Source organism: Numida meleagris, chromosome 4 (assembly GCF_002078875.1).
Source record: "Numida meleagris isolate 19003 breed g44 Domestic line chromosome 4, NumMel1.0, whole genome shotgun sequence".
Lineage (NCBI taxonomy): Eukaryota > Metazoa > Chordata > Aves > Galliformes > Numididae > Numida > Numida meleagris.
The window spans coordinates 80,832,378-80,904,466 of record NC_034412.1 but is presented as its reverse complement, the minus strand read 5'-3'; the positions used below and the strand labels follow the sequence as shown (position 1 = coordinate 80,904,466).

At 36.5% G+C, this 72,089-nt stretch overlaps 1 protein-coding gene across 1 annotated transcript in view; it reads left to right on the top strand.

Annotated features, from left to right (window-relative positions):
* LOC110398129 (cytosolic beta-glucosidase-like) overlaps nucleotides 1–948 on the top strand; it is a 21,937-nt gene extending 20,989 nt beyond the window's left edge. The window contains 2 exon segments of the mRNA XM_021395510.1: nucleotides 87–162; nucleotides 825–948. Of these exon segments, the coding sequence (XP_021251185.1) occupies nucleotides 87–162; nucleotides 825–948 (200 nt within the window).

Genomic DNA, 72,089 nt, shown 5'->3' with positions numbered 1-72,089 from the left:
CTAACCTCTTTGCTGTGGACTATTTCACATAAGATCAAGAAAACACAGACTAGAGGCTAAGTGTCTCAATGGCATGTGAGGATGAGCAAATAATGCTGCAACTGGGAGTTTGTGGCTGGCTGAAGTACCATGGGGTTTACACTGACTTCTGTGTTATATCAAAGTATGACATAAGGCTCACAGGACCATTTAACCACTATTAGCTGCCCAGTAAGGGGATCTGAGAATCCAATGAATAATATTGGTGATTTGTTTTCTTTTGAGGAGTCCATCTGGATGGCATAAGATATTGTATAAGATATAAATAAAGAAGACACCTTGGGATTCTTAATTTAATGCTTGCTTGCTAGCTATAAGAAGGAGAAGCCTTATTGTTTTCCTATTGCCTTTATACTTGATAACTATTTTACAGTTTGAAAAGAAATACCAGTGTTTTATCATCTTTTCAGCTCCAAAAATTACCTTTCTGATGCCAGCAGTAAGGCATTCTTGGCATTGATCTACTCCTGGCAATGGGACTTCTGGTGACTGCCAGTACCAAGGGGTTAAGGAGCAGTCACAATAAGCAGATGCTAATGCAGGAAAGATATTTTAGACTTCTCATTAAAATAAGTCATTTCACTGTCTTCATGGATATTTGCACAGTTTTGCTTTTCCATTGTTAGTCATAAAAGGTCAGCTCATGGAAAATTAAGTTAATGGGGTCAGTGCAATTTGATGAAAACTAGTTTTAGTTTTAGCTTAGAAAAGATAGAGGGTAATGCATCTGATTTTATGGGCTTTCTTACATCTGTTCTGAATAAAACTTCTGCTCTCTTGTTCTGGGATATATATAATAACCCTCTAATTTACATCACTGAGAATGGGTTTTCCCAAAGTGACCCTGCTCCACTTGATGACAGTCAACAATGGGAGTATTTCATGCAGAATTTACAGGAAATTTTATAAGGTACCATTTAAGATGCTGAAAGATCAGTTGTTCTAACTTTATATAATTTTCCTTTGTGCTTATTTGCATTCAGCAACGACTAATGATTCTTGAAGCTAAAACTCATGTAAATCAGAGTAAAGTGATGTCATTAGAAAAAAAAAATGTTTAGCAGAAAGGAAAGCAAGTAGTTTTAATCTTGTTTCCCCATCTTGGGATGGAAACAGATGAAAAGGTGCTCCATACATGCATTACTTCTAAACTCAGTTTTCTAGGACCATTAATTGAACAAAGCAACCACACTGATCTTCAGAAGTGCTCATCATACATTTATCATTGTGCAGGATGTGAAATTGAGCGCACCTGAAAAACTGACCATTATGTCTGACAATACCCTTACAGAATGTGACGTCCCATGTGGAATGAGGTCCGTACAATAATTCATTCCTGCACAGGGCTACAAGCCTTTATAGCTCAGCTTTTGCCTTTATGTAAGGATGGGTAACAGTGTTAAGTACTGGCATGTTTTTGTGTTTTTTTTAGAAGCTTCTTCACTATTGACTTTGATAGAAACATAGTTGGTCGATTTTTGAGAGCTTCTGGAAATTCCATTTCTACCTTCCTTCTGCTGGGAGCATTCTCTGATGTAATTTACAGGGAGGAGGTCATCTCTCTATGTATCAAGTAAAATATATTTTAAAATACTGGTTCAGCCAGTCTTCCTGTCACATTTGTCCAAAGTGATCACAGTCATGAATGTCATGTATTTGTTTAATAGTTTTTGTAGTCATTCTTCTACCTTCCTTTTGATTCTTTTTTTATTTCTGCTGTTTCTATTTTTTATTTCATTACCTTAATTTAAATGGTCATTTAAATACTACCTTTCTGTTTTCATCCTTTCTATTCAAAGTCACAACCTAGACTTGACAACCGTGCCTGTTAACTGTTTCTTCAGCTGAATAGAGGATGCAAAAGACCATTCTTTGTCTCTGAAGCCAATTGGTAGGGTCTGCTTCTGTCTAAAGCAGGTATACCACATTCTCGCTGCCTTGGACAGCTGTTCCTGTGCTGTGCCATATCAGACCCTAAGCCGTATCTGGAGAGTAGTTTTGTCATGGAGTAAAAATTAATCTCCGTGGATTATCATGGGTTTGTGTTTAAGTCATGCTATTGACTTTGGTTTATTTACCTTGTGGACAGGATGTCTGGATTTGATTTTCTCTGAAGAAGATATCAAGAATTTAATAAGCATTTTAATAGGTTTAATTTCAAATCTAGTTGTTCTACAATGTACAGCGTCTTATCCTGAAGTAAACATTTAAAGTCAGTCAGATGAATCACCATTCAGTGCATATCTATTCATGCACAGTAAGGTAATGAGGGTGACTAGCTTTGAGATTGTACATATATTGGTGCATAAACATCAACATTCAGGTAAAATGAGACTGACTTTGCCATTCATTCAGTCTAACAAAGTTTTTAAACATGTGTGGTCTGATTGTATTCATTGCAACTCTACCCAGGCTTAGTTAGGTTTTTGCTTTAACATTATGTTTTATTTATGTCTATTTGTTTATGCAGCAATAAACACAGTGCGCCACTGAATGAAACAGGTCTCTGTATACAAAGATAATATAAATATTAAGTCCATCAGCTGTAAAGCATCCTGTGAAGAAATGCCAGTAACTTTATCCCCATATAACTTCTCTCCTGATGCTTGGAGTAAACAGTTTCTTATATCCACTCCCTACAAACTGACCCACGAATAAGCAACCCATTTCAAGTTTTCAGCTCAGGTATCCTGAAAAACAGGATATTCAACAATGTTCACTTTATTCAGTGCTTTAATTCTTAACCATTTATTAAGTGTTATGTGAAGCAGAACAATTCAATTGCTCTGCGTACAGTGTCAACAATAATTCCTTATCTTTGAGCTAACTTTTGAAATGATTAGTACAGGCTCATTCATGCAATGAGCTCTGGATCATGATAGGAGCTTGTGTGGATTTTGCTGTGGGATTTGGGCATACTTACTTACTTTTTTGTCTAACCGAGAAATAAATATGCCTGACTACAAAGAAGAGTACATCAACAGCTAGTGACTGCACTTGTAAATATAAAATTTTAATATGTATTCTAATATTATAGTTTGCATTAAAAATCCTCCTGCCTTTTAGAATACATGCTTGTACTGCTTATGTTAATGTTGTTAGCCAATATTTTCAAAAAATATTTTCTCCCTCTTTGAGACCTTGAATGTCTGAAAGAGCTATACTCTTGTACTCTGAAAATCAGATACGTCAATGCCCCTCGATATGTGTAGCAGGACTGCAGGTGTGCAAAATGCCTAAAATTTTGGATATCAAGACTATTTGAAATAAAAGGTTTTGGAGCTCCGAAGCAGACTTTTTATTTCATGCGTTTACTTAACAGCCTTCACCCACTAAGTCTGTGATTGCACAATATGAATAAGTAACAAAATCACTGTATGCTACTCCTATGCTTTATTTAAAAAAAAAAAGATTTTGATGCTGTCAACTAAAACTGAGATTTTTATTTTGGGGGCAGCATTAGTTAATAAGAATGGAAATAGCAATGTAAATATGAACTAGGAAACAGAGAGTGAACAGCATGGAACCACAACAAATACATCACACTATAGCTGTTATAAGATGGAAAGTAGTTTTTAAATGCTGCCATGTTGCCTCTGTGCTATATGGGTAGATAAAAGCATCAATATTTTAATAAATGTGGATATACATATTTAACATCTCTACAGAGCCATAAGCATGCATGGTACTTTACAGATAAATGAAAATGATGTCTTCTTACCCCAAGGAGCTTAAAATCTAATTTAGATACAATGCATGAAGACGAACAGAAGGCTGGATGAGATGTATAAAGAGAGAATGGATCAGAGTTATGAATCGCCTTTTACTACAGTTGCTCTTCCTTAATTTTATGTAATATATGTTAAGAATGACATCTAGACCAAAGATCAAGACTGCCAATAAAAAGGTAATTGAAACTACTTAGTTTTGGAAAGTGGAACCTTTTAAAAAAGATAATAGGGTTTCATAAAGTCCATGAAGGACAGCAATGTAAATACTGGGTAAACTGTTGCCAGAGGCAGATGATGGAGAAGAGCAAAGAAGTTATTCCATAATCTGGCCAGTAGAAGATTAGTAATAATGCTGATGGGGAGGAAAAAATGAAGTAAATGAAAGTTAGAGTGCAGAGGGCTGTAAGAAGTAGGCAGTGGAAGGAGAGCTGAAGTTAGTATGAATAGAAAGTAAAGAAGTTGAGGATGATGTGATGTGATATGGGCAGAGGCAAATAAGAGGGAGATGAGAGGCAAGAATAAATGAGAATAAGCAGGACTAGAGCTGGGAGTAAATAGAAAACATATGAACATTCAATTTGGAGTTAGCTAGAAGGTCAACAGTGAAAAATGCAGGGCAAATGAGAGAAATTATTGCTAGAAGAAAGGGATAAGTAAAGCTTAAGATTCAGATGGTGTTAATTTTCTCCTTAAATATACTTGAATGAAGCAGAAAAGGAAATGAGATACAGAGAATGCTGACTGCCATGAGAAGTGCAGAGCAGAACTAAAACTGACAGTAAGCAAGGTGGTGCAGTTAAGAGGATTTTAAAAATGCACCTTATGTTAAATGCAGTTCCTTCTAGACTGCTTTTGTGTCCTTTTTTTCTGCTCATACTTCTAAGATTTGTTATAAAACCTTTTATGTATTGTTGTCACTTATACTTTTACCTTGCTCTCATGAACTGTTTAGTCTACATTGTAGACACATACTAGCCTGCTCTTTCTGCATTCCCATGCACATAAAACAGTGAGGTTATAATGCAATACTGTAGTCCCTGAAAATATGATTTATTGTTAAATTAAATATGGATGTCATAATGTGATCCCCTTGGGTCAACTATAAGCTTGAATGATACTGAAAGAGCTGCAGCCGCAGCTCTGTTTCTTCATTGCTGCTGACAAATATGCCTCTACAAATAGAACACAATAATGCAGACATCTTAAGGAGTCTCTGAGATGTGCTGTCCCTGGCATAACATTGCCATGTGACATTTTCAGGAACTATAAATACATTGACTACATTATAGTGTAAAAGTTAAGAAGCTTTGCAGTAGTCACCGCACAACAAATTCAGCTCAAATCAAGCTGAATTTGTTGTCAATACTATTAGGGATTCAAAGATTAAAACAAAACAAAGCAAAACCAAAAATGCATAAAGATGATAGTCAGAACAGAATGATGCATTTATCAGATTTTTAATATAGTTTAGGTTCAGAATATATAGATGTGATTCTATAAAATTTCACTTCAGTGCCAATTTTATAATTTCACATTATCACAAGCATGACCACACATTATTTATTAGGATAGATGTTTGAAGCCACCTCTAACAATGATAAGATTCTCTTGGTACTGAATGCTTAAACTTCTTTTTATTCTTTTTCAAACTAATCCCATAATCTGAATGTTCTAATCTTAAAAATTGAACGCTTTCATTTTTCAACTCTTAACCAACAGTTTTCCAATGGAAAATTATGAAGAAACATTTTCTTTCTCCAAAATGTTCTGTAATGTGCCTTCAAAAGTATCTTAAGTTGAAATAATACAACATACTTATGAGCTTCTGTTAGGAATCTCTCTCTTCTATCGGAAACAGAATAATAGGAGTCTGGCTAGTACAGCACGAGAGAACAACTGTCTCTCTACTGGCAAGTAAATTTCTTACTTGCTAGTGTCTTTTTTTCAAATGTAAAGAATAAGTGGAAAGTAAGAATAAACAAGGATGGCTAGGGACCCTGGAGAAGGGGACTGCCTGATTCCACCATAGGAGTTCTGTGTGCAGTGTTAAAGGCTGGCTAGGCTGCATAGTGCATCTGTGCTTGAGTTGTAGGGAATGTAGATGTAACCGGCATTCCACATCCTCATGCAGTATCTGCAACGTACTTTGATTCCAAAGTAACCAGCCCTCAGTTAACAGCAAATTTTCAGAAGTATTAGCAGCTGCAGCACAAGAATAGTTCCCACTCTGTAGGGGAGAGAGGGTGCAGGAGGCTTTGTGACTACTTTTTACCTCAGAGAGTATAACCTAAATATTTAGGCCCTGTGGATGTGGTACTGCTGCTGGTCTTTCTGATGAAGTCCCTTTGGGATATTATTAGGGGCAAAGGATTTGCTTTGCCTACATAGAAGTATGACCGGACTACATTGTTAAAGCAAAATTCAGGATTCCTCAGCTTTGCTACCAGTTGTGCAAGCTAAGATTTCAGATCTCACTGGCTAACCATCAAATCTTATCTATGTGGTCAGAAAGTTAGAGACAACTATTACTTACCTGCAACTTAGATTTCCCTTAGGAAATGATTTGTATGTACAAAACATAATCCTCACATCAGAAGCACCTATTGTAGTTTTTTTGATTCTTCCTATTTGTTGTACAAGATGAAAGATAATGACAATACCGCTGGGGGAAAAAAAAACAACACTCATAAATAAAAAGGAGGGATTTAGGCCTTTTTGATGAATAAGCAGCCTTTTATGAAAATTGTGAGTTTCAATTCATCTGATATGGATTGCACATAACATTACTGGTTTTGAAATCAGTTCTAAGCTACATACTGCGTTTGGAGTTCCCTTTCTGCAATGTACTGAATCCACAGAGGCACGTCATAAAAAGTACCGTGCTGATGGTGCGTCTTTGAGATAGTTTTAATTTTAATCCCCTCTTTTTCAAGATAATTTAGTTTTAAATAACTCAAGCTCATTATGTGCATTGTAAGTGTTTTTCCTAGGATCGTACAGAGGATCACACATACTGGAAATGAAGTTAATATATAAAATACACTCGCATAAGCTTTTCTATATAGGCATGTATATTTCCTGCAGTTGAGAGAGAGGTCCAGGTTTTTTGAATAAACATCTCTATTGAGATACCTATCACTTCATACAGTCACAGATATCTGTTCCAGAAAATGAGATTTTGCATTTTGATAAAGAACAGGAAATCTACTTTGTCTCAGTGCAGAGCTCATTACCACAAAAATATTATGAAAATTGTTTCCAAAAGATATTAGAGAATTAGTGAGAAAGCTGTTAAATTTAGTGATGCTGGTACAACCTTTTTCTCAGAGTGTTCTTAAATGATGATTTCCATGGGAAGTATTCATGCGTTGTTTCTGTTCTTTCTCTATAAATATCTGCTATTGACCATTTAAGTAGACAGATCTGTCATTTGACAGTCTTTATGTTATTTGAAAATTACTAAAGAATTTTTTCCCAAACTCATTTATAGAAGTGTAAAGAGGAGAGTGAATGAGAATATAACCTTAGCTAGGATCTACAGAAAAAAAAGTATTAAAAAATGTCTGTGTTGTGGATAGCCTGGATAGCTAATATATTGCTAACCAGCTTTCAAACTAGTTTTTTTCATGGTGTTTCTGTGATAGTAACAGCTCATCATTTAATTTCATGGGAGTTATTGTAATTCTAAAAGGCTGAAAATGAAGTAAATGCAACTGTATGGAGAATATTACATTGTCAAATGAAACAGGGTCATTGCAGTTCTACATGTATGTTGCTACACTGTCAAGATAAAAGGAAGGAAACCATACTGATAAATAGAGCAGAGTATCAGAAGTGATTGAATAAACTGTAAACATGGCATTATCTGTTATAAAGTTTTATTAAATGAAAATAAAACTTTTAGGCTATACCACTGCATTAGAATTTGATCTCACAGATGTCAGGTGATTTAAAGCCATGATTTCCACTGCAGTTTCGACTGAGCAAGTGTATGTTCCTTCAGTGCATTAACACATACATTCACTATGACCTACTTTATAATTGCTGTGGGAGTTTGCCTTTGCATTTTTTGATAGCTCTCTGTTCAGATTCTCAACCATAACATTGCATTAGTTTATTTGCATTAAATCAATTTTGCTAAAGGATCTCTCATTTTTATATAAAGAAATATTTAGCTTCATCATACAGGGTATGAAGTACCTCTATCTCATTTTTAAACTACGGAAATTGAGGTAGCACAAGTTCAGTGTAATTTTGCTAAGGTCAAAAAGAAGATAGGAGTAATAGTAGGTGTAGTATCTGGATTTTCTGCTCTCCTCTGACTCTACGTGCTCAATGTCACGTTCTTGCTGCTAATAAACACATTTTGCAGTAAACATTCATATCAGAGAATATAAAGATCTACATGAATGCATGGTATACACCTCTATCAAAAACACTAATGGGAAAATCATCTACTGAACTCATATAGAAGCTGGAAATTAAATGCAAAATGTTACTATTTCAAATATACTAAATATACTTATCCTGAGTGAGGGGAAGCTGATGCTTGAACAGAATATTTCTGAGGCCTTAATAATTCTGTGATACTGTGGAATCATTTCTCCAGAAAAGTAGATGGACAATTATATTTCTGGCAAATGAAAAAAACAAACTATCAAATAGTAAAATAGCCACAAGTCATTATACCTCTGTGAGAATGTTGAATCTACCTGGATGCAAGACAATTTAGAATATAGAAGTTTCTTAAAAAAAAAAAGACATTTACTTATTCATGTTGAGATAACAAAAAACTAGCTACATGAAGTCTTCTGGACTTCCCTAACAGTTCTCCTTCAGAAAGAAGTCAATGTAAGAAAATGTAATTATCTAAAGGAGAATTAAATTGCTCATGTTCATGTATGCTTAAAAATAATTTACTTTTAAATTTCATTTTCTTACAACAATGTAACAATAAAATATATTTTTCTTGCTGTTTCCTGAGAGGAGAATCTTCTGTTGCTGGCACTATTTTATTTTGGAAAAGTAAGACGTAAAAATATTTCCTCTGATACTTATAAGAATTTGATGTTCTATTCTTAAATTGTGCATCCTGTCACATTTAGCCAATGTGAAACTGAATAGAAGCATCAGAATATGAAGAGTTTTTTAAACCGTCTTCCATGGGAGATAAAATCTGGAACAAGTTGGACTTGCATGAATAGTATTTGCTAGTGTTGGTGTCTCGTGGGATTAATTGCCATGTAAGGGAACAAAGTCCCCTGTGAAGTCTATGTGTAAGGGAAGGATGCCTGGAAAGGTTCCTTATCCTGCAACCCACACTGCATCTCATCTGTGTTTCAGCTTTTAAGAGGCTTTTAAGATACTTGCGTGTTAGCCTTCCCTTGTTTGTATTTGCCTCGTAACACCAGTGAGCTAGGTTTAGCAAAGGCTGGTGAATTCCTAGAAACACCGTCTCCTTAGCAAAAGTGTTATTTATGCTGCTACTATTCTTTGAGTTGCCTAATTTATTGGACTTCAAGCAACGTTGGCGTGTAATGATAAAATTTATATGGATATTAGCAGGGACTATGGGAGCTTAAGAACAAAGTAACACTTTGATTTTTCAGAAAGGATCAGCTGAAGCCTGTATGTGCCCTAAGTGTTTGAATGTTTCTAAAAAAAAGTCAGATGGTCAAAAGCCAGCAGTTGTATTATGTTATCATTTCTTAGAAGTGTACAAAAGTGTGTGAATCTTTTTTATAAAAAATGTCAAGAATTACAGGTTTTTCATTACTACATGTCCTTTGTAAAGAATACTTACTGATTATTTGGATGATTAAAAAAAAAAGGCAAAACAATACTTTTCCTACTGTGAATGCAGGGTCAGGGCTTACAGTGTAGGGCTCATGCATTATAATTTGTGCTTGGACTAATACCTTCCCAGCAGTAAGTACTCCTGCTGTAACAACTGAAGCTGCCGTGCACTTTTCAAGTTTATTGCTCAGCCATCCTGCATTGTAGAAATCCAATCTAAAGACCATAAAGGAATGAATAAGCATATCTGAATGCAGCGCCAGAGACAAATGCTTTAGCTTTTGCAGAAGAAGGAAAGAGAGTGCTTTTGCTTCCACAGCTTCTGAAACTGATTTGAAAGCTCTCTTGGACTTGCATGCCTTTTATATCTGAAACTCTGAATGTCACCTCTGATCTCAGCAACCAGCTTTAAGGCTGTCTGGCACTCTTTCTCATGAGCTACCCCAGCAGTTATGATCAGCTGGGTGCACAAATAAACAGTTCACAGGTTCTGCATCCTGCCCTTTACTCAACATCTTTATAAGTTTCTGAAAAGGATCTTTCACTAGGATGTACAATTTTTAGTGCCAGAGTGAAGCTAATCAGTCTCCTCTCTTGGGTATTGGCTCTGCAGAGTGAGCATTGGCTTGAGTACAGGACCTGCATCCTGAAACTTCAGTAATTCAGTACTCTTTTACATATGTTACTACTTAAATTAGGGTCATGAAATCCCATTTTTCATTTGTAATCTTTTCACTATTGTGATTTTTTTCTGTTCTTATTTGACGATCGTGGTATTTCTCTTCTTCTCTATTCCCTGCTTACCTTACCCCTGTCAGTCCTATGTTTTCTAGCAGGCAGATGCTGATTCTCCTCATCCATGTGTAATCCCAATGAAATTTTCATTTTCCATATTTTATAGTCTGCTGCTATTCACCTTTTTTAAACACAGGCAATAGGAGTCCAAGGGAGAAGAATTCACTAACCTCCTGGGGATACTAAAAATGATCATAGTCTAGCAAGTCAGTCTTTAAATATCCTTTTTTTCATTCCACCCTCCCCTCTGCTACTCTTTAAGTATTTAAATCTGCCCCCCACCAGCCAGACTTCCTCACCAGATGGTGCCTTCTGACTATCTCTGCCTTTCTTCAGAAGAAGAATAAGTACAGTGAAGAGCATAAGGAACTGGTTAGACAGCTACCGGAATATTTCATCAGTGCTAGTGTCCACTTTTTTAAAAAGACAGTGAAAAATGGGAGAGAGTTCAGGAAGAAGCTACAAAAATGATTTGAGGGCTGGAGAAAATGCCTTACGGTGGGACTCAAAAAGAGCTCAATCTCTCTAGGTTATCAAAAAAGAAGATTGAGAGGGGACTTGATTACAATGTACAGGAACCTTCATGGGGAAAATATACAGGATACCAAAGGGCTCTTTAATCTAGTGGAGAAAAGCATAAAAAGAGCCAATGGCTGGATGCCAGACAAATTCAAATGAGAAATCAGACACATTTTCTAACAGGGAATGTGATTAAACATTGGCACAAATTACAGTAAGTCCTGGATTCTGCACCTCTTGCTTTCATAACAATGCTGAGTGTAGTTTGGAAGATATGCCTTAGCCAAACTCAGATGTTATATACATTACAGGGAATCTACTGAAATTTAAGAGCCTGTGATACACTGAAGGTCAAACTAGACGATCTTATGATCTCTCTGTCTTTGATTCTATGAATTTAAAAGTGCTGACAACAATGACTGTCCATACATCATGAAAGTCAAGCTGGACTGAGGTATAGCCTTGCAAAAACTAGTCAGTGGTTTTGTTGAAGTAGATCTATTTAAGTAATGATTGGGAAAAAAAATAAATAAAAAAATAATGGAATGGATTGATGAAGAGCATTTAACATATTAATGTTTAAATTGTTTTAAATGATTATCATTTATTCAAGTCAGTACAATTTGAAAATGTATACCTTATTTTATGAATAAATATCAAGCTGTTTCTTCTGGGAGATTTTTAACTTGAATTTTTATATTTACCCTCGATTATTTTGCATTGTTTTTTCGGGCTGGAGGAATTCTTCCTGTCTCATACTATAACTGCACTTACAGCATGTTTATTTTCATGAGAATATCACTAAAGATTTGTCCAGAATAACAGAGAAACATGTTCCACCCTAATGCTCATTGGTTGTTCTCACTTGTTCTCCTCTCTGAGAATCATTATCATTTATGCAGGCAGTGATAGTTTTTTAAATGATGTAATCATATATAGGTGTGAAACGGTAATGGCTTTATCCTTAAAGATAAAGATTTTTTGAAAGGTTAATTATATTCCACAAATTGTTTTAGGAGTACAATGTTAACATTATTGTAAGACCCAGAGCTGGAAAGCAGATCCCCAGTCTAATATATGTCATTTAATTCTAATAAACTTCCTTACTTTTTTCTCATTATTGCTACACTTTCCAAGTTCCATTCTAAATAATTTCTCTCCTTCTTTTGTGTTCATTTTTCCAGCTGTTTGTACCCATGTTTCTTCTACAGCCATAGGCATCACATACCCAAATGATGCATATATATCTTTTCTTCTTTGCCTTAACAGATAATTCATTTTTTCTGTCAATCATTTTTGCTCTTTTTTCCAACTTCATTCAATTTCTCACTGTCTCTCCAAAAAAAGTCATACATGGGATCATACTGATCCCAATTGTTGCATAGTCATGATTGCTGCCGTGTTTCAAGCAAACTCCAATGCAATTTCAGCCTGGGAAAAGACAAGCAGCAATCATATTCCTAAAGCTAGGGAAGGGTTAGAGGAAAAAATATCAGCCCAATGTGGAAAATGTACTTGTACATAGCAAAGGCTCAATGGCAGAAGCAGGAAGAAAAAGGTTTCATGACTGTCTTTGAGGCAGATTAGAAAGAAAGGACAGGCAAGGATAAGGAGAGTGTGGCAGTAACTGACCTTGGCTGCATGAAAGTTGGAAACTCTATAGCTGCAAAGAAATACTAGGTACAGGAATTTCATGAGATTTAATCCACCTGGACCTCAGGAGATGAATTCTCATACTTTTCTACATGTTTCACTAGAACCTTCTCATCTCTTTTCACCACTCGTAGCAACAGCCATAGTCATCCTCTTCATCTCATCAGCTTCAACTTTGTCCTTTTTGTCTTACACTGATTTGGATAACAATTCTCCCTTCACAATGACAAAAAAATAGTAATAGTAAAAATAATTTTTAAAAATCAGTGCAATCTTTCAGTTCTGATCTACCACCACTTGTATTATCTCCATGGAGCACAGGCTGTCATGGTTAGGCCTGGACATATCCCTCCCTCTGTGTATTTTCTGTCACGTCATCCCCAGAATTTTGTTAGCATTCAAGCTGCAGCTAATTCAAGACAACTAGACAAGCAAGGACATGTGGAAAATGGGAAGGTGGATTCTTTACACCAAATGTGAGCTGGGTGGGGAAAGTACTGAAGTTAGAGATTAGAGTCTCTAATTGAACAGTCTCTAGTCAGAAGAATTTCACTAACATGGCAACATGCTGTTACTGGTATTCAGGGACTGATGGCTTATTTGTTTCTGTAGTATCAGTTTTCGTTACTATTTTCTTAAAAGTCAACCATGATCAAAGGCTCAAATATACATGCGGCTCTTTGCTGGCAGTTGGTCTGAGCCCGGTGCCAGAATTCACGCCTGTTTTTCATTTATTCTGAGTGTCTGAATAATACAGACAGTGTGTTCTGTACATGATCTGTAACTGGAGGTGGCAGTGTTCTGCTACGTCCTTTCTGTATTCAGTTTTAGTCATGGAAAGTCCATTTCAATTCTCTCAGTCTTAATCTATCTCTTTTAAATAAGCAAAGCGTGTGCACCAGTTTGAAAGTTGTAATAGAGAAGATTAATATAATAAGAAAAATGTCCTCACTTAAACAAAAAGGTTTTCCAGGACTTTAGTTTTATTAACATATAAGTAGTGTTTATAAATTGCGTACAAAACATACTGGAAGGGTAACATGAGTTCTGCGTTCAACAAAGGCAAAACCCATTTCTAAGACAAGAGACATTCCTCTTTGTCACAGATAGCCAGAAGTATGAATATACTGCAAGGCCCCTATAGTTATGCTAAAGATTTCAGAAAAAAAGAAGCAATCTAGACACTGAAAAGAAACCTTTGGTTTAGCCTGCTACTAGTAATAACCACAGTCCTGCCCTGCTCCAGAGGTGGCTTTTTTTTTTTTTCTTTCTGGGAGTGAGAAGTTGTTCACTTTGTGAAACACTGAACAGTTTGTTAGAATTTGACTAACTGTGGGAGATTTTACAGAAACAGAGGAGATAAGCTAAAGGAGTAAGTCAGCTACAGAATCCAGCTGCCCTGCAAAGATCCCAGCTGCAAAATATGATTCTGTATGTGGGTATTGATTTTTCTTACCAGCCAAACCACTGAGTGTACCTGAACCTGTAAAACAATACAATATTGATCTATTAAAGAGAGTGATCTATTTTGAGCATCTATTCTTTTTACTAGTGCAGGATGTAGAAAGATTTTCCTATTTGCTGGAGTAGCCTGCATATCTGTACCACAGACACCAGTTCACACCATCTGGGTGTAAAGTTAGCCAGCATCTCCTCTTTAAAACAACAAAATACTGGTTAAATCTTCCACTGTCAGTTTCTAGATATGCCAGGTGGTTTGCATGGAGCTGTTTGAAATAGAAGACCTACTAACAAGCGGAGTTGGATTTTTTTTTTCCAACTACCAATTTGTTTAACAGGTTTCCACTGCAATTCTTAAATGATTTCACTTAAAAGGACACTGTGAATGTTAATTAAAACATTCATTAGGTTTTTAATAATTCCTTAGAGGCTTTAAACTCAAATCTGTTTCTGTACCAAAAATGTTTTTTTTTTCTTCTCTTTGTCCATCTAATTTTGGGAAACCATTGAATGTTGTCAGACTGCTAATACTGCTTCTCCTCCTCCAACCCCCAGTTAGTTTTGACAAAAAGAAGTATATGTTTGGTTAGTGATGGGGAAAAGTCAAACTCACTTTTTAATTGTTTATTTACAGTAAACAATTGTAAATCAGAACAGAAATCTGGCCTTCCGTTTTTTCAGTACAAGCATGCATTTCTGGAGTGTCCTTTGTGTAATGCTGTTTAGGTGCATAAGCATGATATGGTAGATCTGTTACTGTGTTACAACAGTACTCTCTGAAATCTCCATTCAGTGGGCATCAGCCTAGCTGGGACAACATTTTCTCACTTACCTAAGTGCGTATTGATAATTTTTGTGAGTGGTATTGTCAGAGATGAATGGCTGAATATGCCACACAGATGAAATTCAGGATTCCAGATTCTGTGGCTGTTTTTCCACTAACTTCAATGTGACCAAAAAGTAATTATACATGAATGTAGAATACATTTAGTAGGAAGTCATAAATTCATTCATCAGTCACAAAAGGGAATGGATATGTTTGAATCTTTTGGAATTCTCTTCAGGTGCATTTTTGCAGTATTTCCTGATTCTTTTTGTGTATTTCTGTCCAGTGGAACACAATTCAAATATTTAGACTCATATAAACTGTGAAAATTGTGATGCAGCATAACTGTTTTTGTATGTCATACTTCTGTGTTAGTAAGTCAGATTGTCATTAACGAATTTCTGGAATTTTGATCTGCTTTTTTGATCTTTTTCTTGTACTTTCTTAGTTTGTGCAGTTGAAATCTAAGCTTCTGTCTAATCTCATTCCATTGTTCAGGTCAATTTTCTTCCCCTCTGTATATCTGCCAAATATGCTAACTCTGCGTAGGTATGAGGCACAGTAATGTATGTGGCATTAAATTAATGTTCTTTTCTATTCTCTTGATTATTAAACATCTATTTAAATCCATATATATCATTTGCCTCTACATTTCATTTGCATGATTGAAAGGTTTTTGGTAGTGAGGCATATTCTGTATATGCAATCTCCAGAAATTTTCAAGGAGAGGTGTATTTCATAGTTTTCACTTTGTGGTCTGTAAGGAATCTTATTTTTTTTAGCAAGTATTGATTGCATAGTACGAATGTACAACCCTTGCTTTTACTCAGAAGGAAAGAGCTTGGCTGATGATGAACAAGAACATTCGTGGCAGTCCAATAGGAAATAAATACTCTGACTCCTGTGATGTTAAATTTCTTAAGAGTAAATGTTGATATACAATGACTTCTGTAAAACCAGTACGAAATTCAAGATTTGGGACTTTCCTTTTAAGTATGGGATACTATTTATGGATTTCTAGTATTCACAAATTTTGGTGAAATAATCCAGTATTGCCAGTTGAATTGGTAAGGAATGGCCACTTTCTCCTGAAATGGACCCCAAAGTGACAAGAAGAGATTAGCAGTGAACAAGTATTCTCATAGCAAATACTATAGCCTACCAGTTTTCCATATATTCAAGGGAGAGTCAGCAAAGGAGATATAACTATCACTCAGATTAAATGCTTAATGCAGAACAACTCAGGTTGGGCTCAGTCCAATATTTGTTAATAGCAGCATCTTAAAAAGCTGGGTGCCTTACCCTCAGGTAACGAGAGCAGAAGGTGCTCTATACAGGGGAATAACAGTTAGAACATGGTGAGACACATTTCAACTCATATCATACTTTCCGCTACAGATTAACTCTCCAAGCCAGTATACATTGACAGAAATTTCAAGGATTTTTTTCTAGGCCTGGAATCTCTCTTATAGACTCCTGCATGGTGTGAGTTTGAGGTCAAAGTCTCAACCATCCATGCCTAGGTAAAGCACTGTTGTTGACCTGTTCTGAATCTTCATTATATTGGTGATCAGTGGCTGTACCTGGAACGCTTTTTGCTTAAGTCTCTTAGCAGATAATAGCTGGAGCAGGCTTATTGCATTATATTCAGGGTTTCCCCCTATTCTTTGCCTTATTAATATGCCAGGTGATTCACTGATAATGTTTGCTTTGATACTCACAAATCTGCCTGTCCTGCAGACATTAGGTGCTATAAAGATGTCACTTGCAGAACAACACCTTTGAAAACGCTGTTCTCAGGAAATTTTCACTATTTCTCATTATTGTTCTTGGCTTATCTTCACTGCTTAACTTTGCAGTGCAGCTTGTAAAATGAAACCAAAAATAGAGAAAAGTGGAAAATACTCTTCAGTACCACTGTTTGAAATCTCTGAGTAGTCACTATATACTTTCAATATTTCATCCTACAAAGCAGGCAGTTGGTTGTTGAATTAACAGCTAAGAAGGTGATTCAAATCAGATTCGGTGCACTCAAAATGACCAAACATTTACTCATCATCACCAGTTACAAAACTCCGTGTTACACGCCTAGTTGCCCTTGCTGTCTGTCAGATAAGTCAAAAGTTTCTTTTCCTATGCAGCCATATAACTGCATGAAAGTGGATTAAAATGAATTTTCTCTGCCTATCTCATGCAATGCCTGTTACTATTTGGAAAACAAGTGTTCTCCTCTACCTACCATTTCATAAGACAGAAGAGTAATCAGATGTGGCCTATGAGAATGTTTGCATATAATTTGACTCTTGGGTTCCAAATTCCCCTTCTGATAAATGAGAAGGGAGAACTGGTAACAATAAATATGGGGAAGGCTGAGGTACTCAGCAGGTTCAAGGAGGCGTTCAAGGCCAGGTTGAATGGGGCCCTAGGCAGCCTTATTTAGAGAGTGGCAACCCTGCCCATGACAAAGGATCGGAACTGGGTGGGCTTTAAGGTCCCTTCCAACCCAAACCACTTGAGGATTCTATGATGAAAATTAATCTCTGCTCCCAATGACATTAGCTCTCACTTCCCATCTTTCAGAAGAGTGTTTACAAGAAGTATGCTTTCCACTATATAAGAGCTTTCTGGTCCTCTGGCTAAAGATGTTCCATCCCTTTTAAAGCCCAAAGATAAAGTGAATATAATGTTTCAGTGAGGAAAAAGACTGGGATCCACTCCCTGTGTTGTAATAAAACTAGAAGAGTTTTCCAAATCAGTTTTGTATGACAAGCTTTGCTGAAACTGCAGGCTGGAAAATAAGGTGCCCAAATTACTGGTTGCTAGAACTGTAAGTTCAAGATGAAAAGAATTAGAAAATACTGTAAAATAGATTGCAATAGAAAATCCTTCATGAAGAAATGAACAGTACTATTGCAGAGCCAGGGAGTTACTTTGCCAACTTGTTATAAGTTAAACATTTCTGTTAGTGTAACAAATATTGTCTCAAATATTTTGACCGTATTGGCTTGAAGAAATAATATATTGTGTACAAATAAGCTCCTTTATATTTTTCAGATCCTGTGTCAAAAGACTTTAGTGTATACATATGCTAAATTTGCTTATTTTGAAAGGAGGTAGGGAATAGCCTTGATGAACAAGTTTTATAACAAAATGGAACAGGAGGCAAATAGCAAAGAAGAAAGTGAAGGTGCAAGAAACTTCACTTCATTCCAGTTAGGAAGAACTTAGTTAAAATCTAGGCAGAGGAGTTGGAAGAATAGTGATAGGAGATACAACATTTTAGAAAGAAGTTTTGCTGATTGTAAGGACATAGAAGTGTTGGAGCAGTCAAAATAACCATGAGATGCCAGCACAAGCCTCTGAATAGCTGCCACAGATAGGGCTGCACATTCGTCCTTAGACATGGAACATCTAAGGAAGCAGTGGGGAGACCAGTATCAGATACCACAGAGGCAAACCTGGACAGGTTGAAAAGTATAATTAAGAGTCTTTAATGCTGGGAAATAAAGTCCAGGACAGCTGGCAAAGACATCCAGGAGGTGGCTGGGAAGAGTGGAAAGGAAATAATGACAGAGACTTAAGAGATGCTAACAGAGACAGAGGGGAAACAGAGGATCCATCAGCAGTAACTCTCTAATGCTGTCAGCCACGTGAAGAAACAGTAAGTTGGTGTCACAGAAACCTAAGGGTGGGAGTTCCTTGTGGAGAAGTACGTGGCCTACAGTGTCAAAGGTAACACAGCTATCAAGGAGGAATGAGCACAGGGAAATGATCCTACAAGAAATAGGAGCTTAATGTGAAGGATGACAAGACAAATTAGATACTTGGCAGTATACCTAAAGCAACTCCTTCAGCTACTGAGACCACCTACATTGGCAGAGTAATTAGAAGATCTTCCAAACACAGTGATAAATGGCATGATAGGGGCAAGGAGATCTATGCCTATTTATAAAATGCCTGTGATCTCAGTATCTAGTATCTCAGCAGTCAGTTAAAGGAATAAAATCACTATCCAGTAGCAGAATTTTCTTCAATTTTTCTTCAATTTTGGTTAGATGAGTTGGTATAAAAACATATTCCAAATAAGCAAAATTTTGTCAGGCATGACAAAAGCAGAGGAGGCCTCTCTACACTGAAGTGCAGTGTACTTCTTCAGGAATATGAAGTACTCATGCTTTGAAGCTGAAATAAAAACCATGTTTTATAAAATTATTTAATGATTACTCTTTCTGAAGGAAAAAAACCCTTCAACTTACTTATGCAGAAAAAAGCTGGCACACAATTTCACTAGCAGTGTTAAAAAATTGTGCTTAGGGCTTAAAAATAATGAGCTCCTAATGTGTTTTTCTAATCAAAGTATCAGCATGAAATTCACTGTATTTGGAGACCATCGTATTATTAAGGCAGCAGTGTATCAAAAGTTCACTGAAGATATTATTTTTGTCTCATCTTTGAATTAGATTTGCCTTTGCCCCTCCCTTTTAATGGTTTTAAGTTAAAAGCAGTAGAAACAAGACAAGAGCAGTGCTTATCACATCTGTTCCAGCTTCCTTGGACTAACAGACATCCTTCTCAGTCTCAGTTATCTTTGCATGCAATGTTGTTTTGAGAAGGTTTGTTACGCAAAAGCTTTTTTCCCCCCAAAGATTTAGGCACTTCATAAATCAAGTAGACAAGCCACAGGACGTTACTTCTTTCCCTATTTAGTCTATTGGCCGCAGATAGGCATGTATTGTAGGCTCTTCAATAGCTTATTTTCCAACTCATTTTCTTATTTTTGTGGTTTTAACCCAGGCAGTGTTTTCCTATCACAAAACCAGAGCCATACTTCCACTACTGAAACCATGTAATTTTACCAGCTGTGAACCTAGTGGTGTTTCTAAAGATCACTTTCTTCTGTTCCTCCCTTTGCCTTACAGTAGCAACATCATCTATCTTGAGAGATTGATTTTCTATATTACATTTTGTTTAAAAATTATGCATATATATAAGTGACAAGTATGAGTATGTTCCTAGGAATATGAAAGAAAGAAACAGATTAGGCTTGCTTTATCTTCTTTGTTAAAGCAGTCAAAGGAATCCAGATCCTCTTCACTTAATTTTTGTCTGATTTTCATAATCCAAGTTATGTGAACATTGCAAAATTTCATGCAATTTCTTGTGATTCTTTTTTTTCATGAAAATCTCCAAACTGCTGCCTAGGCAATTGGTACTTGATCTTTTTTGCAAGCCTTGTCACATGTCCACTATCATATTTATTTGAACAAACTGGTGATTTCACCCTAAGGGACAGCTAAACTCCACCGCAACCACTTTCTCACTCCCCTTCCTCAAAGTAAGGGGGACAGAAGATACAATGAAACTAAAGTGCTTGAGAGATTAGATGAGAACAGGGAGATGTCTCACCAATTACTATCATGTAGTCTAGTATTAATGAAAGAACAAAGAGGTAAAGGGTGGCTGGAAGCTCTTTAAACCCTGCCTTCGTTACCTGCACCAAAACATGTGTAAGCATAGAGAAGAGAATTCAAACAGTAACCTGGTTATATTGATTTGCTTCATGGAATACATGCATAACTTAAACAGAGGTTATAGTCAGAGGTTGTACAGAGGCTAAATCATGTCTGCAGCTTCTCTACTATGCTGCAGAATGTAGCTAGGAACTGGTGCGCAGCCCTGTTCCTAACATATACACAGTGCACTGCCAGCAGGATCGCATAAAAGCTGTTGTGTTGAGAGGAATTTGCAAATTGTAGCATTAAAAAAATAAAGACAAAAAAAAAGCATGAATTTTAGTACTTTAGTCAACCTGAACTTCACAACATTAAACATTATTCTCCCAAATTGTCTCGCAAACCACCCATTCCTTAAGCTGGGATGAGGTGTCTTATATTCATTAGTTTGCAGGACAGAAGTAGAAGGATGCTGTATAGATTGTTTTTTGTAGCCTCCCAAACCAGCCCTTCCTTTTGTAAAGGAAAGGAATGGAAGTTCACTGCCCTGCTATAGTCCTTCAACCCACTCTACACTAGAACATATGTAAATGTAGACATGGGGAGTTAAACAACCTACATTAGTAAAACAATGTTCTGTTCAGGTCTGCCAATCCTGCTTCCAAGCCCTCTTTATGAACAGCAGGGAAAGATTAATCCTTTGGATTGCATTCACAAAAGGACAGGTTATTCATAGTAAGTGTTGCATTTGGGACATTGGCTCATTTAAAAGTGGAGTTCAAAAACCTGGACCTATAGACACTCCACATTTGCAGTTGTGTTTTATTTTAGATCCAGACATTAATGTTGATACTGTCCAGCTTACCTTATGTTTTGTGTGATCCTTGTGATAAATTTGAATGCATGTGTCAATGCAGGAGTTGGCTTGGACTATTCTGCATCAACTTTGAAAACTCAAACATTCCTTGTACTTCTTACACATCAGCAAAAGATTATGCAAAAGACATCCAAAGAAACTGACTAACAATAACAAGATCAGCTAAACAACAGCAATAGGAATGTTTTTCGGTACCAGTAATTGTTTCCTTCTCATGAAATTTTATATAATAAAGCTAGGACTAGCATTTGGAATTGGAAAACAACCTACTGACCCAGTGATTTTATATAGTAAAAAACATGAAACACGAATATCTGATGTTATGAACAGAGGAGATTACTTACAGAATTGGCAACTGTAGTTCAAACTGCATGTTAGAGGGATACTGCCAACCTGAAATTGAGTCAGTCTTAAGCAATAACTTAGCTGCCACTTCCACAGCCTGTGAATTTTCTTGCTTGTTTTTGTCATTTCAGGGTCACAATCTTTTGTTTTCAAATGGTCTTCTTTACCTTGTTGTGAAGGCTGTAGACGTGCAAAGTGAAATGACTGCAAAAGAAAAAGTGATTACACAGAAAATGTTGACAAGTGAACAATACAAGTTAACAAAAAGAAGGTGAGATATCAATGTTCTTTGTTTGTTTGTTTCTTTCAGCTACAAGCAAGGCTCAAGGTGAATCGCTGTGTCATGATACTAGCTACAATTGCCAGTGATTTTGAGATTTATTTCTTCTTAAATGAGCATACCACCTCTTCATTATGGCTTGTTAGGCAATGTAGAAAATGTTGCTGTTCCATCCCTGTAAAATATATTAACATTGTTTTAAATCTTTTGTGAATGACCCCTTGCTTTAGCATGCTCTCAGAGTAAAAGGTTCATTGCACCAGCTAAGCAGCTGTCTTCTTCTGACAAGAGAGAGAAAAAAGTTGAACATTTTTTGTTAATGTAAAGGATTTACAGTAAGAAAATTAATGTGAAAAGACTATAAATCCCTAGGAAAAAAAAAAAAAAACAACCCCACAGCTCTGATGCTTAGATTAAAAACAAGTTGTTTTACCCTTAAACACAATGCTTACAATCTGCAGCTGTTCACAAAAGACGAGAAGACTTAATGCATAAGCAAGTACAGTTGTTGGCTTTGTTCCCTCCTTTACTTATAAAGGACACTTTCCACTGTTACATCAAGGTACTCTCCTTGAATCGACTTTATTTTTCTCCTTTTGGCGTTTGGAAGGGGGAGGAAAAGGAAGAAGTAGTAATATTTTGTTTTTACTTTGAGAATAATTTTTCATGTTTCAACATTAAAGTGTCTTTCTAAAACTCAGAGTGCTACGTATCTCACATTTTACAGATGAGGAAGGAGCTAGATGAAAAATAAGTGCTTTACTTTCAGATCTTACACCGATGGTTAATCTTACAATTGTTCCTTCTTTTCTTGTAGCAGGCCTGTGTCACCTCTATGCAGTTCAGATTCTCAGAATCCAGGAATGAAATGAGCTACAAGCTGCAATAGTATTTCAATATTTGGTGAGCCTCTTGACCTTTGATACAACTGATGGCAGAGCTGATTTCACCACCTACAAATTGGGGTTTCCTGGTAATAATTACTTCAGAGTGGTGCTAGGATCAAGATTAGACTCCAAAACTGCGTTTTCTTCATCTTATTCTAAAATTTGCTCTTTTTTTCCTTACTTTTCTGTCTTCTCCTTTACTCGCCCCCACACTTCCTAGTACATCACTTCCAAGGAGACCTGCAGAGGACTATGCTGGCAATGGTATTGCTGCTGCATGGTAGAGACTGCGAGTGTGTGGTAAAAGCACAATCCCTGTTAATGTGAATATACCTGGTATCACTAATGCATGGCTATATTGATCCCTTAAGGCCACCCTCATCCTGCACTTCAGAGAAGCTCCAATAAATTATCCTCTGGGTATTTCAGCTTCAGCCAAAGAACCAGGTCATAAACTTGCAGCCAGCATCAGATTATCACTGTGGTTATTTACACACAAGTTTCTCTGAAATAAAGCTGTGGCAGGAGAGAATCCTAAGAAATATTCTTCTTTCAGGAATAGGAAAGAAACATTTAAAATAAAAGTTATCTGTATCAGCATTTATTAGTAACTAATCATTACCTTATTGGTCTTGACTTTCCTACTTTCACTGCCTAAACAGTGAAATCATGGTAAAGGCCTATTTTCATATCCTTATTCAATAGCTACCTGCTTTATTAATAGTTTCACATCCAGAGCCTTAAGTATTTAAATTAGGGTCTCCACGTATGTATGTTTTTCTACTTTTGGGAGATGACATCAGTAGCAGAAAGCATACTTCTTGTGGCAATTTAGGACCAGATGTGATATTCCATTTTAAGGGAATATTTGCATTTCTGGAAAGTTAGAGCTTCAACGACGACCTCTGTACATCATATACAGTCCCTCAGGATGTTTATGTGTACTACGTTGATGACACCTTACTGTAGTCATTACCTTCATTTCACCTCTCATCTAGCGATGACTTCCCTAAAAAATGCAATGTGATGTATTTCCGTTCCCCTGTTATTTAAAATCTTCAAATTGATATCAGATTTCCAAAGCCCACAATAGTAATATTGCATGAAAAAATCAGCCTTCAAGATTATAGAAGGAGTTAAGTATAACTTCATGTTTACATATAGGATAGTGCTATAATGTTACATCAAAGATAAATCAGAATTTATTTTGTGCAGATTTCATTGTGATCACTAAAGATTCCCAGCCTTACTTTTAAATCAAAGGCACCTTTAGACTGTGGTAACCTTCTGCCAATAAACTATTCTAGAAGTCTTGGAATTGAGAATAAAGATAGCATACTACTATGTTAAACTGGATTTTGTGATTCTGTGGAAAAAAAAGTGGTTAAACAGTTATCTTGTTTTAAACTGTTTTTTTAAAAACTGTTTTACTTTTTTATTATTATTTTCGATTACACAGCAAACAATTTTCAAATATATTTAAGAACAGTATACATTGTATATTTTTATCTGTTTCTCATGTTGTCTTGTCCAGGTTTGTAACTTATTCTCAGCTTACTTTTCCCTCCTGTGTTTCGCATGAGGCAGTTACACTCTTCTAATTAGGACAACTGGGCAGAATATCATCTATTCTACAAAGGATATTTGCATGTTTTACAACAGGACAAATGGGCAACGCATTTTTCAGTGCAGAAATTAATATTCTTTATTGTAAACAATATAATCCATCATATTTGGTTTATATGGTGAACTGCATATCCTGATAGTTAGCATGAAAGCTTACTGAAGTACAGTGACCATCTGCATCTCTCTGTTGAGCTTTAAAGGCCAGTTCTCACTTCTAAAGATTTATAATACAAAGGGCAATTCACTAATTAGTACTGTAAATTAGTGTTGCCATGAGGTTAAAAAAAAAAAAAAAACAGTCCCTGCAGTATTTCAATTAATGTTATTTTTAATTGCTTGTATTAGCATTTGAGAACAAGATTGATTAGCTTTTGACTGTCAAAGAAACAGAACTTGAAGCTCTTAAACACTGAAATGGAAGTTGTTAATTATATTTAAAAATCCATAGATATTGTACACGGAAATCTGGAAGGTCATCTGAGTATTAAAGAGAGTATGTTTCATTTCTGTTCTGCTTAAATAAAAATTTTAAATGTTTGCATAGAGCCACATGTATTTCTCATGTTCTTTATTAATTGATCACACAAATTAACATCTCCAAAATCACTTTAAAAAACAAAACAGCTTGTTAAAGCTGTTGTGCATCTGTTTATAGAAAGTAATTTTAGAAGTTGTTTAAAGTGATTAGTTAATTCTCAATTCATGATTTAAGCACCAAGAGCAGAAATTTTTCCTAAAACTATCATTGGCTTTCCTCTGTAGACCTGGATTCAAGAAATAGTGCCCCTTTGTAAGGACTTGGGAGACTAGCTCTGTGAAGGGACTTCTGTTCCTTCATTCCTAAGTTCAAGACCCTGGCTGAGGAAGGTTTAGAGGCCTAGGAACAGGACACAAAAAAAGGCAGTAGGCATAGAAGATATCTACCTGTAGAAAGCTAAGAGGGATCCTGAGGCTAGCTGTTCTGCATACCACCTCACACAGCTACTTCAGCTAACAAGATAGCCACAGGCTGATAAGCTTTCCAGAATACACCTGTAGTCCTGTAGACCTGTAGTCTGTTTAAAAGAAACAAACACCATCAGGACTGTCTCCATTATTTAATTAGCCCACGTTAGAGCAATAATTTGGGGAGCAAGACGCCTGGATTCATGTTCTTCGTCAGCTTGAAAAGGTTTATATACATTACCAGTTTCACAGAGTTATGTATTTACATGCAGACCATTAAGGTTTTGTGGTTGTTTTTTTTTTCCAACCAGTTTGCTGAAGCTGTGCTGTTTTACAACAAAATGTGAGAGTAAAATGTCTATTAAAGCTAATTGTTTAACCTTGTTTAGGTCAGTGTCTCCTGAATGTGGTCTGGAGTTGTGAAGAAAGTACCTGTTCAAACAAGATTGTTTTTGGTTTTAGCCCTTAAACTGAAGTCCTCTGAAATTAATAGGGTGGAATCTTGGTGCGCAATGTTAGGCCTCCGTTTCCACTTGCTGAAGACAACTCTTGGATCCATGCTTAAGTACTTCACTGAACTGAAGCCCTCATTCTGGATCTTGTGGAGTGGAAAGCCTACTTGCGCACGTGGAGGACCTGGCTCCTATTACTACAGAATATTACCTTGGTAGCAAATATCACAGTGCTAGCTGACAACATTGCCCTAACTTCCATGTTCTCCCTCTTGCCATTTGTTTGAAATCCTCTTATTAACCTCATTCTTTCTTGTACCCCCCAAAATTACTGCAGATTATAAGTAACTGTATACTAGCTAGTCTATGATAATTTGAATGTGAGGGTTCTGTTGCCTGGTTTCTTACTACTTTACATCTTCTAACTGGATAATAGTAAAAACTGAAGGATACAAAAGAAAGGGATATTAAGTAGAAATGAAAAATGAGATAAAAATGAAATCTGCTACTTTCAGTTAGGAAAAACAAAATCACCTTTAAAGTGAAAAACAAAAAAAAAACTGAAAATCAACATTTCTCAGAAAATTTCATTTTGGACAAGCTATCTCACATGAAGAAGCTTTCATACAAAAAATTCAGCTACATGTGTCAAAACAGTATATCAACTCATCAGAGGACCAGGATTTTTTTAGAGGCAATTAGAAGGTATATTTTAGAGCTAATTTGACTATCTAATGAGAATACCGCAAATGAAGTGATTCAAGATAGCTCAAGTACTAGTGATCAGCGTTCATCAAGGTCAAAAGTTTCAATTATTCATATTTAGATATATATAAATGGGCCAGTAGTTTATGCACAGTTAATACTTTTTAAAAAATAAAAAATCTCCAATGTAGTGGCCAACAAGGAATTGCCACAGCAATCTCTCCTAACCTGCTGTCAAATCCCTAACTGTGGTACGCATGTCAAATAAATGCCGTGTTTAATTCCTGGAGAAACAGATTATAAATCACACTAAATAGAATTAATAGTACCTAATTACTGGTTATATATTTCACCTGGAGTACCATACTCAGTAGTGATCACCGTACTTTAGGATATAATCATCCTCGGCGGTTTATAATACAGAGCCTGAAGTACAATAAACTTCAGAGAAAAACATTAAAAAGAGAGAGAATTAAAACAACACTTTAAACTTCAGGATTTTTGTTCAAATATTAAAAATGAAGAAATCATTGTACATGGCATTTTTAGTAGATCCTCATAAGGCAATGAATTTTATAACTGGTACAAACACATTCTGCAGGTCCCTGAAAAGGAGAAGTAGCCTTGAAATATTTCAATTTCCTTTTCTCTACAGGGATGTGATTGTTTGCGAATGTGATTCTAAATCTCCTGAAAAGTTGGTTGATTGTTTTTGTTTTTTAAATACTTCATGCTACGGCACTTTTAATTTGACTTATTTGTACTATTGCAGTGTTATGACATCTTTTTTGGCCAAAAAGGAGGACAAAAAAAAAGGCTTTCCTGTCACGTAATACTGCTTTAGGTATACACAATTTGTTTCTTTTGACCCTGTCATATAAATCAGGTTAGTATAATTTAATGTTGAGGAATTATACAAGTTTGTAAATGGACACTGTCAATTGCTGGGTAATTGTATATGAAGTCTAAAAACAGAGTTGGAAACATCAGGCTCCTGAAGACTACACAAAATGTACATGTTACTTATGGGATGTACCAGTTTCCCTGTGCAGCTCTCTAACTCGATAATTGCTAAGAGCTATCCTAAATAAAGGTTATACTTTGCTTATTTCTCCCTCAAGTTCTAGAATAATTAATGCAAACATGGAAACAAGTCTGTATTGTCCTCTATTAGTTATTCATAATACTTTGCCACTATTGTTTAATTACAAAGCCTAGAAATAGAGATTGAGGTACAGTAGTATTTTGGAGTAATCATGGCAAGTTGTAATTTTTTTTTCTTAGAGTGCTTGTTGAGGATTTGATAAATAATTTCTGATTTATTGTGTTAGTGAAGAGAGTTAGTTAAAATGTGTTTTATTTTCCCACTCTACAGATAGATAAAATGTTTACCTATTTATAGGTGTAATCAAGACCTGTTTCTGTTTCATCTTCACCTAATGCATAAGTACCAACTTTTTGTTTTACAAGTGGATAAAATGAGAGAGAGGAGATCACTTATAATGCTGAACCTCTTTTTGCTTTCTCTTCTTTAAAAATAATGACATACAAATACTCCCTCAGGTTAGACTTAAAGACTAATTTCTGAGGGGCTTTCAAGGAGCATTGCAACGTTAGGGAAAGATTGTGCAGCAGTTAAGGATGTGATTAGCTTTCTGATCAGTGACGTTTTGATATGCATGTAGCTTTAATTTTAGCAGACATCTACTACTTTGGGGGCAGTATGTGAGAGATGTTCTCCTCATTGTAGACTGTCCCACTGAAAACAATGATCCCAAAATGGCTATGTGCTTTTTTAGTTCAGAAAGAATGACAACCATTCAAAGTAGTTGGGTAGAGATTTACTCATCTGCAGAACTATGGGAGGAAGCTGATAGAGAAAGAGAGCGTTCTTTTGTTTGCAAATGAAACAAAAGTCCAGCCTTTACTGTAGGAGAATTTTGCAGATTTTTTTTTCTCTAGCAGTGTTTGAGCAGCATGGTGTTTCTCTGCTGAGAAGCCATTGCTTCCAGATTTTGCCTTTCCAGTGGAAGGAAACTGTTCTAAAGAATGACCTTCTCACAAGATCTACTGTATACATGCAGAGTTGGATGTAAGGAATACGTGTGCTGAATATTACTGCCAGCTCAGTTAGGAGCTCATTTTAGACAATCCAACCCCTAAGTTTTTTTGCGCAGCAGGTTTTATGCTCCTTTGTACATTAAGCTAGAGTGAAACTGAAAACTTTTTTTTTAATCTCTACACCAGTAATAAATGGGTCTGTGATGGGAACACTACATTATATTTCCAGTTTTCTTGTGTCTTATTACAACATATATTTCTTATTACCTTAATGCACTGTGAATTGATTTGCTTGCACTATACTGTGCTACTAGAGCTCAGAGAATGACATCTTTCTTCCAATTTCCTTTCTTACAGTACAACAGGCTGCTGAAACACTCTTCAGCTGCATAAGTTTTGATACACCATTCTCCAATAATACTTCCCAGTGTTGAGTTTACCTTATCATCCATAAATTTCATTAACCCTGTTGGGGCTGTCTTTCCTGAAAGACGAAGAGACACTTACCTGAAGATTCTGAAAGCACCAACTAGCTCACTCAACAAAATATGTATCCACTTTTAAGATTTTTCACACAAGTCTGCTGTGTATATGGGAACTGTCTGATAGTATTGATTTGTTCTATGAAAGCAGTTTCTGTTGCACTGGGATGTGGCCTGTACCGTGCCGAATAGGATTGTATAGGTACAATGAGAACTAAACCATGAGCCATCCTTTCATGAATGATGTGAGTCTATTAAAAAAGATACTATCAGATGCAATGCACAAATTAAAAGAGCATAGCCACAAGAAAAGATATCTCTATAGAAGATTTTATGGCAAGAATGAATAATAATAGCCTTGTTTGGCAATCAGAAATACACTAGTCTTTTACTGAGTCATCTTTAGTGAGCTTCAGCATTTGTAGTAAACTCTGGTTTGGATACTAATTTGATGCATTAGAAAACTCTACCAAAGCACACTTTGTTCTTGTCATGAAAATATGGAGAATAAGGTCTACATATCACTTCTATGGCAAGCTGACATCCAACAAGATTTATGCTATTTTAAAACCCTATTCTTGCTAAATGCATTGCATATGTAAGTTCAGTGTAATTTACTTGGAACTTTGCTGCTACAAATAATGTTAATATCTCTGTTTTGATATGACATGAAATTAATTTAATCTGGTACCTTATTTTGAAATATATTTATTAAAAATCTTGAATAGAGGAAGAATCTGTCAGCGCAAATGGTGTTCATTTTCAGTGTGACAGTATTCTCAAGTTCCAAGGAACAGAACAGTTGAATAGATAATGTCACATATCATAGTTTTATTCGAATGGTGTGATCTTCTCATTGATTGGACAGCAGTTGGAAAGCTTATGCTACATTTCACTAATACCATGACAATGAGGAACATGAGCAATGGTCTGTCAAATGTGTGAAAATTGTGCCATGCAAGTAAATAAAGACACAGTTTATAATTCTCTGAAAGGCTGAGGATAACGTTAGTTCTGGAATTAAACAATAATGAAATAGAGACTCTGCACTGTGCGCCTTAAACATAAAATGGGGTTATAATGGAAGAGCAGTTCTTTCAGTGCTGATATTATTAAATTGTTAGCTTCTCTATAGTCTAAAAAGGCCACTTCTCAAGCAGACAAATGGAGACTTTACTGAAACTGCAGTTTGTAATCCCTGTAGCATTATCAGCCTTTAGGACAGCAGTCATTTAATCTTGTTTTTATTGTTGTAAATAATAGTGAAAGCTTTTTTTATCAGAATTCCTTCATAAACAAAAAAATCAAAATTGATTCATATGCAACTCTCATTGCACCTAGAATCCAAAAGGCCAAACTAATATTTCTAGAATTCTTCAGCTGTCTCTCACCAAATTATCTGGGAAATCCCAAGAACTGAAACAAGTGAATGAGTAATAATTCATATCATAGCAATATTTGGAAATTGTTAATAGTGATGTGTCAAGCAACATGATCAGAATTTGTTGCATATGTTTTTATTCTATTCATCCCACTGAAAGATATAGGTTAGATATATATAAATACAGACATCTAGCTGTATTTTAAATACTGAGGTATCCTACCTGTCACTCTAGGAAGGCACAGCTCTTCCACAGATCCTCTGTCATTTTTGCCAGCCTCACGTAGATGTCTTGGATGCTCTAGATCATCTCAATGGCATGTTCTTATGCAATTGATTCTTCCTGGAAGTGTTTCTGGGTTTTATTATGTGCTTAAACAGTAAGGAGAATGTAGTAATAGAGAAAGCAAAAAGATGCAGTCTGATCTTCAGACAGAGTCAGGGTCTTGGAGCTTGACTTACCTGGTGCCCTGTTTCACATATATGAGCAACTGTACGTCCCAAGTGAGACAGGTCCTCGGATGCTTGTGTTCAGGGCTTACACAGTTCAACAGAGCCTGTGCTTCAGCGGTGCATTACGTTTGAAAGGGTAACCTTGGAAGTGAAGACAGAGTTGAAAGTGTCTACATCACTTGGGTTCCCAGGAGCACAGTGAGAGATACGTCCTTGCTCACATCAAGGATATATTTTAAGAGCAATTTCACAGTCGCTCTTTATCCTCTAGAGGGGGTACTCTGGAACAAAATGAGAGCAACAACCGATAAACTTCAGGCAGGGGATGGTTACCTTTTAAGCATGCCTTCAGTTTCGGTTGCATAACCAGAAGCTTACTGTGTACTGTGCCATATCCGGCTGTCTCCTTGTATTTCTGTGTCTTTGCAGAGTTCTCACTTAACCAGCAGTGGCTATAGAGAAGAGCTAGTAGCGAACAAGAGTCTTAAAAGTGTTTCAATGATGTTTTCCACAAAAGGCAGTATTTAAGGCATGTAGGCTGGCTGTGAAGATCATATGAGTAGTGAAATCACTGAAGGACCTGCAAGCTCAGGTACAGATGGGCTTAATTATTCTTCTAGTCTATTGTCCTAGCCATTAGCCTGGATCTGCATTGTTTGGGAGGCAGATTTTTCTTTGTTTTCACTTGTTGAATTACTTGCTGAAATTAATTTTTGATGGCAAGCAGAGAGAAATATCCCGTTGTGTCTCTTCCAAGCAGGGCTGTGCCTGAGATGCTTGCTGTTTTGCCAAGTATTGTGGGTGTGACTGCCATCACTGACACAGCACCCTCATTGGATCTGGCAGGGAAAAGGAAAATTTTCACGAATGTTTATATTGCGATTTTTTGGTGCCATTTTCATTTATTTGTCAATTTGGGCTGAAAATTGCCACCTGGCAAAATCAGCCAGACTTACATTTCATTTTGGCATGCTCATAGTCTCTTGCCCAGATTTTTCCTTATTGGTATGCAATTTGGAGAGGTGGGAGGGAGGTGTCAAAATGAGTTGCTTCCTTTCAAAGATCAGCTCAGAGGTAGGATAGGCCTACAGGCCGGATCCCAGCCACACTGAGAAGTGTTAGGTACACCTCTGGACTTCAGCCTGGCAGGCTGTATAACCTTGCTTCAGCCCTAGGAGAAGCATGTCTTTGAATGGTCCCCATTGTTTACTGTCCCATTTGCAAAACAATATGTCCAATGAATAATTTATTTGCATCAGAGTACTGTGCAAGTAAAGCCAGACACTCCTGGCTTTTCTTGCAACGAATCTTTAGTTCATAGGAAGCACTGAATTCACATAAATGATGATGAATTTGCTGTCCACTCATTCATTGTGTGTGTAGAAATGCAAAAGACAAGGAGTGAGATGCTCCTGAACAAACTGCTTCTAATGCCAGACAGTCTGTCCAACCACAACATGCTCCTGAGTTACCTGCAAAAGAGAGAGCTTTTGGGGGTGAATTTGAGCTGACTAGGCTGCCCTGGGAGAACAAATGTGGTCTACAGACCCCACCTGCTATGATTAACAATATGAAGTGAATGAATAGGCAGGATCAAGCATTATCACAAACAGTCCTTTATCCTTCCTAAACCTTTAAAACTCTATCTCAGTCATTCCAGCAAGAGAAATAAGGCTGGAAAAAGTTTTTATATAAGTAATTTCAGGGACTGCGCTTTATGACAAACTGCTGCACAAGGAAAGCAGATGAAGTTATATGACACAAATTTGTGGTTTACAGAAAAACAAAATAAGCAATTTGAGTCAATTAGGTATGTGCTACAAGTCATTCCACTGTGTGTTTTACAAGTGAAATTTTCACTCTCCTGACACAGTCTATATATTCTGCTATGACTGTTCTAATGGGTTATGGCTTCCTTTTCTAAATCAGTAAAATAAGCATCCCTCTGTCCCTGGCAGCAGCAAATGAGGCCCAGTATTTCTGCTGCTGTTTGCCACCCTACATGATCTGTCCTTCATGCAAGCAGAGCACTGGTGATGCTGAGGAGTACCTTCACAAGAAAAAGAAGACTCCAAACCTCAGCAAAACCATTCAGCTGTGTGTGCCTTGGAGTCACAGCCACAGAACATGTCAGGAGAGCAGCAAAGCATTGCAGTTCCTCTGTGGGATATCCATGGATCTTTTATCTTGCTACAACCATTCATAGACCCCTATCACTTTTAGATGATGGCAGAAAATCATTGGCACTAAAGTCTCTACTGTCCAGCAGTGACAAAGAAAATGTCATTGCGTATCAATTGTCTTGTGGCAATTGTCACTGAGCACTGACAGCATGCAAAGTGCACTGCCATTCCAATTATTAGAAGGTCTTTTAGTCCAACCTGATTTTCCCAAAGGTAACTGCTATCAATTTATTTATCTAGGTTTTTTTTGTAATTACAAGAAGAAGAAAAAATGGCTTAGTGAGGTACATTGGCCTTTCATAGTCCTTTTGGGAGGTAAAATCCCCAGAAAATTAGAAAAAATACATTTCTTTAGGAGAATGTGATAAGTCATTCTCTATTGATTTAAAAACTTCACATAAGGAAAGTTTTGCACTGTTTAAAATGAGATTGAAAAGTGAAAGCATTGGATTTTTTTTATCTGTATTATCAAAGTATAGGGTTGGTTTTGATTCAGTCTTTTTTTCCTGATGAAACGTTTCATGTTGTAATGTAATAGAATTAATAAGATCTGATACACTGACTTTTAATGAAATTTCATTTTTCAAAAATAGGCACATAAAAATGTCTTCATAATAAACTTAATTAGAGAAAATAGAAGATTGTATTATTTCATCATTAATACAAAGAGATGGATAATTAGGAGGATGCGATATGCATATTGAGTGAAACCAACCCTTTTGCAGTAGGCTGGAGTATACAGACCTTCTGTGGGATACTATTTAAGCCAGTGGAGACTTAGAAGTCTTGCTATGGATGAAGTACTCAACACACTTCAGAAATACTTTTCAAACTCTGTGCTCTGCTCTCCCTCTGGAGAGAAATGCTGCTGGTGTGTACTCTGGCCCATCCAGGGAGGAAATCTTTTGCCTCATGGGGTCTCATGGACTTCTTTCTAAACAAACTGGTTGTCTCCCATGTGGAGCAGTGTAAGCTAAGAGAGGTCACCAGCACCTCTCTTGGCTGATCTTCACTGCTTATGGTTTTTCACCACTGAAGAAATGGTAACAGTGCCTATCTTTAGTCCTTGCTCATGACAACCAAGCCATGGGCTGTAAATTATCACATCTCCACGACAAAAGACAAATAACAATTTACAGCAGGTTAGAACCAGCAACCTTTTTTTTTTTTTTTTTTTTTTGTGATCTAGTATTAGCCATTTTGCTCCAGTTCCTACCCCAAAGAGCCCAAAACATGCTACATTTTCCATAATCATTCAGTATCTTTTCCAGTTCCTTAGTCTTTTACTAAAGCTCTACTTTCTTGGTTTCAGTAATTTTCCTGACATTTTTCTTCATTGTCTTTTGTACTAGTATATCTTCATGTGCTTCAACAATGTTATTGTCAAGGTCTTATTTCATTATATAACTCTTACTTATATCAGTTGATACACGGCACATGTCGGTATTTTTATTAAACAGATTTTACCATGGAAACAGTAGAAACCCTCTAGGTTAGCCTGATACCAGATTATTTGTAAATGAAGTATAAACTGTTATTCAAAATATTGTGTTGGCGACTGAACCAGTCACTGCTTTGCTGGAGCATGGAACAAATTAATTTTCTGATGCAATCAGAATGAAAGGCAGTTTTTCAACTATTGAGGGTGGAATTCACTCTTGTTCACAGGGTCTGTACAAGGACCTCATTTAAGTTTAGCTGATGCGAGAGACCTTGTATAGGTACTCTACACTGACGGAAATTTATTGAGCTGATTCATTCAGTCTATTATATTTGTACTGTTCTGAATAGGCTAAAGCTCTCATTGGTGGATTTTCTCTTGTAATTCCATTCTTTTTACCTTGTTACCAATTTTATGATTGGTAGTATGTTAGTCCTGTCAAGGATAGTATCTTAGCATGCTCTAAAATATCACTAACTTGTTTTAAAAAGTACAGTTAATATATTTTAAAATAAATATTTTAAATGGTGCTCATATTGAAATTTAAGATTTTCAGTGACTAATATTTATAGGAAACTATGTAATAATAAAATACTGTAACAGAATTTGGAGAAGTTGCTAGCAAAACATTTGCTTTTTCAGCCCACAGACAACAGCATTCTGAGGAGTACTACTCATTGTTCTTCCAAATCAAAGTGCCCAAGGTGACTTCTAAAATCACTTGAAATCAGTTTTTCTGATGAATGCAGCATGGCTCACTGAAAAAAGTCTGCTATGTAGGGCGTTTTAGTTTTTTTTTTTTCTCTTGTGATTTTTGGGGGGAGGGTTGTTGGCTTTTTTGCTTTTAAACAATAATTTTCATTCCTTGCAGCTGCAACAAGGCAACATGCTACATGCTATTTTCACAAGACCTGAACTGAAAGCTGTTGTTCAGGGAAGAGCTAGGAACTGAAGCTAGTTTTAAATGTCAGTGAAGTATATTCCTGACTATACACTCCTGGTGTCAGGATTTTACAAATGAGCCTCTCTGTATCATCCTACCACCCATGTTTTCAGCAGGCGAGGCCATGTCCTTGTCCCCAAACCGCCCTTAATAATGCAGCTCTGCCAGCTGACAGCCGCCATCCACAGAACACAGCCACTTTGCAATATCACAAGAGATATCAGTTATTTGAGGTCAAATTAGTATTTCTTCATTTGAAATTTTCACATTGTTGAAAGCATACTTTTCCTACTGAAGATTACTCCTGTGAATTGTTACTTTCCACTTCTAATAAATTAATTTCTCCTCAGCAGGTACCTCATGACAGTGGGTCTAAAGTCATTTTCTTGAGTTGTTAACAGATACAAAACTCTTGGGGAAAGGCTATGGAAATGGAAGCTACCAATGCAGGCCAAGACGCCTCAGGTTTCCTTTGGCATTTAGAAACATCAGTCTACCCTATCTGGCTACAAAACATAATTCAATTAGTATTATCCCTTAAATGCCTGTCTGCTGAGTTATCCAAATTCATTCTCTGTTTACTTCTATGGTACGCTCTATAGATGCATTTCCTATTGCCATCGGTCTCTATCTTTTTATGTCATTTTACTTCTCTGCTAGAACCCATATAATTCTTATCAGCACCCATAGTACATAATCCAATCCTCTTTTATATTGTATGGTGCTATCAGTATTCCATTCTTATATATTTTTAATCTCAGACAAGAATATTGTATCATCTTTACTTTGCTCTGATAAAAGAAATGTAATATTTTTGTATGGAAACTATTCTGTAATCCACATAAATATACAAGAGATTTGTTTTCTGTATTGAAAAGATGCCTTTTTTTTTACAGTATCTTTAGATCAGAAAAGGCATTACATTTTAAACATATTTTTCTCCTTAAAGGATGAATTTAGTGCTCATGAAAGCTGCCACATTGACAGCTCTGAGAAAAGAAGCCTGTTTAATTGGCCAAGGAAGAGATAAGTAACAGCAGTGTAAGCTTCCTAGGCTGCTTATGCATCCACCTGGAAAAATCTGTGATCCTCCTCCCACTCAAGTCTACAGTAAAATTCAAACCTGGGACTTTGTTTGGCTTCTGAGTTTGCCCACAGAAATAATCCTTATGGCAATGGTAGATGTGACGTTAAAAATCCTCTTCGATTGGAGATACCATGATTTTGCTCTGAGAACTGAACACTTCTTTTTATACGGCCACATCTCTGGCAGCTATCCTTCTGTTGTATTAGGCGAAAAGTGAAGCGTTCGGGTTGTAACACGGAAGGTCCTTCCCCATTTCGCTTACTATTGGTTGACCTACTTACTTGAACCCGTGTGGTAAGAAGGAGAGGCTGTACCTCTTTGTTTTGATGACAAAGTGTATGACCACCCCGTATATGGGTTTTCGGAAGTGGGTGGAAAGAGCGCGATATTCAATATGATTGGCCAGTAGCCTGTGTGAACTTCTGGAACAGTCAAGTAAAAGATAAGAAATACTATATAGTTCTGTAACTTTTAACAATAAACGCCATTTTGCTGCTCATCATATTGATGTGTACGTGCAGTGACTGGTCAGGACCGGGTTTTGGTTCTTTGTGTGCAAGGGTAGTATGAGAGGGGTTGCCGGAGTTCGGTAACATCCCTCTATGCCAGATCTGCTTCAGTGACACAGAGAAGAGAGGGGTTATAGCTCTTTGCCACTATTTCCAGCCCTCCTGATGATATTACAACTTTGGTAGTATTAACTGTGCATGATATAATACAAATCTACTTTAAAGTCACTTTTTAGCTCTAATACGAGCAAGGGATTTTATCAACAAATAGGTGATATTGCGTCTACCACTGTGGTTTGTAAATGTTATGCCCAGAAGAAATCTTATTTTATAAACAGATGGATCCTTTTTACTTGATTCAGTAATGCTTTACAATTAACTAATTAACAGGTTTATTGCCAAAATTAGCAATAAAATGTGTTCAGGAGTTTTGACCAAAGCAGTTTTGGCAATTACGAAGATACAAAACAATCTGCATGATAGTTTGAGGCTAAATGTTCCTCAGATCAGAATTTAACCTGCTGTTATCAAATAAAAGTTGACAAATAGGAAATCAGAGCCCGCAGATTTCCTTAACAATTTCATATTTGAGTACCTCAGTCTTAATTAGTCTTAATTACAGGTAATGCAACAAAAGTGTGAAGAGCTGATTATATTTTTTCTAGACAAACAAATCAGTTTAATATTCTTCACTTTGATGGACTAACTTCTTCATTAGGTTTCTGTAATGATAGAGTTCTGGGTGAAGAATCAATGTGCTTTTCATGCTATAAATAATATTTTGCTTTAAAGGGAACCGTATCTTATAGAACTATATAGCACAAGAGACATTTAAAATCTCATTATTTAACATTACTGCAGATAAGTAAAAGAAGGGGGAATTCTCATTAAAATAGACTTCTTATTTTTAAGTAATCAACATCACAATCTCCCCATAAAAAGCTTACCTTTTCAATCTTGCACACTCAAAATGAAAATGAGCAAAAAGCATAGTCAGATTTTCAAAAATCCTTTCTCATTTTGTAGAATTGTCTCCAGAAATGATTAATAAACGTGGACTAGTGATTCACTCACTCCTAAGCATTTATTTCAAAATTAAGTGTGCACCAAACAACAAGATATATGCAAGGCAAGTCGTAGTTGAGTCAAGAAGAGAGTAGTTTGCAAGTCTTGGTGACAGTGAGTGTATTCATCTATAGATAACAATTCTTTAGTTATTCTTTATTTAAATTTATATTTTTATATTTACTATCCAGTGTGACCCATTATAGCTTTCTGTTTGACACTGCATCTTGCAAACTCTTTATGTCTTTAATTTTGAGCAAGACCTTTCCGTATAGTTTGAAGGTAACACTTGAACTGATATTGTATTTTGCAGAGCACTCAATTCTTAGCACAATGGATGGAGAATTAAATGCATAACTCTGCTACCATGAATGGAAGTTGCTGGATTCTGTTTTCTAAAAACTACAAAAAATTATGAAGTGTTCCTTCCTTCCAGTTTCTAACAAAAATTTGCAGGAGTATTTACATAATTGGTAAACAAAACCATCCTATAAGTAATCAAAAGAGCTGGAAGGTTTGTTTGGATTTGGAATTTTGTTAAACTTAAGTACTGTCTTACATGTGAAATAGGGATGCTGCTTTTGATTTCATTGTTATTCTAACTTTTATTTCTTTCAAAAGGACTTTTTGGTTTTTGTCTCTTCTTTCTATCAGTGGAATATAGGCATACATCCAGACTAGCTGTGAAGATAATCCTTAATTTTATATATAACAGTAGTAGTATATTTGTTTATCTTACTGTGTATGATAGGTTACACTTTTGTAGAAGTACTTTGTATTGTGGACTCATTTAATGAACTGAAGCATATTTGCAGTGATATATTTACAACGATTCTCTTGTTTCTGTGTATTAGAGAAGGACTCTGCATGAAAAGTTCATTGGGGAAGTTCAGAATTCGTGGATTGCTGGAAATTTGGTTCTTTAATGTTCTTAGCTTGTATACCAACCAGAATATTTTATGAAGAGTATGCATACTAAAAGGGAAAATTTCAGTTTATATCAGTTTTCTTTAACTGGTGGATGTGATCATTCTGTTAGAAGGGAGTGTCATAATTATAGAAACACAGAAAGATTTAAACATAGCAGAGCTAGTGGACAGTGCTATAATATACAATTTATCCTATTTGATACTTGTTAACAAGGGCAGTGATCCATGAAGAAGATTCTTCTTTGAGTTTTTGTGTCTGAGTTAAAATTAATAGTTTGGGAGTGGAGTCTATTACTGTGTGCTATATAGCTAGCAATCGTTTAAATTCAACACAAATTACACATGGTCTCGGGATCTCAAGGTGCCTAGTTATAGTTGTGATTGGCAACCAATCATTTCTTTCTCATTTTCATTACAATATGTCATCAGAAACATAAGTTTGTAAGATGCTTCTTCTGTTTACCATATGTTTGATATTCATGAACACAACTGTAGCAAAAATAAAAGAGTAACTTAGCAATATTACTACCTTTTTCAAATATGAAGTACATACATCAGTTTTCTACCCATCTGACTTTTAAGGATTATTAAAAGAGAAATAGACATCAACAAACAGCATTTGAACCTTTAGGGACAGTTGATGTAATGCTATGCCAGCGTAGCCTCCACAGCAGTATAGTGATCCCTAAGAGTAACAGAGATATTATGTCAGTGAAACAGAAATCATAGAATGATGATCTGAGGATCAGCAAGAAGTAAGGTTTTGACCTTGAAGAGATTTAAGAATGCCTTCTGAACAGCTATCTGCGATATAATTAAAGGCATTTTAACATGATAAACCCCGAAGAACGCAAACCATCATCTGTGCACATTGAAGAAGTAAAAGATACTGCTTTTATAGCTGCAGAGCTTATGGTCAGAAGTGATATGAAATATTGGAAATGTGACAGTTTTATAATAATTTTATACTCATTGTAATAATTTTCTTTTAGCAGCTTTTGCCGTTGAATCTCTGGACTGGCATTAAATATTTCTTGATCCAACTTGCCCTGTAATATTAGTGTCTCTGTGGTCCTTTTTTTCACATAACTCTGTCTGTAGAAGTTACAAGCAAACAGGCATTAAGATATTGCCTGTTATTTAAGCTAACAAAAGAATAAGGGATGAGAATTCCCAAACACTTTGTTAACTTTTTACACGAAGAATACACTCCCCGGATCTCCCGAGGTCTATTTTAAAAATGCAACTGTGGTATTTCAAGCGAGAAAATAAATAAGCCCTGCTGACTTCTGCAAACTAATTATTGCCAGAAAATGGGAAGATGAAAAGAAAATATGTAGATGAGGAAATTCATAGTACATTTTCTTTTTTTCTTCTTCAGACTCTGAAGCAGTCTAATCAATATCCCCTGGAACACATGGAGGGCACAATGTAATTTAGCTCTTCTGTAAAACATAGGATGGACTATGTTATCCACCTGGTGGGTTCATCACAATGAAATTGAAAGCCAGAGATACATTACATATGAATTTATCTTCTCCTGAGAAGTATGCATGAGTCCAGGGTAAAGAGAAGTCCATGTAGTTGAAACAGAGGTAAGTGCTTTTATTATTACCATGGAAGTACCATAGTTTGCCTGCCTGTTTATAACTGATAGCTTTGGCTCTTAAAGTGATTCCCTGAATGCCTTTCTTCTTTTAGTTGGGGAATTATTTCTCACAAGCCATAGCAGTATATATTTTCTGTATTAAAATTTCTGCAATTGTTCCTATATTTGTCTGTAGGGCTAAACCTTAGGCAAAACACTATATGATGCAATTCAACCATTTCCATTGTCTGTTTAGCTAGTTGCTTCTTTCTCTAAATACCTTGACAGAAAATTCAACCGCTACATGCTCAAGCTAACTCTCAAACTCATAATTATTCTGATTATCTACCTTAATAGTCATTACAACATGCTTGGTCTAGATCTCTGTTTCATTTAGGTTTGTCTGCTGGGAGAGATTACATTTATAAATGTTGCATACCTTTCATTTTGGAGGATATATGACAAAGATGTCCTAAAGTCTTACTACAGCACAATAAATCACCATCACTGATCTCACAACTGATTAATGGATTTTATTTAAATTTTAGGAGCATCAGGTTTTGAGTTAAGAGCAAATATTTCTAAGTTAATCTCAGAAAATCTTAGAGAGGTATAAGCAGTTTCATTTACATGTTTCAGCCAAACTGTAGCATTTGATAATGAGCCCAGAGCAGTGAATGATGTCTTAAGAGGACTTAATTTGGATCACAGGTGTCTGCCACCCATAAGATGAACTCAGCTTTGTTCAGAAATTTGACAGAAAGGAGCCCAATTCTGTAATGAGCAGGAAAGCTTTGCTACTTGTGGGTGAAGCCTCTCAGGAGCTGCTGCTTTGCTCTGAGCTGATACAACCAGAGCAGTGGGAAGTGATGGGACTGAAACCATCTCTGAGGAGAGAAGTAGGCTCCATGTGCCTCTGTCAGTCGTGATAGGAGCCAGATAAACATCTTCCACTAAACAGACAAATGGTGGTGGTGGGTTGACGGTTGGACTAGATAATCTTAGTGGTCTCTTTCAATCCTTATGATTCTGTGATTCTATAAATGTTCTCAGTCCTTCACTTTCGCAAACATGAAATTCAAGTTTTTAATTTTTTTTTAGTCAAAATTGTGTTGATAATTTATATAACTGCTGTCACTGGGTATTTGCAAAAGCCTTGCTTCTGCATCAAATCATCCCAACTTGTACTGCAACTGGTTCTGAAATGAATGCTGCTGCCTTCATTCACATCCGCTAGGAATCTCCAAATCGAGTCACTTCCCCCAAAGGTATGACAGATTCCTAAAATACTAAATTAATCTGAAAGATACTGTAGAGTCTTGCATATAGATAAACAGCAACAAGTGTAATGTAACAACTATAGTCACCCCTCTGAGATGAGAGAGATTATTTCCCTCCATCAGTTTTCTATTATTCTCTGCTGATAAGGCCCTTTACTACCCTGAGGGTACTTCTCTTCTGTCTAACCAAGAATGAGGAAAGCTATTTTTACCATTGAACAATATTTAGTTCTGTATAAAAATCTTTCATTTTTTGACACATTTTAATGCTTTGAGCTTAATGCCTCAGAGGAAGAATTGATGTTCTCAGTGTATCTGTTTGTGGCACTCAACAGAAACTTTTTTGATTTCCTTTGTTTATTAATCTTTATGCTCTGTTTTATACTGAGTGCACAGCAGCATTCATAGCTTTTATTTATGTCTGTATTGGCCTCAGCACTGATATAGATTGCTAATTAAGGATGTAGAGCATTTATTTGATGCCATGAAAAATGCACTGGCAGCTTCCTGCCTTGTAAAACTGGAAAGCTAGGAAATGTTTAATCACACTAAGAGTACAGTAACAGTTACCCTCCTGCACATGGGTTTCCAATAGCCATGAAGGTATAAGGGAAAAGCGCAGTATTTCTTTTCTGCATAAATATTTTTTCAGAATTTAAATTCTGTTCCAAGAAAGAAATTTACAGAGAAAAAGGGTCTGCAACAGTGCTTTTTTGTGTGCGTGCTTTCAGTTCACTCACCTCCTTCAGAAAAAACCTAGCAGTTTCATGCTGCCTACTGACATTATTAAACAAAATTAAATAAATATTGGTTCAAACGTTGCACAATTAAAGAACAGTAGATTTTGTGCCTGTGTAGTGCTGCTTACATAAGCATAATGCTAACTACCTCACAGGCATTGATTTGCATGGTATCTCTGTAAAACGCTCCAGACACAGACAGATTAATGAGCTCCTCTGCATTTAACCACCTTTGCCATTAATTCTGAGACTCAGAGGAAAGGAGAAAAAAGGTTTCCCCGATAAAAATCTACGTATTCTCTCTACTCAAAACTCTTCTGTCTTTTATATTGAGTTCATTATGTATCAGTGGCAAGCAAACAACAACTACCTCACCTTACTGAATTTCATTCTGCATTTCATTTATTGGTACTCTGCTACATTTCTATTAAGGCTCATAGTAAAATGGAGTATGAAGCTTGTTTGATCCTGGCTACATCAGTAAAAAGATGGCAGACAGTATTATATGCTACAAGAAAAATAATGTTTGTAATATTTTTCCTCCCTTCTACTAATCTTCAGAGTCTTGTGGATTTGTGGTTTTCTGTTTTATTCTTGCTCTGGTAAGAAATCAGCGCTAAAGCTCAAAAATATTCTTTTATAATTCACTTTTCTTAGCCCCACTAGGTCTCCAAAAAATGCATATTCCATCTGTTTTCCAAGAAAAAAATGTAGAGAAACTGCAAAGAGTTTCCTTGGTCAGAAGCACGCCACTTCACAGCACTTTGTACTCAACAAGCTGCAAATCTTTTCTTCCATCTCACAACTTCTTTTTTTTACTTGCAATAGGTTCAGTGTTGTTTCCTGGTCTCATCCTTTACTTCCAGGATATAACTTTGTACATTTGATTTGAGCTACTTAGTCCAACAACTGGAGCAAACTCCTAATTTGTAGAGCAGATTGATTGCTCCCTCACTGGGGAGGAGGGCAAGAACTGGTTAAATCACGATTAAAAACAATGAAGACGAGCCATGTGGGGAAATGGTACTTTGATTTATTGTGATCTTAGTGATAAAGTAGTACCCTTTTCAGTTCCCTCTGAAGGTAGAAAATACACCTAAAAAGAATTAAGAATTCCGGATAACTTCTCTCCAGGAAAAGATCATAAGCTTAGCAGGGAAAAAAGAAATCTTGGGCAACCCATCAATGGTGTTCAGTAGATGATTTCATCTGATCTGGCATCACCAAGTCCTTCAGACAGGAAGAATATTACAATATATCTGAATATTTGAAACAGCACAGTTGTTATGCTCCCTGTAACACTTTATACAAAGCTAGACACTTAACAGAATATAGTATCTAAGAAGACTATGCAATCTGATGAAAAACGTTTGACTTTCCCTTTGTTAATGAACACTGTTCAATGTTATATGTGAAGAGTAGCTTCTCCATAATTGAATTAACATTATTCACAAATTTTTAAAAGCATAGGCAGTGCAGAACTGAAGAAATTAAAATGGTGAGAGGTTATTTATTCTTTTTTAAATTGTTAATTTGCAACCATTTTCATTACTAGTAGCACCACACCACAAATCTTCCAAGACTAGAATCCATGAAAGGATTTGATACAATCAGAAAGATAATAACATAAAAATAGCCTAAAAATGTCATTGCTCAAAATCACAAGATTTTAAGAAGAATCTTAGAGTAAGAGGGAAAGAACTTCCTTCTGAAAATAAATAGTTAAGAAATTGGCATTTTATTCTACAGAAAATATGGAAGGTAAGATAAAATGTCATTCTTCATTCTTGGAATGTGGTACAAGACTGAGATACTGCTAACTTCATTTTAATAAATGCTCAGCTCTGCTCTATGAACCTTCTGGGCAACATTTGTTATGCTTAATAATGTCAAGGAACAAGGTAATTTTAGCTATAGTAACCATAATAATGTCTGTGTTCCTTCAAGAATAGTCTTTTGACTTGAGGCTTGCAGTCCTCCTGCTGTCTCTATCTGTCTGATCTGAAATTTTTGGGGCAAATTATCCAAAATGTGGCTTCTTGTAAGTGGAATGAACCTGATACTTCCACTCTCCTTGATAAATGAGGGAAGTGGGAAGGTAGCACAGCTGCAGCTATCACACCGTGTCTCAAAGAAGAACAGACAACAGGGTCTGAGTTAGGCAAACAAATGCATTTGGATGTGAGTAAATTACCCAAAATACAGATCAGTGCTGAAATGAGCTGGCATTATTCAATTGTCTTTTAACTTCTCCATTTGATTATTTGCTTCTAAACCATCTGATGGTGTAGAAGGTGTGGAAGGGAAGTCTCTAAACACTGTAAATGTCCTCTTAAATGTGTAATGGCATAATACTGATGGCAGCTGCATAGTTCAAGTGCAACAAATTTAGTTGCAAGATTCAATAGCAGAGAGCAACTCCTTCTCCCCCCCTTACGCATTGTGATTCTATTTGAGATCTGACAAAATAAAATAACTGCCCTGGCACATTTAGTGTCTGGTTTCTACCCATAACAGCTCTTAAGTCTGTTTTAAGAACAAACAGAAGATTGATTTTTCTCTTGATAAGGGGAGCATGAGTGGCAAAGGAGGAAGAGAGGTATAACAGCTATTTGGGGACAGATCAGAGACAGTGTAACTGCAGCCCTGCCAAACCTATTGAAAAGGGAGAGGTTTCCTCCCTCTTCTCCGCTAGAAGTTGCAGCAAGTATATTTGCACCTTGTGTGTGTCTGAGTCTGAGCTTTGGCCCTGTAAGCCTCCTGCTGTATCCAAATCGGGACAAAGGCAGTCATGCAACTCAGCTCAGTGGGACACTGCAAGACACTGGTCAAGAGTGTGCCTGCTATTTGAGTCTTCTCCCTGTTTTTCCAACACACTGGCAAATGGGACAACTCACACCACAGACAGGTTATCCTTATTTGCTGCCTTTGCACAAGGAGTGAGGAGGAGAATCACAGTTTCATAGTTTAAACTGGTTTGAGATATGGGGTACTTTCCCTGGCTCCTACCCAGTGGAGGAGGCCAGCAGTCATGCAAAACATGAGTGTTTCAGTGGCAGGCACTCTGCTCACATTCAAAGTCCTGCAGGTTAGCTAAAGGATCAAAGTGTTGGATGCTCATGTGCTTCATTTCTCTGTAGAGCACCGGGAAATACTCATCCATCCTGCACTATCTCGGCTGGGATGTGGTGACTTTTAGCACTGTATCCCAATGCAAAGGTGCTCACCACGTCCCGAGTCTTTACTTTCTCCAAAAGTCTGTAGTTCCTTTAAAGCCACAGAAGCCTAGTTAGAATTAGGCAGTACTATGGTGAGACAGAACTTAAGCTTGTGAAGATGTGATCATAGCCTCTCAGCCAGATCACTTACTTTTGTTGTCCAAAGCTGATCAGGTAGGAATCCTGAAACAAACCCAAACAAACTTGGACTGTCTCTTCTTACTTCAGAGAAGCTCATTCCACTATCAAGGTATCCTCATGTTGTACTGGTCAGATTTCCTCTTTCCATTGCCAGTGCCAGCTTGAGTGCAATCCAGCTGCTAGTATTCCTTGCAGTCCCTGCAGGAGCTTCTTGCTGCTATGGATGCAGTCCTCACAGACTCCATTTCAGGCATGAAAGTGAATCACTTCTCAGATTCCTGCTTCTCTACCAGGATAAAAATATTTCCCTCATTACTCTTGCTGTGCCCAAGCTCCACTGCCATAACACTCCAGTGCCATAACACCTTCCTTCAGAGATCCCTTCACCTGCAATAAAAGCACTGCTTGTGTTATACCTATTTTCCAAAAAAGACAGTATTTTTTGTAACCACACTGCACTGAAAATATGAATAAATAAATAAAACAAACAAACAAACAAAAAGGAAATATGATTGATATTGACTGAGCTGGTTTTGTCCCAGAACTCTGGACATAACCCTCAGTAAGAAAGTGAGCAATAGAATCAGCCCTTGAAAGTCCTCCAATCCTCTAGCAATGGGGGCACTAATGTAGTAATGTGGAGACATCAAAATGCAGAGAACTAGAATGCTACAGGAAAGAGAGTACAAAAACAGTGGGAACTAAATGAAAGCTGACAAATTAGATTGTGAGGCCTCTTGGGCTTGCTATGTGTCGGGCACTCAGGATATGAACAATAATAATGAGAGATTAGTTGATGAGTTGCACAATGGTTAGCTGGAAGTAGTACCTTTATTGATTCTTCAAACTATTTAATTCCTTCTTTCTAGCTTACTCAGATATCTATTTAGTTGGCATCTGTCTTAACTTCATATATCATTGTAACTGTTTTCTTCCCAGACTGACTGCTACTTAAGAGATAATAGGAGGGATGCTCTGTTTTACTAGACAATAATATGGTTCCTGCTTGAATCAATTACAAGGCTGAAGGGAACCTGATTATTGCCAGAGAAAATGGGGCATCCCTCCTATTGAGCTTAATATACTAGAAGTGAACCAATAAAGTTGATTTTTGGATACAAAGTTAATTACATTGAAAAATCAGCTGTAATCCAGCTGATGAATACTGCTTTTAAACACCCAGAAGTATACTCATTTAGACCTATTATTTCCTATTTGTAGGAATAAGGGACTCTATAAAGTTAGCTGATCGATTTCATTTTAATTGTTCCCTTATTATGGAAAGAAGTATGGAATGAAGGTAATACTCATAGGCCCACCTCTCAAGGGTGTCCTGAGAATTAACCAGTTAATGCTTTTACAGCACTTTTAACATGTACAAGGAAATATAAACACTATGCATTATTAAGTAATAATTAGTATTAAGCAGTAATAGCTAAAGAGAGCTTACAGATTGCTTTCTCGTGCCCTTTCCCATCCCTTATTAGGAAGAATCCCACCTAGGGTGCAGAGAATGCACTGCCTTAGGACTACGATTTACATCTGCCTCCATTTGTTTTGGTAAATCAAGCCTTCTGGTTCTCCCTTTTTCCACTCATAACTGAGAGGGACATGTTTACAGGCAATGCAAAATAGCACCTTTAAGCAAGGCTATGTGTAGGCAAAACATATGCCTATAAGCCACTAGAGGAGACAGAGTATGTAGGAAAATAAGCCAGATGGCTATTCATTTTATTTTTATGGACTCTCTGTCTTGTGGAATTGGGTCTTTTATAACACTGAGGGTTTTTTGATACCCCAGACCAAGAAAAGAGGAAAGAATGATGTTTATGCTGAAAGTCTGCCTAGATGTGATGAGAAGGACACACTGCAATACCTGACTTAATCTGCTTTCAGGTCCTTTGTGTTATGTGGAAGAAAAATGTCTAAAAAAGAAGAGGGTGTGTTTCTGGGACTAACATCTTCCTAAGCTTGCACATCCAAAGAATGGTGAAGTTCCTGAACAGCATGCAGGGAACAACTGGTATCAGCTGCAGATGGAGATGTGTGTCAGTTCTGCTTAACACACACGAGAATTTCCCTGAAAGGGTAGATTTTAATTTCATTGCCAATACTCAGATTTCTAAATGGTACACATGTAAAACAGGAAGGCTGTGGGGGTAAGGATTAACAACCATGATGATGCTCTCATGTCTTTTTACTCACGGAAGACTTCACTTTGAGAGTGAAGTCATTATATATAGTCATTATATATATAGAATCATTAAGGTTGGAAAAGACCGCAAAGATCATCTAGTCCCACCATCAGTGCATCACCACCCCACCCACTGAAACCATGTCCATCAGAGAGAGCCAGAGTGACTCTGTTGAAAGTCTGCATTTTTTTCCCATAACTTCATGTAATCTCCCCAGAAATTCAAAGAAAAATACTGTAGACTCTTATGTACTCCTGCCATGTTTATTTACATCACAGGAACCAGTCACCTAAGCTTTCAATCTGAAGTTAAATTCAACATAATGCTAGAATTAGCAGATAAAGCCATCTAGCCCACAGAAAGTACTCACTGTCCCCTTCCAGGGAAGAGTGGTCCTATTTCAAGACCTTGTGCAAGCTAACATCTAGCCTTATATTACTCAACATGCTAAAGGCCAAATTCTGTCACTAATGAACAGAGAGCACAGAGCCCCTACTGCAGCTAGACAGGAAGGAAGGTCCTTTCCAGGCTCAAAGGACCCAGGATTTGCTCACTGGTGAGACCTTCCTGTTAAAAGGACAGAGCTTATTGGACTTCTTCTATGCATGGGTGAAAAGGTTCAGCTCATCGTGCTGCACAGCCAAACCCTACCTGGTTGTTAGACTGGAAGAGGAGTGAGAAGCTGCTCATTTGCAGGGTGTTTTAATGTCATCTAGTTTCCACCAAAAAATGGAAATACTCTTCTAGCTGTGAGTTAATCATATCTTCATTTTTAACCAGCATTTATTCTATCCGCATTATATTTCTGTAACATATTTTATATGAGTTTTCAATTCTGCCACATCAAATGCTTCTTTAATGCAATTCTTCTGCTAGTCGGAAATATTAGTAATTAAATGCTCTGAAATATGCTAGTATAAAGCACAGGGAGAACATCCCAATTCTATCAGCACTGGTGTTAATTATTTTAGGCAAGCTGTCATTTATGTTTTCTAAAGTGGATTTTGTTCTTGCAGTCAAGAACATTGCTTAGTGCAGAATTAATTAATCATTATAAATATAAAACCTGCAGTATCAGCTTCTGCGTTCAGTAAGGTTTCAAGAGGCAAGGTTGAAGGAGTCAATAGGCTGCTGTGGGGAATCGTGGTTTTTTTCATCTGATACAAGGACAATTAAATAATACACTTCATCTTTACAGGGCTATGTATTTAAGTATCATTGCAAAATAATAAAAAAAATGATAATGTATCATAGCTGGCAGCTTTTACTAATATGTTGTTTTAAAAATGTTGTATAAAATAAAAAACTGAGGAGGAAACTGAAAAGATAAGTATACTATAAATCTGAAAACTTGATTTTAAAGGTGTCTTTCTCATTTTACCTCCTTGGAAAATGGACGGGTCATTAATTTACTCATCGTAGTACAAACACTGTCATAAAGCACTACAAGCCCACGAGAATAAACATATAATAATCCAACCTTGCCTAGAGCATGGTGTGTAAGCACTGAGTGCCAGCACTTGGAACCATGGGGGTGGCTTTACTAGAAAAGGCCAAGCAAGACTGACAGCTCAAGAAAACGGGAATTAATGATTAAATAAACTCAAAATTTAATCTTGCTAATCAGCATATATGATATTGGCATTTTCTTACCTGTACCCTCATTTCCCCATCAAAAAGCAATTAAAGCACATTAATTGTCAGAATAAAGGGAGAAAATTTCATTGCCTAAGACCTGCGCTGACTTTACACAGTAGAAAAATTTTACACTTCACACAGCAGAAAATTGACCGATTATTTTGTCATGCAGGAATCAAAAATGTGATGGATGGCCACTAGCTGCTTTACTGAATTGACTGCTACCATCATGTGGCACGTCTCATTGTTTTACAATCTAGATTGGCTGGCATTTAATCTCCAAGAGCAACATATGATCTGGGGCTTTGGAGAGGGGAGGGAAATCAAAGTAATCTGAAGAAACCCTCTGAATCCTATGCCATGTATATTGACCTCCTATTGAAATTATACTCTCTAAATTTCAGAGACATCCCCTTGACATGTAGGTTGTATGTGATTGAAAGGTATGGGTCTGTGCAATACATAGTAGTATTAATTATGTAAGCTTCCTCAGTTTTATAGTTTATTGTAAAAGATATTATTTTATGATTTGTATCACTACAATTATGTTTCTAATGGGATTTTAATTGATTTTGAATCCAATTAAAAAAAATCCCTATTTTTAAAGCACACCTCAGCTGCTGCCACTTTGAATCTGTGCCAAGCTGGCAGACTGTAACTCATTGTGTCATCATTTAAATGTCTTGCTGCAGCCCTGGCTTTAGGGATTCAGAAGTGACCTGCATTTAATATAGTTTCTCAACTGGCACCAGTTTCAGAACCAGGGATGCTGAAATCTTGAGTAAGTGTGCTACTGGCAGTTAGTAAACATCTAGTAGGGTTGTGTTGTTTAGTTATTCTTGACACTTGTTGAGCTGACATTTTTTTAAAGATGCTTTTACTGAGTGGTGCAAGTACTTTCCCAGAACATGCTTGGAGACTGATCTCAAACCAAGCTCCTGTTTACCTGGACAAGCCTAGGATGTGGTAGGGATATAATTAATTGAATGCAATTTACAAGCATCTTTCTTTATCCTGGAGATAGCTGACTTCCACATTGAAATATCCACAAAATTTGAGGTGAGTAGAAATATGAACCATCATTTCTCCATTTGGGTTCCTTGTTGTTGCTCTCTGACTCTCTCATATAGCAATTCTCCTATCCTTTTATATCCATATAATTTGAAAACACATAGAATTGTAACTAAGTTGGTTTTAGATAATTTTCAGTCATAAGATAAACAGTAGTTATTTTATGCATATAGAAACCTTTCTTAGTAGTTGAGATAACTTCACATAAGCTCGTTTGGCTCCAAACAGGGCATATTACTGCCCTCAGGCTGAAGCAACTGCCTAACAACCATTGAAAACAGTGTTCCATCTACCAGCATCATGTATATTCTGCGACTGCTGCTGATGGTCTCAGTTCATGTCTCAGTCTTCCGAGCTTTTCAGGGCAAACTTTCCATTAACCCAGAAGATTCTAAACAGTTAATTAATCTCTGACTGGGTCTGAGGGAAACTGCAGAAAGCTATTGCCCAGAGGTATTAAAGGACTGCTTGCGATTGGCTTTAGGCAGTATTACCTAATCCGAGGAATGGCTTTAACCTGCAGGCAGCAGTTCATTGTGGTTGGCCTCAAGTTCAGTCAATAGTATGTATTTGCTATTAGAGGTCTGCTGGTAATTGAATTTGGGGTTGGTGGAAGAATTTTAAAGAATTTTAAAGAAAATGAAACATAGTGAAGAAGATGGTGGTTGTTTTTTTTTTTGGTTTGTTTAGGTTCTATAAGACATACATTTTGTGAGCATTCTTGAGAAGTATGAAAAATGAACTTAGACTCAGAAGGGAATGTTACCTACATCTGTTTCTGAAAATAAGAGCTTGACCTGCTTTCCTCCCCCTTTCTTAGACAAATGCTCTAACCACTGAGATTTGGGACACTGATTTTTTTTTTTCTGCTGAAATTCTTCCACATTTTTTAAACTGTTCAGATGCTAATTAGTGCAGGAGCTAGTACCTAACTACTAGGACACACTTTTCTTCTGAGCTCTGCGAGTATCCACATTAGTGAATGAAGAGGATATCAAGTCAGCTAATGAGTCAGCTCCAGGACCAGTATGGTTGTGTCAGTGCAGGGCTGCGCTCAGGCTAATTAGCTCATTTGAAGAAAAGGGCTAATTAACTCTGGAAGAGCACTGACTGGATGCTTCTCATATGTAGCCACTATTCCTGCTGTACACCTCTGCAGCTTCTGCCTAGCTCAAACTCTGCTGTGTGGACCTCTGGATGTAACATTCCCCAGTGCAGACCTTCACTACACTCTGAAAACAAAATATGTGGATGTACTTAACTCAAGTAATCTTGTGGTTAATCTTTATTGGTTCATCCCCTTCATCTTTGTTTTATCTCTGCCTTTATCCATCATTCATAGTAGACTACTGTTTAGCAGCACACTTTCTTCCCGTAATAGAAATAACAAAAAATATCTGAGGTGTCAAAAAGAGGTTATAAAAGCTGTGTAACTGCACAGACAAGCAAAATTTCCAGTGGCCCTTCTGGCTTAAATCTACCATGTGAGCAAATGCCTAACTAACACACCCCAACCGTGTGGGTAGGCAGATAGCCATATGGGCAAGTGTAGATGTGATTTTCTCCCAGATACTGCTTCAAATTTTCCATTTAAAACTTGTCATTACATTTCCAAATAGCAGCACTAGTATAAAAGATGCAATTCTATTACTCTACAGTTTCATTTTCTATATGAACTCTGAATGCAGACTAATACATCTCCTCTCCCCATGATATACCAGGGTGTAACCCACTGAATAAAGAATAGCTCCCTATACAGCGGAGCACTCTATTATAATGAAGAGATTCAGTTATCAGTTTATTAATATTTTTAAATGAAATAATTGTTCTGAAACAGGAAAATAATTTTTTCTTTCTATTGTGTGTTTGAATTAGGGTGTTTTCAGTCCCATTATTGTAAATTAGTTCAATAGAACTGCCACAAAGTAGGTCCACACAATAAAAAACAATGTTGAATTATTACATATGTTAACTTCCTGAGTACATTTGTTTGCCATAATTCAACTAAACAGGCAAGTGAGACATTTAGACACCTGATGGCAATCTTTCATTAAATTTGATTTCATTAAATATGATTTGTGCTTCTTTCTGTAGGAGAATGACTTAGGCATTATAACAAAATTTAGTTTTGTATAGTGCTTTGTTAAAAAAAAAAAAAAATCTAGAAATTGTCTTAGGATGAGAAGCAGAATGGACAGGTAATCCTTCCTGGAAGTGGATTAAATAGTACCAAGAGAGGCAGCATAGGAAAAAACTGAGCTGAGTTAGAGGGGAAAAAGCAGGAATTTTTAAGCAGAAAAGGCACTTAGGCATTTTTGCAGCCAGTTATAATGAGACAAAACTGGAAGAAAGTGGCAGTAGGAGGGAGGAAAAGGTGAATGAGGTTTATGTTGTGTTAAATGATGCAACATAACCTAATGCCATGCATGGATTGTGTTACTTCAGAGACTTAAACAGATGCTGCTCACTTTTTCTTAGGGCTGACTGGTCAGCTCGCCAAGCTTTCTTATTGCTATGCCAAGTACGATAAAATTATTTTCACAAAATGAATGTGATCATCTGTGACAAATTCTACCCTTCTTCTCTATCTACAGTCATCTCAAATGTACTGAACTTTGGAGCAGCTCCATACTTGAGGCTGAAAGGAAGGCATACTGAAGGAAATGTGCATTCAAACCTATTTAGTAGCTGATGAAATAAATAGCAGTCCTGGTGTCTGTCAGTCTGTCTGCTCCAAAGACTGTGAAATGCTATTCCACAGAGCTTGACATGAATGTGAAATAAGAAGTTGTAGTTGTCAGCATCTTTGTCTCCTGATACAGTTTTGTGGGAGCCAAAGAAGGGTGCATGGGAAGGACTCTTATCTTTTTTTGTCTGGATCCAAGGGGCAATTCAACCCTCCCCATGCACCAAACAGTGCATCTGTCTTCCTTCTTTGCCTCTCATAGTCCCCTCAACACAATTAATTATTTGCACTGGAAACACTGAAGAGTGATTTTATGTGCATCCAGTTCTGCTGTCCCTGCCTGAAGGGCTCATACAGAACTGATGGGTAGAGACAGATGGAAAAAGACAGGTAAACCTTGAGATAGCCCCAGCTCCCTCTCACCAGACAGTGGTTTTGTAGTGCTGACTGCCCAACTGTGGAAGCATATTGTGAGTGCCAGGGGCTGTGGTCACTCAGAAAGAGACTTTGATTAGTTTTCAGGAGGTAGAACAAGAACCTGGCACTCCTTTCTTCCTGAAAATATGCTGCCATCCTAATAACAGCTTAAGGGAGAGATGTATTTACAGAGACTGCTCCAAAAGTAATGCCTCTTTTTTTATTATGTTGGCCCACAACATCAAAGGCAGACATCAGTGGTATGGCAGTAGAGGTTGGAATTTCCCATCAGAATTCCATTACATGTTGTTGCCATGTGACAGATGGCAGCAGAGGGGCAGTCTGATAGAATAGCGTCTGACATGGAAGTGCTGATAAAGCAAAGGTGTGTCACTGAATCCCTTCATGTGGAAAAAACGGTCCTCAGTGACACTTGCTGCATGTTAATGGAGACCAAACAGTGGTTGTAAGCACTGTGAGAGTGGTGTGTAGGCCACTGGTGAAAAAGCATAGCTAATGGTGGTGTGCAATGGAATTCATAGCCTGAACCAATAGTTGAGCACCAGGTGAGAAGGCATGGCTAACCCAGGGAGTTCAGGTGCAAGCAATGCACCTGAGAAGCTGGAAGGGATTGAGCCTGGATCCACCCCTCCTCATCCTCATTTAAGGGTTAGCAGCTGATGGAATTCCTTTTGGGCTATTACTGGTTCTTGGAAAGGGTGAGACAGTTTCCTTTCTTCACTGCTTGCTATTGCTCAGTAGTACCTGTATCCCATTACGAGGCATTCTCATTGATGTTTTTTGCTATACATATTGACTATGTTGGAAAACAATGTTTTGTAGATGAAAATTTGCTTTAATGGTGTTATTGTGCTGTTTGTATCTGTTGTAGTTTCTGTGGAAGTAAATAGGAGGCGTTATTTCCACTGAGACCTAAGTAAGTGTAAGCACAAATGGGTGCTTGGTCCTGGACAACACAGAGAGTAACCCATGTCTGCTAGACGAGTAATTCTAGTGTCTTAGTTGGTGGGGGAGAATTTCAGTCAAAAGTATTACCCTCTGAAACACCTCTTGTTTTTATTTGTTAGTTTCTGAAACAACCCTCGGCTTTAAGATGTGCTGCTTAGATTGAGCTAAGACCTGTAATTTAGATAACCTTAAAATACAAAATAAAATTTGATAAATAGAGGCAATGGCATGTACCTGACATTTTCTTCATAACACGCAATCTCACATTAGAATGCATCTCTTATTATTTTCATACACATCCCAAAGTGGAAGCAATGGCAGTTTATTCAAAACCAAGGGGCTGAATTTTACACTTGCTTCCCAGTTCACCCAGCTGCAGAGCTTTATGTAGCCATTCAGTTACAAGGTCATTTGGGAGGTGGGGGTGGAGTGCCAGATGCCATCTTCTCTTCAATGGAGAAGATGATATTCTTCAGCCCTGACAGGCAAGTCTCAGAAAGGCAACCTTATGTTTGAATCCTCTTCAACTATTCTCTCAGATGTATCTTAAACATCAATTTTACCTTCCAAGATCTCTTATAATAGCATACTTTTTCATGAAATAGTCTTCTTGTGTTTATAGAAGATGAATGGACTGCATTGAAGAGATAAGCAAGCAAGCAGTGATGTTTTGCTTTGCCTGTTTGCCTCGGTGAGAATAAGATTCCTACAGTGGTTGTGTAAAAATGTGCTAATGTTGCATTAATAGTTCTGAAATTTTATTTAGCTCCAGAAAAATCAAAAGAAGGACATAAAGCTCCTAAAAGTGGGTTAATAATTGAAATAGGACATTCAGCTTCTGTTGCTAGAAGGGATACTTGAGCTGTGGATCCCCTGTGACCTGAGGGCAAGAGTTGAAAAAATATATTTAACCCTTCATCTGAAAGAACAGAATGTAAAAGGCTAGGGATTATCTAATGTTTCACAGAACTATCTTGAGTTCCCATTTAGAACCCCATAGAGATGAAATACAGCTATGGGATCCTAGGAATGTCCTATTTCCCATTGCAGGAAACTTTGCTTGTAAGTACTCCCTTTGCCCTCCAAAAAAAATTTACAGTCAGCCCTTACTTCAAATAAACTTGAAAAATCAGGATGAATGTCAAAGGAGATGTTACAGCTTATACCTGGAAAAGGAGTAATAATGAGTAATGACTTCATGTATTTTTTTAATCTCCCAACTCCAATATGTTTTGGAAGTCAATCTCTAAACTTTAAATGCATAGTCTGCTTTCCCACTCACTTGACATTTACTGGCTCCCTATGCAGCCACTTCTCTTGTAAGCACATCAACTGCAGTTGCTTTACTATTTCATTTGGTAAATGAGATGTTTGCTTAACCACAACCCTAACTTTTAATGGAAAGCCTAAAATTTTAGCTATTAGAAATGCAAGCAAGACTTGTCTTATTCAGTCTTTTCTATTGATCTCCATGAATATGATCCCACATTTCATACTGATACTGTCAGAAATGTCTTCAGCTTTGTTTACCCAGAGTTTTAAAGCAGCTCTGGACCAGTCTTATCCTTGTTCAATGCCAGGTGTCAATAGGTGTCACCTTTTCACCACTGCAAGCTACAAGAATTAGATAAGCAACAGAGTCATTAGAAGCATTATGTAATTGTATATACCAGTTAAGGTTCTGTGAATGAATGGCTATTATATTAAAATTGTCTTGGCAGACCGCCTGAGAGGACATATGCAGTGGAGGCTGTAGCAGATCTAATTTAATTTGCTTTTTTAAATAATCCTTCGTTTTTTCGGTTGTTGCTGTTTCCATCCCAACGGATCTTGTTTTTTATGAAACTGAAAAGCTGATACAACAATTTGGAAACTAAAACCACCTTCTTCCAGGGAAATTCCTTGCAGGACTTGGAAAGATAAGATGATAGAGCTGCCATTTCTATGTAGTTTTTTTTTTTTTCTAAAGGGATTTGAAACCTGGTCTAAAGTGACCCATATGTAAAAGAAAGAAAACGGGGACACTGCATCTCTGCTAGGAAAACTGGGACATCTGGTCTCCTCATTTGTTACCAGAGGAATATCTTCAGTGTATGATATCTCTAAATACAGGAGATTTGATTCTTTCTAATTAGAGAAAAACAGATTTAGTTAGAAGTAGAGCTAAATCCTTTGCTGCAGTTATAGTTTTTGAACTTTTTTAAAAGATACAATGATATTTTGTGTATTTTTAATAATTGCATATTCATATGCCTAAGGCTGTACACATGTTAATAGAATGAATGTCAGAATAAAGACTTGGTTGTATTGAGTCTCTTCAACATTAGCATGGTGCACTTCCCAGTTAACTACATACCATCTTCAAACATGTTCAGAAATCCGTACGAGAGGGTTATTGAGTAGTCTGTTGGAATAGTGTTTCACAGGCAGAGAGGAGATCCTTTGTCTAGGCCTTACATAATAAAGCACAGATATGCTAATGATGAGAACACGAAACATAACCATATAAACTCTGAAGGAGAATGTCATTACGATCAGATATATCAGATTCACAAGTACCACAGATGCTAGAAAGATAAAGCTGGAATCTGAATGCTTTCTGAAATTTGGTGTACAGGAGGACATTATTCTTCTACATTCTAATTTCTGGAAATGTTTAGAATGTGTTTAGAGAAAGCCATTTATCATTGAAATTATGTTGTTTTGAGCTGGCTTTATTACTGTTATGGAAGATTCCAAATTTAAGCATTTTTGCTGTTACATTAGACATCACCAAACACTAGATTGTTAGGGGCATGGTATGTATGACATTGTTTCACAGCTTCATCAAGTACCTAATGAGCTCCATAATGTTGCTTCTGAGGACCAACCTTTATTACTTCTCAAGTTCTTTTTTAGAGAGGTCATCTGAGATCTGGTCAACTATAAATGTTACTGATTTCTTGAATGATGAGCCTTTCAGTTCTTTGATCAGGCTTGTTGCTATAAAGAGATCTCCACCATTTTGCAACTTGCCTGTGAAACAGCATCAGTTTCTGTGATACCTTGCGCCTTTTGCCAATTTTGACATCCTTTGATGTGCTGCAGCAAATACATCTAGATATCCAGGGGTCGTTTCTCTGCCATCTTAGCAGTTCATAGCATTGTTCTCTCCCTTTTCTCAATCTTTTCTTAATACTCAAATCCACATCCAGCTCATTTTCCATAATCTCTAGCCATTTTTGTACTTCCTTTACAGTCAAAGCATTTTAGTGCTGAGAATTTGAGTTTTGTTAATGTGTAATTAGGCATTCCTGTGTAATCAAGACAACAATGATTTCAGGTGATACTCCAAACTTTGATTAACTTTGGTAGATGAGCCATACAGTTTTGCTAACTGGCTTACTAAACTACTATATATTTTTTGTTTTGTTTTCAAATGTTTCTTAGGAGCACTGCTAGTGCATGACATAGGCTGTCCCAGGTTTGACGGCTGTCTTCAACCTCTAGTGCTAATTTAGCTTGCAATCAGCTTGTTGTATGTACTCTTTTTCATATTTATACTGATTGTGATAGTAAAGCTGCAAACAATGATGAAAGTCAATAACCAAAGTCAGCGAAGTAGTCTTTAGAAGGAAAACTTTTTTATTAGCTTAAGAGCAGTATGAAATTTGAGCCATGCTGAGATAACATCACACAGTAGGTCACACCTAAGGGCTGACATTATCTCTCAGGAACACACACTCCTGGGGTGATTTATTAATTATGTTTAATTGCATGAAAATTAATGATCTTTTTCAGTCACTAGTGGACTACTCTACAGCTGCACTTTAGCTTATGTTTCTTGGTATTTGAGCAGTTAAATGCTTTCACTTATCTTCATTGACTCTCTACTCTTCTAGTATATAACTAATTTAATATTGTTTATCAGCACCATTGCTGTATGCTTCCAGTAAGACTTTTTTCTTCTGTTTCTATTGCATTTATAATCTGTGGGCAAAGTGGCAAATAGACCTCATTTGCCTTAAAATTTCCCTTTATTTGAGGAAGGTTTAGAAATCATTTGCCTGTGTAAATATCTAAGGGGCACCAAGCATAATTGTTAGTATTCTGTTTAGTCTTTTGTAATTAGATAATATCAAGACAACCAAGAAGTCTATAATCAAAAAGTGAAACAGACTAATAATGTCGCCGGGAAACAAAATTCAAAACTGGTGTTAAATAGCTGTATCGAAAACCTACTACCTCCTTAACACTAAAACACCAATACTAGCGAAGATAGGCTACTGAAAGGCCAGAAGTGAAAACCTCAAATAAGAATATTTCTGAAAGTGTTTCCTAGCCTGGGGACATAGATTTTTGTGTTGTTTTTATTTTGACTTGACAGATCTTAGTTCCTTTTGGATATTTCTGTACTATATATGATAACTCACATACTGCATATTCACAGACCTGTGATACCTACTAAACAAATTTAACATTCAAGACATTTCTATTTTTGATAACCTTTTTGTTGAATATAGTTTGTGGCTGATTTTATGGAGTAACTGTAAAAAGCTAGAAGATGTGATGAATGAATCAAGGAAAACGTGCTCTGAAGGAAAAGGGATGATGCTGTGCTCACTGCTGAGTGTTATTCATTACACTCTATAATAACGGCTGCAGAATATTTAGTGATGAACACTTCTCAAGTCCAGTGTATCTTGAGAGAAGAATGAGTTTGAGCCTTAAATATCTTTCTGTTAATTTTTAGCACATATTGCACATTTTTCCAAACAGACAATCAAGCTTCTTCAAAAATACTCTTTTCTCAAGAATTCAAAATATTTCCATAATGAATCCCACTTTTAAAATCACTATTTCTTCATGGTAAACTCAATACTGAACACCTGAATGATCTAATGCAGCCTATGTACCTATAACATTTATTCTTTGTAATAGCATGTTGTTAAAGCCCTCACTCGTAAGATGATAATTCAATTGAAAATATAAAAAGTTCTAAATGAGTGTAGAAAAAATGAATTTAAGCCTTTAACTGCTTTTTTGTTGGGGTTGTATAACATTTTGCATGCTTTTGGAAAAACTGCTGGAGGCTTGATACAGAGGAAAGAGGAAAGAATATATAACAAAGTTCAGGTCACTTATATTAGTGATTATGTGTATATCTGTACTTAATATATGTTTAACTTTTTTGGTTTAAAACAACATAAAAATATAAAGAGCAAAAATTCTTATAAAGCTTTCAGTTTATTACTCCTTCATTTCAAAATGGCTATTTAAAGCTTATCTCTTCAGCTATTTAAGAGGTGACTTAATCAAGTACCTACATGAAGCAGTCTTATTTGATAGCAGACAGCACTTTAACCTACCAGACAAAGACATTAGAAAGTCAAATGGCTGGAAGCAAGTTTTGTCCAAAATGTCTTATACTTTCTTTGTTATGAGAACAACTACCCACTGCAAGAACTTACTGACTGTTGTGGTAGAGTCTCCATTTGTAGAAATCTTTAAATCAATAAAGAATATCTTCTTTTAAGAACTTGTGTACTCAAAACAGTTGCTGACTAAATACAAGAATTTTGATGCTCCTTAGCCTATGCCAGCTCTGAAGTCAAACTAGTATATTTCATGAGCCTCTCATGGGGTTAGAATTTATTACATTTTGGCCTACTGCAGAGGGAAGTTTTATTAAATATGACTTTTCTGTTAATTTTTAATTTTATCTCCATCCTTCTCGACCACTGGATGCTAGCTAATGCTGGCTAATGACAAATTACTTCCTGCTTACTAAATTAGCTGTGGCACACTCTTCTGGAAGTCAATAAATTTACTATGGATCTAAAATGTCTTATTGGAGTCCCCTTTCACAAAACAGCAGCATGTCGAACTTCTTACGTACAGATCTAGAACATACGGACTTGAATTCCTTTATCTAAGCAGCACCTTACAGTACCCAAATTACATGTAAGACTCTTTTTTTCTAGTTAGTGGTCGAAGATAAGATCTGAATGACTTTCTGTTGATAACTATCTTTATTGACTTAGAGTGATTTTTAGCTCTGTGTCTTATTGGATACATAAATTAGGATTAAATTAAGACTTTAAGACAAACTGCATCAGTAGCTGTGAAACGGAAATCAAGAAAGGAATAGATAAAGTGTTTCATCAAACATGTTTCTCTACTATCTTATGCAATTTCACTTTTCTCTCAGACAATTAGCTTTCTGAGCAGCTATTATTTGCATCTATCAAGAAGATGAGTTCATCTCAAAGAATATGTCTGTTTCTATATCCTAAATATGAATTCATTATATTCTGTCAGATTTCACAAAATCTCCATCACCTTAACTGTTTTCCATAAATTTGTGTTTCACTTCTGTAGCTCAGCTTTTTGAATGAAAGGCTTTAATTCTCCCTCCACAGCCTCAGGGACAGATGCATAGTATTTATGTAATCATAGAATCACCTACGTTGGAAAAGGCCTCTAAGATCTTTCAGTCCAACTGTCCACATATCACCAGTATTTCCCACAAAACCATGTCCTCCCTCAACACAACATCTAAACATGAACACCTCCAGGGTTGGTGTCTTCACCACCTCCGTGGGCAGCCCATTCCAGTGCCTGACCACTCTCTCGGAGAAGAAGTATTTCCTAACGTCCAACCTGAATCTCCCCTGGTGCAACAGGAGGCCATTCCCTCTAGTCCTTTTGCTAGTTTAATGGGAGAAAAAGCCAACCTTCACCTTACCACAACCTCCCTTTGGGTAGTTGTAGAGAGTGATATGATCATCCCTGAGCCTCCTCCAGACAATCCTAGTTACCTCAATTTCTCCTCATAAGCCTTGTGCTCTAGACACCTCACTGGCTTTGTTGCCCTTCTCTGAACATTTATATTTATTTTTTCACTTGTATTTATATTATCCCTTCCTTTTTATCAGCATAGGTCCTGTGTTTCAGAGTTATCAAAGTATAAGGTGCTATATTGGTCCATAAGGATTGTATCTTACATATCTCATTACTTAATTTGACATATAACAGAAGCGTGCATCTTTTTTAATACAGACAACAACAAAAGGTATTACTTTACTCATTTTCTTAGGAACAATTAATGATTATAAAACTTGACCAGATAGTGTGTATGACGTACTGGAGAATGGTAATACTTAGATTCCATCCCTTACAAAAGGCTGTGCTTCTCAGCCATGTGATCCTCACAAGGCCAAGGTTGGGGATGTCTCTGGCTGCCAACCCATGCTGAAGTTAGTGAAATCTTTTCCATCAGGCAAAACCAACTGGTTCTTCAGTGAGTATTACAGAATTTTCTGACTGCTAAAACCTGCAATCAAATGAATTCCCTATCCTGACTGTGTTGCACAATGTTCTTAATTGTTCTTAATGCTCTTATACCAAGCTAGGCATAAAACCTGGTTGAAAGTGTTTTATTTCCTCCCATATCCTGTATACTCTCATTAAGAAATGGGCAAATACTAAACGTTATGTTTCTGTTCTGCAATGAACGCAAATAATTTGTCAGATAATGTGCTAGAGAGGCAACCCTAATGGAAGGTGCAAGATGCATTTTGCATTAATGCTGAGAAAAGTACCCAGAGCTCCATCTTAATAAGATATTAATTAAGTTGGATATTTTTGAAAATTCATCTGTTGAGAAAAGATGTACACTGACATGAAAAGAACCTTTAAGAGCAGGTTTGCCTCATTACAGAACTTTTCGATTAAAAGATATAATTGAAGAAATATATAGGTGATATGGAAGTTAAATCCTAAGACCATTATTCATAAATAATTTTTATGTATTAGTGACCCCATTACTATATGATAGAAGGACCACTTCATGGGGAAGCAACTCTTCTTGGTGACAGTATTTATAACTGCCTATCTATGACATATGGTATTCTGTAATGACAGTGCTGAAATTGGCTTTTACTTCCTTAAACCGTCATTGTATTGAACCACGTAACCAGAAAATCACAATGTAGTGATCTTTCTGTATGCTAATCCATCTATGAGAGCTTAATGACTTGTCTGTTCATCTTGGAGATAATAAACTTCACAATGGAAGGAACAGCTGTCTCAGTGACTTGCATAAATCATTATTTATAAAAGTGAAGGAAAACCTATACACAGAAGCGAAGCAATGAGACTGCTCACCTTTTTGATATTAACTCTGATAATTGGCTTTAAAGCATCTGTAATGTAGTGAATAAATAGATACAGAACAAAAAAATAAATATTATCCTAAGGTGTAATCAATAAGATCTCCTATGTAGTCAGAAAAATCATTGAATATCTCAGAATGATTGACCTTTCCTAAGCAAAGCCATACTATGTGCTTGTAAATAACAGTATTTTGTTCAAAGAGCTGAGATTCTTTATTTCTACCATGTATTGCATAGAGTTCAACAATTCAGTAACTGAAAACTGAGGTAATTGTTAAACTTTATTGTTATAGGAAAGCATGAGGGATCTGAGCCTTTTTAAGTAGGAGAGTTGCACACTGTGTGTTATAGGCTTGTGATTTACAGTGTCTGCAGAAAATAGTGCCTAGGATATCTCCCAGAGAAAACACATCTGTAATTAATTGAACAAATGCAGCAAAAAGTGTACCTACTCTGACTGTTACTAAGAAAGCACAGGCTTTAGAGAAGATTACCCTGACATGTATGAGTTGTGAGTGCTTGAACACCCATTCAGCCTGAATTTGAACAGTCCAAATGAGAATTAGAAAGGCTCTTCTCTTTTTCTTGATATACTGACTGATTTACTTTCTCATTCCTCCCGTTAACCAAAGAGATTCCAGTTTTGGTCTTGTGTACCTTTATTCTTTAAAAAGTGAGAGAGTGGTGTTCACCAAACTGTGAACACAGATAGCAATGCATATGTGTGTTTCAAAAGGGTCTTGCCTTAGCCATACCTTCTTTCATGTTGTCTGTTATTCTCTCACAGGGGTTTGTCTTGAGAAGTTTATGTAAAGCACTAGGGCTGTGCCTTTACTAGTGATTACACAGAGCCAAGGCTTTAACCCGAAGATGAGGAAAGAGAAAAGCAAATGGGAACAAAAAGAGCCAGGGCTGAAAGAATAGAAAATGTGCCTTTTAGAACTCTGCTGGTTAGTGTTTTAGATAATTAAACAGCAAATTTAATATGTATTGATATATTCTCAACACTTGTTCTCTGTCAAAGGTATCAAGAGTCAAAGAAGATAGGTAGAGGAAATATTAATACAAATTTAAGTTATGCAATGAATTTACTTTGAATTCCTTTGTGAAATGACCTCTCTTCCTAAACATCCACATACATTCTTTCCTTGCTTAAAAGTAATTAGGAAATCCTTTTTCCCAAGTGATGTAGGTGACTGGCTTCACTTCATATAAATGTATGACTTACAGTTTAGCTTGGTGAAAATTACTTTTTATTAGAAACGGTCACTTGACTGATGATGTAAAAATGATGTAAAGGGTAGAAAGTTCATTTTCAGAAATCAGAGCAGTTTCTGGATGTCTGACTGCATTTAGCCTGTTAGCAGAGAGCCAGCTCAGGTGAGGTGCTTCAGACAGGAAGATCATCTTCACCGTATCTTTAAACTGCTTTGAGCTGCACTGGACTATAAGTGAGCTTCCCTTCAATGCCAAAGATTCCATGAGTTATTTGGATTTTGGTATGCTCTGCACAGCACAAGCCCTTATTCTGAAAAAGTTTAAACATGCTCTGGGAAACAAAACACCCCATCACCAAATGCATAGTGTGTTTCCTGACACGAAGATCTGAAATAACCTTTCTTTTGTAACTGCTATGCATGAAAGACTATGTTCAGAGGCAGAACAGAAGAGCACTACTTTTAGTTAGTACTGAGAGGATCACATCTGACTTTTGAATAATAATTTTGAGCAATGACTAAATAGTCTTTATTTTCCCCTCAATATATCTGTATAGTTCCACTTCATGTTAGTGTACTTTACACATAGGCTGAATGAACTCCTTAGAGTAAATAAAAAGCATTTGGCCTTCTGTTTGGTAACAATGTAATGAACTCTACCAGTACTTTTGTATAATATGCCTAAATAGTACGTTGGTTATCTCATATTCTCTTAGAGTTTGTAAAAGGTTATTTTACACTGATGGTAATGGTTAAAAAAAACATTTGTTACTTAGCTAATTGCTGTGTGCAATTAATAGTTTAAAAGTCAAATACATCCTGTGGATACTCACACTCTGATTCTGAAATCTGTTTTAGTTTCATGCGGCATAGTATCCAAAGGCAAAATTTATACCCAAACAATTTAGTTTTCCAAAATGCCTTTGATTTATTTTCCTCATTTATATTGTCATGGTGTTTGAAGTGTGCCACGCTGTTAACAAAAAGCTATGGAGGAAATATCCTCTCCATAAAATGCACAATCAAAAGCATATATCCTGCAAGCTGTTCTTCATGGGAGGACCTCTAAGGCCCAAGTAGAGGGCTTAAAACACATCCTCAAACGCATCCCAGGAATAAGGAACAATCTCCACAGGCTGCTTATTTAAAAAAAAAAAAAAATTAAAAAATGAAGAAGCCTGAGGGAGCAGGAAGCATAAATAAGAAAAATTTTATAATTCGGTGATCTTCTAGAATTCATCATCACACTCTGAGATGCAAGACAGATTATAAATATCTTCAAATATGTAATAAAATGCATCAAAATGTAACCACCTATTTCTAATTATTAGAATTACCACTAAAAGCATATATTTTAAAAGAAGTTATCTGTGGTGCCAAACTAAGCAGCTCACAAATGCCAGACATGTAATCATCCATATGATGTTAATTATGCCCCACCTCTGTGCTTTCATGGACCTGAAAGAGGAAGGAGTTCTCTGAACATGGTTTTGCTCTCAAAGCATGTGAATAAGACCTTCATCAAAGACGTCTGGCAAATATAAATTAGATGCTCCTAATACTTCTAAAGATTCACTATTAATAACAAATGGTGATCTTTTAACATCTATCTGGTGAAAATTTTGTTTTAAATTCTCAATATGTGCAATTACAGTATATTTTCTGTAGCTCCTAAACTGTTGCAACACATGGAAACTAGTATACTGGTGTTAAGTCAATCAGCTGCCAATGGAAAGTGACTCCTACTACTAAGGTGGAGTGGATGACCAGAAAAAAAAGGCCAGCCAAATTTCCTGCACATGCCTGTCATTCCTAAGCAAGTGTCTAAGTACCTAAGCGAGTACTATGTCTGCTATTTTACCAAATGTTGTGTTGGTAATAGCCTCGGTTCAGACCTTTAAAATGTTCACTGTCAACACTTTAGCAAAAAGCTAAATATTCCCTTAAAAAACAGGTCATGAAAAACCAGAAATTGATACTTCAGCTAAACACAAATGGAATATTAAGAGACAAAGGAAAGGTAATTCCATAGCTCAAGAATTTTTTTATTGCTATGTTTCAAGTACTTGCTACAAAGAACACAAATGATAGCATTCTTAGGAAAGCTGCTTTTTCTTAGCAAAAATCTTTTATAATAAAAATATTGAGAAATATAAAAATGAGTTACTGCTCTCTTTCAAAGCTACTGGACTTTGCAACCCAAGTAACACTTTTCTCAATGTACAGTTTTTGTGGTAACTTTAATAGGCAGTCACATAAGGATTTGGAAAAATGTAGGCAATTCACATTTCTTATCTATTTGAAGATACTTAACCTTTAGTTTTGTGTTTTACAACATATTCACAGCATCCGTCTATTAACACATGACTTCTAGAAGCTTAGTGGTTTTTACAGTAATAGAAAAACTGTTGGTTTTATTTCCAGCTGCAATCATAATTCCGAGCTTAGTCTAGCTGCTTCTTTCTTCTAAGCCTCATTTTTTTCCAAAATGCAAAGTGACATACTAACCTTCCTTTACAGTCCTCAGTAACAGCTATAGGTGAGAATGCTGTACAAAACAACTATATTTTCCCAGTGCAGTTTTCAGTTTCCTGCTTTCTAATGGGCATCACCTTTTCCTTACTCATAGCTGCAGTGAGCAGTCCTCACACCATACTGCTGATAAGAGCCTGGTTTCTGCTTCCATTTTTGTTTTAGGTCTAAAATAAGACAGTAAATGTTTCTTTAGGAAAGCGCCACGGCCTTTAATCCAGCGTTTTGTGCTCCTCTGGCAACTTTCAGTTATTATATTATAAGACCTCTAGTGAGAACTATTCAAGATTTTCAAGTAAACATTCAAAGAAAAAAGGTGTATTCCGACTGACCCTTGGTCACAAACTGCTGCTCCACCACTGCACTGCAAGTATTTCAGGGATGCCTTGTAGTCAGCAGTGTGCAGAGGAGCTGATATTTAATAAGTTCAGCATAGACACCTTTTCAACAACCATCTCTAGGAACCACATCATCAACTGTATTTGCCTGCATTTGTTTTTTACCAACAATTTTTCAAAACATTGATGAACTGGGAAAATACATACAAGTAGAAAGACTTATTTTCCTGGGTCATATTAGATCAATTTCATAAGAAAATATTGTGAAGTATTAAGTACCTAAATTTACTGAGGTTTGTTTTTTTCCAAGCTATAATCAAGTGACTCTTCACAAGCTTCTGAGAGAGGCAAAATGGTTTGCTGAGTCCAGACCAAATTGGCCTGGGATGGAGATGTTTTATGACATTGTTCAGGGTCCCTCAAGCAGGAAGGGAAAATGATGAAAGCAAGTGGATATTTTCAGTCCCAATGCAAGTAGTTACATTTTCAAGGATTTTAGGTTGCATTGGCTAGCAATTATTCTCTAAATCTTTATAAATTGCAGTAAAGAATGCATATGTCCTATGCCTGCCAAAAATAAGCTGAAAAGAGGTCTTAAAATGTAAAGTGGATGTCCTTTTCCACTCATTCCGCTAAAAAGGTTTGCATTTAAGTTTCAGACATTTAATTCCACATCCTAAAATGCCAATATATTACTCTGAAAACTTCAGCTCGAAGCAATTATTTTTGGTGTTTTGATCACTGAATTTAATTTTTTTTCCTAATGATAAAGAATATCCACATATGACTATTCAGAAATCTGAAAGAAACCATAAGTTACAGGAAGTCTGAATTAGGTCCACATTTTCCAAGATGAGCTTAAAACATAAGATTAATGATTGTACAAACTTGTTAAATTGTCCTTTGCATTTCTGTATGGATCCCATTATTCCCTGAAAAATTTTAAGGACATTTCAGTTTTTGTCAGAACTAACGCAACCTCTCTTATCTATGAAGCTGGGGTTCCCAGCTGTTGGATAGAGGACGTGCTTTTCTTATTACTCTCATCTGGTACCAAATGATAAGAGGGACAACAACACTCCATTTTAAAACTAGCTGTTGCAATGAAAAGCTGCTATTGTTACATGGGGCAATGTCAGTTGTTAATATTAATCTTTAAGAATCTAATAACCTAATGAAATCATTTGCATCATGGCTTATTCCATATGCTGTTGCTTGCATTACATTGCCAGTAACATGAAGAAAGGGCTTATTTTTCACAATTTAAGCATCTTGTAGCATAAGAGTATTCAGCAGATGCAAATGAATTGCTTTAAACAATGAGAAACACCATGCCTCCTGCAAATGAATTGATTTAGACAATGAGAAATACAGCACTTCTTGAATGAGTCAATTTGCAAAGTACTGCAAAATTCTCAAGTGCAAGTATTTTTAATGAGTCTCATGTTGTTTGTACAGGAATGTCGAGAAGATGAAGCAAACCAATTCTCATGGCAATTTTTCCTTTTCTTCTCAACCTTTAATAAATACTGCATACTCGTTGTCAAGCTAGTTAGCAGATGATGAAAATCCGATCCATTACCTTGGAGGCTGTGTTAGAACTGTGGTGGTTTGGATTAACCCAGACATGCACAAAAATCCATTGACTCTAATGCTAACTCACTAACTGTAGTCCTGTCCTCAGTCCTCTCCTTAAATAATCCACAGTTCCTCTAATCCTGAATTTCCACCAAAGGCAAGCTCAGAACTGGACTGTGCACTCCTGCTGTATCTCACCAGGGCTGGGTAGAGGGGAAGGGTCATCTCCCCCAAACTACTCTCCGGCAGCCCAGAAGGCTGTTGGCCACCATTGTTAAAAGGGCATATTGCTGGCTCATGTTCATGGAGATGTTTTATTTTTTCTATATCCATGAAAGTGCTTGCAAAAACTGGAGCATAAATGTCACAATTATCTATAAAAACTATTCACTAACACCAAAATACTGTAAGAGGGGAACTCTAGGGTTTCAGGGCATATGATCTTCCCTAGGTAATGAGAAACTGTCCTGTTCATTGAACTGACCCACCTGCACATTTGTGCTTACTAGATGTACAGTGCATATTCCTCATTCATGGGGAGATGTTTGGGTGACAGCACACAGGTGCAGGTACTAGATTTCAAGGACCATTCTCTGAGGCTCTGATTTGTAGGTTACAACACTGGCTTAGCTCTTTGGTGAGAACTCAGGTCTGCTCTCCTTGACATCAGGATCAGGTGCTATACTTCTGTTGATGTTGATAGATAATTTGTAAATTGCGTTGTCAACACAACAGTTAATCTGCTCCAGACAGCTCATAAACATACCCATGATTAATTCTTCCAGTCTGTGTTTTCTGGACAGGATTTACAGCGTTCTACTTGTTTGGATGAAAAATAGAGAGAGACAAGCTGTCACCACTGAGAAAAAGAGTATTTTTTTCCTTTGCTTTGTAGCTTAAGAGTCATTTTATCATGACTTTACTGTATAAAAATGGCAGAAGATTTAAATTTGTGACTGATGATGCAGAAGCTGTAAAACTTGAGGGACTCAAGAGTGTTCATACCATATTACCACAAGCTACACATATTTTAGGCTGGGAACATCCAGTTCACAATGCAATAGCAATTTGGAAGTGTTAGTCCATGATCAATGCATAGTATGATGTTAGCCAATGACATCTGAAAGAGCTGTTTATTTATAGCCTCAGCTGAATATTGCAACACAGCTGGAGGAAAAATGAGTAATTTCAAAGACAATTCAGGAGATCTGTTGCGGGTGTGGGGCTGGGGGGCACTGAATTTACTGTGTCCAGATACTGAATAGTATTAAAACAAAAAATCCAAAGGAGTAAGGCTTGCTTTACTGACCTTGTCTTTAGTTACCACATTAAATTTAACTTACAGCTTGGAGGATCATGTTACTTTGGCACTGGAATATTTTTCATTTATATATACCTTTGAATCAGCACACTGCTACTGTTCATTCAGTCCAGCCAAGACATAAGTATAATTCTGAAGCACTTCTGACGTAAGGTTCTTATATCACCCTCAAGCACAATTACCAAATGATAACGAGAGTTTGAAAATTAGAAACTCAATGCCACCAAAGTAAAATTCAATTCCTATCAGAATGATTGTGATGAAACATATACAAGCAGTTTGTGGTTGATAGGGGAAGATTAAAGTAAATAGCTACCTATTAATTTCAGGAGTATCAGAAATGTAAATAAGAACCTGACACACCAATTCCTTTTTGAATGCTAGCTAGTTTCTGCAATCCAGCTCTCTTGGATGAAATACATTTCTGAAATCTGCATTTCCGAGTTTGCATATCTACAGCTTTGTTCTACATTTTACTTCCTCTTTATTTTCTCCACTTTCTAAGCCTTCTGAGTTATAAACAAAAAAAAATGTATGTTTTAAATTTTTTATTTTGGTACATGTATTAATGTTCATAATGTAAATGTGAGAAAGTCTGTTCCTAACAAAGGATAGCAGTAGACTGGTGCTTGTATATAGTCTGCATGTAACACCCAGGGTAATGCTAATTTAAATATAGAAAGTAATTACACTGACCTTGATACCTTGATATTTGTCATCATTATCTTGCTTATAGCACAAATGTTTTGCTGAAGATGTCATCAAAACCATAGATTTAGATCTATTTCCACTAAGAAACTCCTTCTAATCATTGCTCTACAAATATTGTGGTTTAAACGATTCCAAAGAATCAGTGTATCTATTAGCCATAATTGTTCCAAGAGAGAAATAAGATGAACATCTCTCACAGACTTCATTCCAATGGCTTTCATGTACTTCTTGCAGTGTCAAAGCATTTAAAAACACTGTTTTATAGAAGATTATCTTGTACCTGGGGAAAAAAGAAAGAACAGAAAGAATGATTTTATGGAGTTAAAAATCCTGAAGTGCACTTCATTCTTTCACAGAAACAGATGTCAGAAATTGACAAAACTCCCTAATGTTTCCCAACTTGTAAGAAACATTTCTGATATACAAGGTACATACCAACAGCATGGCTAAACGCAACACTAGCCCCTGAGAAACAAGAGACTCATTCATCCACACAAAGAGAATAATACACAGTGATTTTCAATCTTCTGAGAATGGCAGTGGACTATTGGGCTTATTCCATGATTATAAAAGCCTCATAATCTATGACTGCTGCAAGCAGAAGTGATTTATTGTGAGTACTCTCACATATATGAGATAAACCTATAACTTGCTGGCAGCTATTCTTTTAAAGGAGAGTATTAAAGTAAAGGCAAGCAGCTTGCTTACTTTGTAGCCTCAGAAAGCAATGATTTGCATCTCCAAAATATCAGTTTTGATGAATAGTTGTAATGAAATTATAACTGCTGTTATACAAAGAGATAAACTTTCACCTCCATAAGGAAAATATAGATTACAAAAACTGATTGTAAACAATCGATGCTTTATATTCCTTTCCCCTAACTGAGCAATTTTTGAATTTATGCCAGTCCAACAAAAGCATTAATAATGCTTAGCCACTAGGTATTTGTGAAAGAAATTGGAAATTGTTTTTAATTTGTTAGTCTGGTGAGGCGATAACATGCTGATTCAAGAAGGAGGAAGAACTGGTATTACGTGTTTGCTATTTGCATACATAAATATAGAAACACACATAAATGTATGTCCTCCTATACGTATACTCTCTTCTGCACAAAAGAAGATAAGTACAGTGAATACAGGAAGGAAAATCATAATCAGTTTCTGAAAGATAAGAAAGGAAAGTAACTCAAAAGCAGAGGAGTCTCCAATGAGTGATGAAACTTATTTCCTAAGTATCACGGACATTTTCAACATTCCTTTTATATTTGTTATATAGTTTAAATTAGTCTTATTTCATCTTCTTATTGAGTCTTCTTCTGTTATCTCATCTGTAAAATACAGTGCAAAGCATACAGCCTATTTGCTCTAT